The sequence below is a fragment of the Pavona decussata genome, unplaced genomic scaffold (assembly GCF_977016875.1).
Source record: "Pavona decussata unplaced genomic scaffold, jaPavDecu1.1 SCAFFOLD_125, whole genome shotgun sequence".
Classification (NCBI taxonomy): Eukaryota; Metazoa; Cnidaria; class Anthozoa; order Scleractinia; family Agariciidae; genus Pavona; species Pavona decussata.
Genome location: NW_028145539.1, coordinates 154447 through 225147, shown reverse-complemented (window position 1 = coordinate 225147; position 70701 = coordinate 154447). Strand labels below are relative to the sequence as shown.

Below are 70701 nucleotides of genomic sequence, written 5' to 3'. Positions count from 1 at the left end.
TTGAAATGAAGATAGCAGAGCTGGAAGCCAAGTTTCAGAACATCCAAAGAAACAAAAAGGAACTGACAGACGTCAGTGAGAGTATTAACCATGTGGAATACGTCCTTAATCAAGACATCGACTGCACTTGGGAATATGCAGTAAAGAACAAGCAATATTCTCGGAAAAATAATGTGTGGATTCTTGGCCTGGATGAGGTGGAGGATGAAAATCTCGAAGAGAAATTTATCAAAGCGATGGCAAACAACCTCGATGAAACAGTTTAGAGTAAAGAAATTAAAATCATTCATCGGATTGGGCAAAAATTGAGCAATCAAGCGTCATCTGGTAACCGGAAACCAAGACTAGTTGTTACAGCGAGTTATAGCTTTTTCTGCGCAGCTAATTTTCACCTACTTTTGTTTTATTTGTGTGTGCTACATCTTTCATACCTTTCGCCCCCACACCTTTATAGATCATTATGTATGTAAATAGCCTTTCTGTCACTCCTTTTTACCCTTTTTAAGCCAGTTTTCTTTGCATAAGTTTTCAGTGTGCGCATCATTTTCAGTATTGTATAGTTGTGTCTCGCCGTTCTACCCGTCTTGGTTTATTTTCTGTAGAATCACCGATAAGGTACGTTCTTGTGTTAGTCGTTCGCTTTCTATTGTTTCTCAGTTGTTTATTCCATGTCGTTTACTTGTAGTATTATTTTTAACATCTTTCATTTAATCTTTGTATTTCAAGAACCGTTCTGGTACGAATTTGTTTACCGTCGGGATGAGTTTGCAATGGCGAAGATATCAAATAAAGTGATAAAGTAGAGAGCTGAGTGATTAGCAGCGGCTACATGGTTCTTATCGATACGACGGATTATTAGCGGAGTTTCCCTTCCTTGCTGAATCAAGTTCCATTATGGCAGAAGGCGGGTCAGGATTTACGCAGCGAACGTCGAGTTGCGCGTTGTTGGATGAGGGTCAGATTAATCAACTTAGACGATCGTTATCAGCCTACAGATGTCACTTAACAAGGTCATACAAAGAATTGGAGTGGTTGTTTTCGAATAGTGGAAGTCTTGTGGAAGTTTTAGACAAGAAATGTACGCTGGACGGTTTATTTATGAGGTATAACGCGAAGGCAAAAGATTTGTTACAGTTATTGACAGTTTCAGACGAGCACGAACGGGCGTTGCAAGATCATATGCGTGAAATAGAAACGAAAGGCCTTTTTGACCAGGAATTTGCTCGGTGGTTTAGTAAGTCGTGCGAATCGGCAACTTCACGTCCCGAATTGGATCCCGCTCCGCGTGAGGGCCCACGCGTGGTTCCTCGTGACAGTGTGTTCGTGGGAAATCAGCCACACCCTTCTTCGTGCGAGAGTCCTCGCGAGGGATACCCACGCGAGGGTATCCCACGCCCTTCTCTCGAGATCCCTCGAGATGCAGCACCACAGAGTTCACGCGATATTCCGCATGATATGTTTCCAGATAACGATTCAGTTTGGCTTACCCGTTCTTTCACCGGCCATTCACGAGGTAGCTCGAGAGTTAGCAAAGCTTCGCAGTCGTCCAAGGTAAAGCTTGCGAAGGCCAGACTTCAAGTGAAGAAAGTTGAAGAGGAACTAAGGCTCCTAAATCGTCTGCAACAGTTAGAGCACGAGAGGCAGCATCTAGACAAGGAAAAGGAGCTGTTTAAGGCCAGATTTGAGGCTGACCAGGCACAGATCGAGGTGGATTTTTGCAGCGATTCCGAGCGCGTATTTGAGTCCTTTAATCAATTGCCAAAACAGACGCCTGATGAAGCCATTGGAAAATATCTTCAGTCTTGTGAAAGGGATCCTGGACAAGCTCATGAACTCTCGTCTGGTTTTCTAGCTAAGTCACGCGAGCTACCAGCAGTCGTACCAAATAAAGACTCCAGAGATCATAAGAAAAACGAAGCAGTTATTGAACCCTCAGACCTTCAGCGCCTTTTGAGCCAACAGCAGGAAAAAACAGTCCGCTACTTGTCCTCTGGCCTCGAAAGGCTCGAAATGCCGAAAAGAGAAGTTATCTCATTTGATGGCGATCCTGGGAAGTATCCTCGCTTTATAAAGAGCTTTGAAATCAATGTGGAACGTAGAGTTAATGCGGACGATGAAAGACTGTCCTACCAGTCCAGTTTTGCTCAGGTGTCGCAAAAGATGCCATCGAGAACTGTGTTATTTGCCTCCGGGGCAAGGATACCACGAAGCGAAAGATATCTTGCAAAAGAATTTTGGCCAGAAACACATCATTGTGCGATCAACTCCTCCAAGGTCCGGATCTTACGAATAATCTCACAGGTGTTCTACTCAGATTCCGGCAAGAACCCATGGCACTAATGTCGGACATACAGCGGATGTTCCACCAGGTACTTGTGGCACCGGACAACTGTCATGCCCTGCGGTTTCTTTGGTGGGAAGATGGCAATCCTTCAAACAACCTTGTTGATCATCAGATGTTAGTACATCTATTTGGCGCCAAATCATCACCATGTTGTGCCAGTTTCGCCCTCAGGAAAACGGCACATGATAATCAAAGTGAATTTGACGTCCAGACCGTTGACACAGTTTATCGCAGCTTCTACGTCGATGGTTGCTTGAAGTCGGTGGTCCCAGTTCCTGATGCGAAAAGATTGGTGCGCCAATTGACGGACCTGCTTTCTTAAGGCGGGTTTCATCTTACAAAGTGGATAAGCAATTGCCGAGAAGTTCTTGAGTTTATACCGGCTTCAGAGCGGGCACCGTCTGTGATGACTCTAGATTTTGAAGATTTGCCTATTGATCGAGCCTTGGGAACCCAGTGGAATGTCGAGAAGGACACATTAAGCTTCCGTGTCTCCGAGAAAGAAGTTGCTGATACTAGAAGGGGGATATTGTCCTTGGTTTCTGGTGTGTACGATCCGCTAGGATTCGCAGCCCCTCTTGTATTGCCGGCCAAGATGATCCTTCAAGAACTGTGCAAGCAAGACTTCGGCTGGGACGATCAAATTCCTGATGAGAAGCTAACGGAGTGGCATGGTGGGGTTGATAATCTTCCAAAACTGAAGCTTGTTAGCTGGCCATGTTGTATGAAGCCTCGAGGGTTTGGCAACCTCCCTAATGTTCAACTGCACCACTTCAGCGATGCATCGGAGAAAGGATACGGTGCAGCATCGTATATCCGGCTTGTAGATGTTTCAGGTCATGTTCACAGTGGATTACTCCTTGGAAAGGCACGGGTAGCACCCTTGAAAACTATCACAATTCCTCGAATGGAGCTGACCGCTGCAACCGTAGCTGTGAAATTGCATAAGTTCCTCGAAGACGAGCTTGACCTTCAAGTTCACAAAACTGTGTTCTGGACAGACTCTACTATAGTCCTTCAGTACATCCGTAACGAGGCAAGGAGGTTCCAGACGTTTGTGGCTAACAGATTGTCGATAATTCACGATGCGTCCTCACCATGTCAGTGGCGGTACGTGGACTCACAGTACAATCCTGCAGACTAGGCTTCATGTGGTTTGTCAATTCTAGAGACAGAGAAGTTTGAAAGTTGGCTTAATGGTCCAGCCTTCCTCCGCAGACATGAGAGTGAATGGCCACAATCCCCTTTCCAGATACTTGATTGTTGTGAAGAGGATCCAGAATTGAAAAGGAAAAAGCCACAAATCCACTTAGTGTTAAGAGAAGCCATCCTCGAGCGCCTACTTCGGACACACTCCTCCTTTAACAAGCTTCATGCATCCTTCGCCTGGTTGTTACGTTTCCGAGAATACCTTCAGTCACGTGTGTCCAAGAAAGCACCACGAGTGGGCAATTTGACGGTTGGAGAAATCTCCCGTGCGACAAGCCCAATCTTTCCCGAAAGAGTTAGAAATTCTGTCCAAGGAGCGTTCAGCAAGTTCTCTAGATTCAAGCCTCTCACGTCCATCCAGAAAGAGATTCGCATGCGTGGGTTACCTCAGTCCTCTACGTAAGCTGAGTCCGTTCATCCATAATGGTATCATATGCGTCGGAGGACGTCTTGAAAGGGCACCTATTAGTTTCGACGCCAAACACCCAATGATTCTGCCCGGCAAGAATTACGTCACCGACCTAATTGTTAAAGAGTATCACGAAGCAGAAGGCCATGTGGGTGCAAACCAAGTCCTCTCCAGCATTAGACGAAAATTTTGGATCCTTCAGGGACATTCTGCTGTTCGTCGTGTTGTTGGGAAATGTTTGAAGTGTCGTCAATGGAATGCCGCTCCATGTCAGCAAGTAATGGCACCTCTTCCCAGAGCAAGGGTTACCCCACAGTCGCCTCCGTTCTCTTCAGTGGGAGTGGATTACTTCGGCCCAATTCTTGTCAAGTTAAAACGAAGTCATGTGAAGAGATATGGGTGTCTGTTCACGTGTTTAGCTGTCCCAGCAGTACATATCGAGATTGCGCACGACCTTACCAGCGATTCCTTTATACAAGCGTTCTCTAAATTCGTCAGCGGACGCGGTTCACCAGTTGAAGTCTTTAGTGACAATGGAACCAACTTCAGAGGAGCAGAAGTAGAAATTAAGACCGCCTTGGAGAAATGGAACATCGACCGAATCGACAATTGTCTTAGAAGACGAGGCGTTACTTGGCACTTCAATCCACCGTTAGCAAGTCATGCTGGCGGAGTCTGAGAAAGAATAATCTGTTCCATACGCAAGATTTTCCGCTCACTCTTAGGCGTTCAACTGGTCGATGATGAGACTCTCCTTACTTTCATGGCAGAAGTTGAGAAGATCCTTAACGATCACCCTCTCACGCCACCGTCTAGTGACCCGCAGGACCTCGAACCCTTGACCCCGAGCAAGTTGCTATTGCTTCGTCCAAATGTCTGTCAGTCTCCAACAGAAACCGGTGATGTCGTGTCTTATGCGTCTAAGCGTTGGAAGCAAGCACATTATTTAGCTGATGTGTTTTGGAAGCGTTGGATACGCGAATACATACTGGCTCTTCAGCTAAAACAGAAATGGTTCCGTCCACGCCCAAGCTTGGCTGTTGGTGACTTGGTTCTAGTCGTTGACGAAGCTTCGCCTCGCGGATTTTGGCCAAAGGGTATTGTTCAAGAAGTATTTCCTGACAAGCCAGTTTCGTGAGACAGGTCTTGGTCAGGACGGCCTCCTCGGTTCTACGACGCGACGTGCGGAAACTTTGCCTTTTAGAAGGGGCTTTATTTGAAAGAGACTAACCTGGACAGTGATGTTAAATAACTGAACTCAGACATTATGAACACCTTAGTTTTTTTTGGAAAGGCTTTCTTATATGCGCCTTTCGGGGGCCGGTGTGTTACAGCGAGTTATAGCTTTTTCTGCGCGGCTAATTTTCACCTACTTTTGTTTTATTTGTGTGTGCTACAGTACTGTGCAAAAGTAATGAGAGCAAAATTCGTCGAAATTCGTCCTTTGTTCTCACGAATTTTCAAGGAAATTTCAAACGATATTTCGCGATCTTTCTTCGGAAATTCGATGAACTTTCGAAGAAAATGTTGTGTGGAAATCGAAAATTCGGAAAAGCTAACGAAACTGCGATGAAACGAAGTTTCGAACGAGCGAAATAGCGAAGAATTTTCGCATAAACGAGAGGAAACATCGAGGAATTTTCGAAGAAACGAAAGTAACATGGAAATTTCGTGACGTACGGACAGTAAGCTAAACATTACACTGTATCACCTGAAGCCTACGCTGTGACATGCATGAACTGTGTTCGTTTTCATTCTACTGCGCATATTTCTTTTGCTCTACAGTAGGAAAGTTGTTTGCGACATACATACATGTAGAGATAAACTTCACATCGGCTAAAAACCCCATTTTAGTTGAATGAGATTTAATCTGGCAAAAGATCGTGACTTTCAAATCGGGCATCTTTGTCGACTCAAATACCGCAAAACGCGGATAATTATGTAAAGGTTTCAAATTTGGGTTCAAAACCACGATGTGCATAAACATTGACGGGGATGTGGGGCACTTAATCTGGTAGATGTTATTAAAAAGGATACAAACAAAAAGCGCTGAGGCACTGTTCCTTCCGCCACGTGCGACAACACAAGAAAGCAATCGTGAAGCGAACAGCCGACTGTGCGTTGTCAATTTTATCACCTGCAACGGCAAATTTATCCAGTGGACTTTCCGTTTCTGTTCTGGGTAAAGGTTTTCTCATATTAAAGTTTGCCAAACACCTTCGTAAGATGTGGAATCCTCCTCAGATAAACCGGAATAAAACAAACTGCGTGACATTTTGTTTACATTCATGTGAGCGATGGTATCAGGTGCCCAGACTTCTCTCTTGAACTACGGTTGCCATGATGACATATCCATCTATTGTTGTTAATATACTCAATTCACTCGAGGTTTCATTACTGTAGCTTAAGGCGTCATTTTAAGAGAATCGTTTGCCGAAAATTCGATACCTTTCTCTCGAAAAATTGAATTCCTCTTTGAAAATTCGACTGACCTTCCGAAATTTCGAAATGCCGCTCGAAGTTGTATTTCACCGACAAGGCCGTAATTTCGAGAGTGTCAAAACAATGGCGGCTTCGAAAATTCGCAGAAGATTCGTTCAAGTTTCGTGTCCTACGAAATTTCGCTGTTTTTCGCTACTTTTCGCCGAATTTCGTCGAAATTTGCTCTCATTACTTTTGCACAGTACTGTACATCTTTCATACCTTTCGCCCCCACACCTTTATAGATCATTATGTATGTAAATAGCCTTTCTGTCACTCCTTTTTACCCTTTTTAAGCCAGTTTTCTTTGCATAAGTTTTCAGTGTGCGCATCATTTTCAGTATTGTATAGTTGTGTCTCGCCGTTCTTCTCGTCTTGTTTTATTTTCTGTAGAATCACCGATAAGGTACGTTCTTGTGTTAGCCGTTCGTTTTCTATTGTTTCTCAGTTGTTTATTCCGTGTCGTTTACTTGTAGTATTATTTTTAACATCTTTTATTTAATCTTTGTATTTCAAGAACCGTTCTGGTACAGATTTGTTTACCGTCGGGATGAGTTTGCAATGGTGAAGATATCAAATAAAGTGATAAAGTAGAGAGCTGAGTGATTAGCAGCGGCTACACTAGTGATAGTCTAATTCGTGTCCAACAAGACTAAAACTAGAATCTTGATCAAACGGCGACAGTTGGAAGGAAAACCCTTATTAATAATGGAAGACATGACCAGTGATCTTGCCAAGTGACTAAAAGAATTAAGGAACAGGGATTCAGTAGAAAGTGCCTGGTTCACCAATGGAAAACTGAAATACAAACTGAAAGATGACCCCAGGGTCAAGGAGCTGCAAAGCCGGATCGATTTAAGCAATTTAGAGTTACATGGTAAACAGATGATTTTTTGTTTTAAAGATACTAATAATGCAGTAATCACAACAAAGTTCGATTCTCAGCTACATAAAAACAATATTGCTCATCACAATCAACTTCCTTTCTACAATTTGCGTGATTACCAATTACAAGGTATAATTCAACAATCAAATCTCACTGAGAATGAAAATATTAAACCTATTCATATGTCCATTACCGTTTTTAAAAACATCATCTATAGAGTTTTCCAATCTTCAAACATCTAAAAATGAGAGCTCGTGATTATGCAAAAACTGCGTGATTTAGTTTATTAATTTTAAAAATTTGCAAAAGAAAGCACACGCACACTCAACAACAACAACAACAACAAAAAAACAAGACAGAATTCTGAACGTTTCTAAGGGAAAAAGTAATAACAATAAAGGCCATAACAAATTTAATGAGACCAAGATAGTAGTCAATACTCGTGTTATTAATAATGTTATTTTGCTGCGCTTTTTGATCCTAAAATATTCTTTATGTGAAGATGTACGTAATTAACTAATTAGATTTTTGAACGTCCTAATTCCATTTTAGGACCTATGAATAAATTGAATTATTATTACACCAGAGAAACAGTAAGGAACTGTAAACAAAACCGCGAGCATGGAAGTTTGCTGTTGGTTTACGTCGATAGTTGGTGGGCCATGTTCATTTCAGATCGCAGGCAGAACAAGGTCCAGAGAGATAGTACCTCTGCTGTCCTGTACAAAGAATATTGAGCAGCACAAGTCCTGTTATGGTTTTCAAGATGTATGGAACGAGGTTCAGCTTATTCTTGCCCATTCGGCCACATTTTCAAAGCCAGGAAACATGAAGACGATGACGATTTGGGCTTATCTGTTGAGAAACATTTATCATAAAAGACACTTATCGGGCCCAGTAAGATACTGGGACTTTCGAGAAACGGGCCCTAGGGCTTATAAGAGGCAGTTTACGGTATTCCTGGATAAATAGGAGAGAAGGTAGACCGTGACAGCGGGCGTTTTCCATTTACCAAAAGATTCCGGAAAATTCCGAGAATTTTGGTGGGAAATGTTAATCGGTGAAGAATGTGTTCCATTTAACACGTGTTCCATCCATTTCCTTCTCTGTCCAATGTATTCCACACCCAAAATGCACAATTGTTGCGATTAAACGAAAGTGTAGAGTCAGTCTTTGAAAGAAGAGAGTCTCATAAATTCAAAAAATGATGATGACATTCCTATCCTGGCGACGATTGCAGCCTATATGAGACGCAATCTTCACCAAAATCAAGGTTTTTATGAAAATATTTTGCCGCGATATAGATAAGCTTATACGATTGATGAATTTAAAAGCCACTCCAGGATGATTTGAGGGGCCATTGAAGCTCAGTGCACAGAAGTACAAGCCACAGGAAGAGCTCCTAATGATCAACGACACGCACTTGAAACAGCTGCTGTGAAAGGGTGAATGACAAAAGACCTTGTTTAATTACAGATGCAAAATTTTAGGCTTCAATGCGGGAAAAAATCGGAACACTCAAAGAACCCAAGGGTGAGATGTAATGTTTTCTTCCATAAATGCTACTTACCACTGACATACATGGCACAGTTGTGATTAATTAACGTTTGAAAATCTGGAGCGAGGCCATGACACACCAAACGTTTGTATAAAGTACTACTCAAGGATAGAAAAGTCACCGAGGGAGTAGAAGAAGCCGCCATATTTCCTTACCGAAGATATGGTCATGAACGGTCTGGAACTGGTCAAACCTGGTGAAACTCATAAATGGAACACGCAGTTCCATTGGAAAAGTTTCCAACGGGAAAACGAGACTATTTTTTCACAAGTTCCATTCTTTCCGGAAAAGGTTTCAGTGGAACGAACCAAAATAAGTATGTTCCTGAATTTCCGGAGTATCTTGGTAAATGGAAAACGCCAAGAAATACCAAATGTATAGGAGCCGTAGCATGTACTTTTTGCTACTTCTTGACTTAAAATTGTTGACACAATGTTGTTTTAGTTCTTTTCCGTGTCTCTCCAGAAAGAAGTCGTTTCCTCTTTATCAGGTGTGGATGAGTTAAGGGGGACAATTAACATACCCACCTAATTTGACGGCATTTAAAATGTTTTGTTGAACTTCGAATATAATTTGCTAGTTTCTGGGTATTTATTTTGTGTGCGAAAGTATGGAAGCAAACGGACATTAGTTACGAAAACAAGTCACTTAAAATCGTCTTTATCCCCCAATTTCAAATCATCACGGGAGAAGAAGACATTGAAACATACAAATCTTTATGGTGACACTTCCGGTTCATGGTTGTCACGCAACCGTGTAGCTTGCCAGTTATTTATAATATAGAAATATTTATTAATTCGTAAACTGGATTGTTTTGTCAAAGTTCTCTTGATTCAGAGGGTAAGAGTACAGAAATAACCCCAGTGCGGGTAAATGAAGAATTCAATGCTAAATTCTTGTTAAAACGTGCATGAAATGATCATGAAATACTAGAAAATGAACTCGTCATCGACACATCGAGCACGATTAGATGAAGAAAATGCCCAAATCTTATGTTGGATTGTTAATTAAGGTATCGGCTTAGTTTCCGTAGCTTAAACTCTCAAAATGATGCACGTTTTTGACTCTCTTTTGGCTTTCATAGTTCGCGGTGACCGGCTATGTCACGCCATTGTTTACAATGAGAATGCCATGGTAGGTGATAAATTCGAAGCCCTGCAAGTCACTTAAAATAACTTACCCAAACCATGTTACGTGATGGAAGCTTCCTAATAAAAGATTATTATTATTACTATTATTATTATTATTATTATTAAGGCATCCTTGTACCTCCTGTGGCTCTTCCTACCATGGAGTGGGGTCATGCCGGCAATTTCAGAAGAAGGGCAGTGAAGAAAGATGGCATCTTGCCAGGGAGATGCGACCATGTTTTTGTTGCCTGGCTGAGGAGCATTAAGGTTGACTGCTGAAAGTCACAGCGATGTCAGATTAATGGTGGTCAGTTGTGCCACCACCGACTTCTTCACAAGGGCTTACCTGAAATGAGTTATCCAATGGCAACCATGAGGCCAGCCATGGAAGGAAACACTAACCCCCCATTTGCTGCACGGGAGGAGGCATCTAGTTCAGCAACACAAGCCACGACCACGTGCAATCCAAAGCTCATGAGTAAGGCTTATTTCCTACGGACCATTCCAGTCTGGGTAAAGGCACAAGGGAGAAAAGTCAAAGTAAATGTCATCCTTGAAGATGCGTCCAACGAATCATTCCTGAATGAAGAAGTGGCTGGATTCCTTAGATTGCAGGAGCTGTACCACACTGTGAAAGTAAATGTTCTAAACAGCTCGGTTAAAACCTTCCTCTCCATGCCACTGGCCATTTAGGTAGAAAATGTCAATGGCCAGTTCGGCAAGCAGATTATGGTGAAGACTCGTCCACGCAATGTCACTGGTGGATACAAGGTCGAAGACTAAAGGGCAAGTCAAGAAAAGTGGCCTCATCTTTCCCAGTGCATGTTCCCTTCTCTACCCAAAGAGGGACTGGTCGATTCACTGATTGGTGTTGATGTCTGCGGCCAGTCAGCAGTCAGGAGAACCAGTAGCGCATTTGGGTCCACTTGGGTGGACTTGCATCAGTTGTCCTGACAGTAAAATGGAGGCTGGAGCGAGGACTCACATTATCCGAACCTTGCTGACAAGAGAGGTAGAGCAGAATTTTGGAGTTGGAGTTTGCTGTGATTTGGATCGAACATTGAAGAGGTTCTGGGAGGTTTAGAATTATGGATCCGAGGCAGGTGATCCTATAGTCTACACTAAAGACGAGAAGATAGCCCTACAGAAAGTGAGTGGCTCCATAAATTACAACAATGGAAGATACTGTATTGCTGTGCCATGGAAAGAGCAGAGACCAACATTGCCACACAACCGCCAGATGGCTATGTCCCGTTTGTGCAATATCGCGCAAAACTTAAGGAAGAATGTGTTTGTTTAGAAGGAATATGAAAAGACTATTGAAGCACATGTGAAGAAAGGATACCTTCACAAGGTTGCCAAGACTGAAGACCCATCCCCTGAAGTATGGTACTTACCCCACTTCCCAATCCTCAGAATGAACAAGTCCACCACAAAGGTCAGAATCGTCTATGATCACTCAACAGAGTGTAATGGGATCTCTCTAAATGATTCATTCATGTGGGACCAAAGCTGCAGAGAGAGTTGTTTGATGTTCTGATCCGCATCCGCAATAACCCAGTCACTCTTGTTTGTCACATTAAGGAAATGTACCTCCAAATTGAAATTGAAGCTAAGGACCACTCGCTGTTCCAAATTCTATGGCGGAATGTTGAGGCAAGAACTCAGCGCCTATGGAAGTTATCTGCTGGCCACAGAAACTGTTTTTAAGTCGACCTATATCGATGACTATCTTGACAGCGTTGAGAATGAGGAGCAAGGTGTTGAGCTGTACCACCAACTTAAGGCATTGTGGGAGAAGGCAGGTATCCATGCTAGGAAGTGGGTTTCCAATTCCGAAAGGGTCTTAGCAGCAAAGCCCTTAGAAGACTGCACCTCTGGGGTGAAAATTAAGGACTCTAAGAATGCCATCACGACAACTATTGGCCTGCTGTGTAACAGCATTGAAGACATGTTTGCAGTCTAAGCAGGTTGGTGCACATGTCTCCATGTGGATAGATGGCTCTTCCCAGCTCTTCACGTTTCCCAGCTAGCTGAGTTTCACCTCATTTATGACTAGACAAACAAGATCTAAAACCAAAACACAAGAGATGGCAAGCGACTCCGTGGCAGATTCTTCAACCAAACTTGACGACATCCTTGCAAAGATGGATGTCTTGATTCAAGCGAGGGACCAAATCTTCTGCAAATTAAAGTGTCTACATGGTCTGTGGGGGTTTTTCTTGTTTTGGTAGCTTTATAATGTGTAAATAAGTGCCTGAATTGTTTTTTGACATTCTGGCCCATTTTCGCCCTGAAATCTCAGTTTAAAAGTCCGCTTGAGCCACGCCCCTCATGGCTGGCTGGGTAATCGATCCAAAATGAGCCTTGGAACGAGTCAAGTCGTGACGTCATTTTAGGAGGTGAAGATTTCCCGCAAAGAAATCTTCTCTCACAATTCCACGTGCCGGCAACATTTGCCGGGAGAGAAAATGCCCGATAGATGTGTTGTGGCTGGTTGTTCGAATGAAAACGATCCAGAGAGGAATATTTCTCTCCACAAAATTCCGTGTCTCGGTGATGATGGCAGTGAAGCGAAAGCGCAGAGAAAAAAATGGGTTTACTTTGTGAAGTTGAAGCGAGCGAAGTGTATTCTCGAGTATGCTCAGTCCACTTCAGCAATACAGAGGATTTCGAGGCACAGTTTTCAATTCCTGGTGTCAAGAAACGGCGAGAATTGATAAAGTATAGTATTGGACCAATTCCTGTGCCGAGATTCAACAGCAATTCGTGGGAAGAGGAAGATTTATCATACAGAAGTCGTCGAAAGGTTTGTGACGACATGATGTTTTTGTGTCATGTGTTGTGTGAATGCTTATACAGGAGCGATATCAAATAGTTCACATTTTAAGATTAATTCCCTGGATTTGCTCTGTAAATTTTTAGCTTCTAAGGGAAGCCCTTCCTTGCGCCAGTAATCAAGCTGGACCTTCGGGAAATTCTTCGCCAAAAGATGCGGACGAGCTGGGATCTTGTGAGGACTCGGCGGCCGACATGGAAGATCAGGAGGCCTGCTCTTCAAGCTCAAATCTAGAATCTCCTGCCGAACCGACAGTGAGCTAAAAATATTTTACCTCATTTTTTCTACCTGTGTGTATCAAATGAAATATTTCTGTACTTGTAATGAAACCGGGTAAGCTTTTATTTATCAGTTTTGGATTTTGGAAAGACTTTGCAGCATCTGCGATCGTGACTGCGCTCTTTCAATGAATACGAACAATGGTTTTGCAGACGATTAGCGCTTTGGTGCAAACACTGAAATTGCCACGAGAGGGTTTTCCCTATTATAATTCCACCTTTACTGAACCTGTTTGAACCTTGATTTTGTTTTCAGACGAAAGACTTTGCAGTCCAGACGAAAGGTCGCATTGGATGTACCAGACTCCGCCAACTGGGCAACAAAATGATAATGCTAAAAAACAAGAACGATTCGTTGATGCAAAAGCCTGCTACAACTTCTATCAGTAAGTGTACCTGTATTTCACAAATAATTGCATATATCCGTGAAATGAAAAGAAGGCAGTACGGCTTTATTTTACAGAAATGGTCCATCCAATGTTTTCCTTTGCTTACATGTGCATATACTACTCTTTTGATTGCCATTTGAAAAACAAAAGCTATGGTAAATTTTTTCACTAATAAGTGCAGAATAATGTATGTACAGTGTATGCATGTCTTATTTTGCTTGTAAGCAAACTTTACACTTTTTAACACAGAAAATATTTTTACAACAGTATTTATAAAATTTTAATTTTTTATTATTTGCTGAGTGTGTGTATGTATTGGTGGCAGGTGGGGTGGGGGTAATTTTTACATACATTTGAAATTGTCCCACAGTTTTTTTCCCTAGCTCTAAAAGGTCTGAATTTCTTACTGTCACTCTCATTAGGTATTCAGTGTGACCGTATTTATGAAGAACAGCCAACTGTCAGTGATGTTGAGGAGGGTGCTAGCTCAAAAGTTGACAACACCAACTCTACTCATGTGGAAGAGAATGTGGAGGTAGAGATAGATGATAAAGAAGACTTGGAGGTGATAGAAGAGGAGCCAGAGTATGACAATACCTCGACAGACAAAAATTACAAGCCAGAACCTGACAGTCACTGGGGAAGAAACAGATGTGGATGACAACATCATAAAAGGACCAAGGTAATAACTGATACGGTCGAACCTCGATTATCCGGACCTCGATTATCCGGCCTTTTTTCTCTGGTCCCAATTTTTTCATGAATATTAATTAGTTGTAATCTTGAAAACTAAAAGTCGCAAAAAGCCAAATAATCCTTTCAAAAGACTGTTGAAACAGCGTATTAGATGAGATAGATAGATTATCCTGTGCACTTTTCAAAATTTGCAAGTGCAACGAGACAATACCTGAACTAAAAGTTTTTATTTGTAGATACATACAGGCTGTGTAGATTTCACGGAAGGTGTGCGTGTGTGTGTGTGGGGGGGATGTTAAAGGCTAAATTTTTTACAGTCAATTTATGAAAATAATCTGGAATTTCATTTTTTAAGGGGGGGGGGGGGGTGGCAAACAAAAACCTTCCGTGGGTGGAGTATGGACATTTTCTGTAACTGCAGAGTATTGGGGGGGGGGGGGGGGGATAATAAGGTGTAATGGGGGCATATGACACACATTGGATGGGGTACGATTTTAATGTCCTTTGTCTGGAACAGACCAAATATTATATTTCAGAATTTATTGGCTTGAATGTGGTATCTTCCATCCTGTAATGAAACAGGTTTACGAGATATGAACTCGGAATGATCAAAGATTATACAGCCAGCTTAACAGGCCAAGGGTTTGAATGTTGCTGGGATAATAATATATAGTAAATAAAGTAAAGAAAATAAAGAAATTGGAATTATGTGGGGTGGGGTGGATATTGCTGAAACTATGCAGTAATTTAATTCAGGTTTGTACTTTCTTTCACTATTGTTATAGGCTAAACTTTTTCCAGCCATCTACATCCACTGGAAGAAATACCAGGCCAAGATGTTCGAAAAGCTGAAGGCCTCCGGCGAGCCCCTTGTCATATCCGGTGACGGAAGGCATGACAGTATGGGCCATAGTGCCAAGTTTGGTGCTTATACAGTTTTCTGTTGCAGCTTGTCACTAATTATCCATTTCGCACTGGTACAGGTATAATGGTTTTTGTTTTTTTATCCTATTTGTTTGAGGATTAACTAGGAAATCATGGGCCACACAATCCCCACGCAATATTCACAAGAGCCCCCACCCCACGCCCTCCATTCCCATGATTTACTATTGCTATGTACTCTGGACATGTATAGCAGTCTTACATCATAAGCATACGTATGCTGTTTTGAGATGGCACATCCACGATGGACTATTTGTCAGTGATTCACTTAATGTAAATTTTTAATTTTCCTAGAGAAATGAAGTTGGTAGCAGCCCAGCCATGGAATATGCTGGATTCCAGAGATGTATGGCTTATCTACTTGGACCTGGGCTTGCAATTGGTACTTTCATTTCTGACCGACACCTCTCAATAGCAAAGCACATGCGTGAAAAGCTGAGTAATATCACCCACTACTTTGATCTTTGGCACATAAAGAAAAGTAAGCACTCAATATATGTTTTGTTTTTCACTTGACGGAAATAACCAACTTTTAGAAGTGTATACAGACTCCACACACATTGACTGAGAAACAGAGAGTTCACAATAAAACAATGGAAAAAAAGTACCCTTGTTCATACCCATCCCCTCCCCTCCACCCAACCACACCATCCAAAAATAATAGTGAAAGAGCTGACTGTTAACAAGAATCAGTACACCTCTCTGACATCCATTCCCTCCCACTGGTGGACAACTCCTGTGTACAATTATTATCACTACATTCCTGAACTCCCATCTACGGCACACAGGGTCTTTCAGGAGGTGACCCATTTTAACAACTTGACTCTCGCTTTAGCAAGATGAGTAAACACTAATGTTGTCCACTTTTCTTATGTTTTTCAGAGATCAGAAAAATGCTTTCAAAAATCTCTAAACAGAGTGGTTGTGAGAGTTTATTGAGGTGGATAAGACCCTGCAAAAACCATTTTTACTGGAGCGTGACAACAACTTTGTGTGGCACAGGAAGGATAATATATGCCAAGTTCAAATCATTCCTGAGCCATATTATAAATAAGCATGACAGTTTAGATGATCCCCTCTTCAACAAATGTGGCCATGGCACTAACATCCAGCAAAGAAAGTGGTTTCTACCAAGTATGATTTTTTATTAATGTATCAATTGTGATGAATAAATATAATCTAAAATTGGTCAAGTCCACTTTTGTCATAATATACAACCAAAGCTTACCCTGTGACTAGTCTGATTTTCATGAGTGCTCAATACCATGATACCAGTGAGAAGCAATTACCGGTATATTATCTACTATTCATTAAAGTCATCTCTTGCTAAGGACTATACCTGTCAGGCAACATTTAGTGAATGGTTCAATATTGCTAATTAAGACAACTGCAGCTCATAGAGATGTACTTTTCTAGACTCTGTGGTCTACGAGAAGGTTGTGGCAGCATTGACTGACAGCAGACTGGCAAAAGGCATCATGCAGGCCTCGCCAATAGCCCAGACAAGCTCCCTTGAAGGATTCTATTCGGTACTAAACCATTTTTGTCCAAAGATGATTTCATTCTCATATGTGAGAATGCTTTGCACGTTTGTGTAATAATGGATATTCTGAGTGACTGTAATTTTTATGAGGTTGAGCATGATAGTGAGAATTATAAAGACTGAGGTTTACGTTATCCGGGGAAGCCAAAGGAACTGATAATTTTACTATCATGTAAAAGCTTCTATTTTCAAATACCCACCCAATGGAAGGTCAGGGGGTAGGGGGGGGGGGGGGCTTAAAAACTAAATTGTCAAAAAAAAAAAATGAATGAAATGAAATGAAAACCATCTGTGGGGGGAGTATGGATATTTTATGGAACTGCACAATTATTGTATCTTTACCCTTACTTTTGCTGGCAACGGTAAAGCACATTCGAGTATTAATGTTACCCGAAAAAATAGTTTGAATACTAAAGCCAACATAGATAAATGTATAATTGAATGGGTGTATGGGAAGAAGCCCTAAGTGGTCTTCTTGTTTGTTCCCATGTAAATTACAATGTAAGACTAGGGAACCTCAACTTCACTCATTTCAACTGCCAACTAGCAAAGAACATAACAGGCAATATTTCTACAATTAGTCCTGACAAATCAGGACTAGCAGAAACCAGAGCATAAACTTATTCTCCTCTGGATTTTCACTCTAGGCATATTCTTGCTGCCATACACTTTAATTACAACCTGCTGAGAGAAACAAAACCAAAGGTTGATGGATCTAGTCAGGTGAAGATGATGTATCCAAAATTCAAGAATGGAGAAGCTACTGTGCGCGATATCAGGATATCCCCCAAATATGGTAACTAAATTGTCTCTTCACTTTACTGTCAAGACTGGTTTGGATTATGTTGTGCACTAAAATGCAAAGTAGTGTACCATGCGACAAAAGGTCTCAAACCTTCACCTTTTCACTATAATGATCAAGGCAATTATGCTTCAGGGTAAAGAAATGTATTAAACCTTACCCCTCTCCCACCCCACCCTCAAAGAAGGAAGAAAAGGTCATTTTACTTTATACCTCCATTTAGAGTATGTTGAGGAAATATACCAGACCTTCCTGGAATCTGTCAAGACTCGTACTTTGCTAAGTGATGCTGCTAGAGGGTTGAGAGAGATGACCCCCCTTCCTATGAACTCAATGCTAGAAAAGGAAACTCCTGAAAGTGCATTGGATAAGAGAAAGAAAAGGAAAGAGATGGTAGTAAAAAACGTTCCTCCAACAACACCATGTGAGTAAAGCTATATTTAGAATAATCCATTCTATTCATGCACATGTATTTTTCCTAGGAACACAAGGTCAGGTGGAAAGCACAATCTACTTTACATTTGTAAATGCAAAAGTGGTATATGCTACTGTTCAGATGTAATTGAAACAAATTTGACAAATAAATTTAAAGTTCAAGATATGAATAAATACATGACTTTTGAATAGATACATGTTTATACGATTATTTTTTTCCCAGTGGCCACAGTTTTGGAACAAGATTCTGCCAGTGCAACTAAATCCAAGAAAAGAAAGAGGAAGGGAGCAGAACCTAGCAGTTCAACTACTTCTAAGAAAAAGAGGGGGGCAGAACCCAGCAGTGCAGCTACCTCTAAAAGAAACAGAGGGGCAGAGTCCACACCGAGAACTTGTCGAACATGCAAAAGGCCTATGAAGGGCCACAAGAATGCTGAATGTCCCAAGAAACAAGACAAAAACAATTCAAATTAACTTTTCTAACAAGGCCACAAGCCTATCTGTGAACAAACATTCTTTTTTTTTCTTTCCTTTGAAGAGGGTGGTAGAAGATACAGATAGGGGTAGTAATGTTTTCTCAGACCAAATGCTCACAGCAAATTTTCCCTTTCCCACCCTGTTGTGCCAGGTTGTTCCTTCTTTTGAACAAAGTTCCCGTTTGTTTACCTGTGACTTTATGGCCTTGTACTTTGCTTTATCATAGTGAAGCAGTTAGCAAGATATCTGTTGCAGTTCAATGTTATCCTTGGGTCAGTTTTTATTCCTTTTTTGGATGATATTGTACGTCAGTAAGCTAGTAAAACAAAGGGAAATGAAAACTGAACAGAGCATAAAATAGAACCGCAACATATATGCTGTATAGCAGGGTTCTCAGTTGATCACGTAACATCTGTAAGTGTTACAGCTGGAAAAGGACCTTGATCAGTATGCCCATAGGACCCAAGCTACAGCCATGTAAGTCAATGTTGCGGCTGAAAATAGCACAGCAACACCTGTTCAAAACCCTATTGAGAACCCTGCTGTATGTATGAATATGAGCCCATTCATTTGTAAATATGTCATAAAACACTAAAAAGCAATGAGACAATCAGCTGTAGCAATTTATTGTGTGAATGTTTTAGTAATATTACAACTGCAGTAATAAATGAAGTACAAAAGCATTCTGTGCCAGTAAGTCAAAACTAACCATTAGTCATCCTCCTCATAACCGGTGAAGGGAGCACCTTCAGCACTCAATTCCTTTCTTATCATGTGATAAGCGCAAGCAGGTAAAGGAATACGCCGGGGCCCCAAGTATCCATGTACCAACTGGGTGAACTCCCTGTACGATGCGACACGTAAGAACCTAATTTGAAATGAAATAAATAGCGCTGTGCACAGATGACGTCACGAATTTGAGACTCCTACCGTGACTCAGACAAACAAACAGCTTCACTTGCCGTTTCTGTGAGGGCGAAATGTGAAAATATGCCGCACGCGCGTACTTCTGTTTGCTCTTTTACGGTTCTTACCAAAGACGACGGCATTGCAGGCTCAAAATTTGCAAAGGATCCCGAAGATTATACTGTGGAACATAACTGACAAGGTGGTTAAACTGTAGAGGCTTAAAACAGACGGAAAACGCGAGGTGCTTTTGGGACGTGTGAGACCATTGCCTAAAATGCCACAGAATTTACTAACGGCCGAAGGACTCGTAGCAGCCCCTGGCCAGAGCAACGCAGAAGAATTGCCTAACCATTCTAAGGCATAATCAAAACACAGGAGGAAAATACTAAGCTCCCGCAACACGAACCTCACAGTTACAGAGCGGAGCGATAACAAAAACACAGCCACGAAACACATATTACTTTCTTCTAAAAAACACAGCCGTAACTAAAGCGGCCTTTAGCCCTCAATTTAACGCATTGCATAGCTTTAAAAGAAGCTACAATGCTAGAGAAAGGATCAAGAGACAAATAATAAGAAACACAACATCTTGCAAATAGCCGGGCCCGGCAATACAAAAGCTGCAAGATAATGATTATTACACGGTTCAAATCCTATCCATACAAAGATAAAATGAGAGGCTATACTGTCACCAGACACACTGAAATGAGCCATACCAAGCCTGAACAAAATGCCACAAACGGCATAAGAACGACAGTCGCTAAACAGAAACAACAAGAGGTCATATAAATAGAATGACCTTTGACGATCAAAATACAAAATATGCGACACTTAACTGAGCACATGGCTTTGTTCAGTGACTATAGCGCAAATAATCCGGCCAGCGCTAAAAGAAAATTTAAAGGGAGAGCCGCTCATTTCATAGACAAAAGGGTGTTCTCTTAAAGACATACCCGTGAGGGCAAAACTTTGATTTAGGCTTAAACACGCACATGAGAGTCGCGCGGGCCCATTTCTGCCATCCGCGGATTCATCGAGTTTTTTAAGAGTGGACTTAAGAGACTTAGGCTATTTTTCTCGATACCTTGAATCCCTTTTGCACTCACCCCAACAGCAATGCTTAGTGCTTACCATTTTACGTCGAGTTTGGGAACAAACATCACATTTAACAGATTTTTCAAACGTTATGTCGGTAAAGAATAGCGAATACGCGTACATTTCCTTTGAGCGATATGCAATGCTTGTCTGAGTCACGCCGAGGGTCCGATCTGACGTTATCTATTTTTAGAATCTGTGCGCAGCGCTATTGGAATAATCAGTGCATTAGCTTTTGACCATTAGTCTGAGTTGTAATATGCATTCCTTGACATGTCCCGTGCCCTAAACAAAAACAGACCATTCAATAAAATTTTTCACAAAAAAAGAATTAAGAAAGTTCATTTTACAGTGTATGTGCCGGGCCTGCCAGTGTACCCTTCATGAACTACTGCTTGTATTGTATCTGCAAGTCCCTTTTTAAATAAATTTTTCTAGTAAACAAAAATATATATATATAAAAAATGGGGAAAGTTTTTGGCAGAGTCATTCATGTACATATTTAAATCGTGTATCCAAACAGGCCGTTAAAATGTTACAAAATAAATTTTATTTTGGGTGAGTAAAATTTCAAATCAACCTACGTTTCTTAGCCTAATAGGGCCATTGTTTCTTGATTGGAAAAGCTAAATAAGTAATTTTAAGCACCTTACATGAATCAGTGGATAAAAAATTTCGTACCTATTGCGCCTTATTTGATCTACATTTTATATTTGTAGAATGTTTCAACAAAAGCTGAAATTTCCAACTGCACCAACGTTGATTTTTATCTGTAAAAGCTGGAAAAAGGGATCGAGCAAACCACGATCAGGCAACAATTATGCTTCAAATACTTACTCCTCTTCTGCGCCTGTCTGCTGGTACCTTCTGCTTTCTTGTGTCTTATATTTGGCTGCTGCAGATCGCAAGGACCACCGGTTTAAACACAATGGCCCGAAGCCAGAGTGAAGCGTAACACAGCCAGGTGGTGAGGCCAATTCTCGTAGAACTAAGTCGCTGCTAAGCGACTGCACGCAATCTTCAATTTCGTGGCAACACTGACATTCCATCGCATTTCCGCATTTCCACATGAAAAATATTGACCACCAAATAGTCATTTTTGGCGTGATTGTATTTTTGAGGAGATTGGACGGATGCAAATATTCATGTGCAAGAGAATTTAATACACACTTGCAATGCAAGAAGAGTACAAGATGGCGACCGACTAACCAGATGTCACGTTCTACGACTCTTTCCAGTCGGTTTTGCAAATTCTGTTGTCTCTCTTCAATGAGTTTCCTTTTGCGAGAGTACTCTTCTATCCATTGATCATCGGCAAGCGGCTCCTCGGAGTACGGTCCTTCCTTCAAATTGCTTTTGACTTCGTTTGAGTTGGGGTCTACTTCCTCCGGTTCTTCGAACTCAATCTCTTCCCTGTACGACTCTGTCAAAACACTGCTGTCGCTGCTTTCAGACAGAAAGTCCTCGTCACTTGTATAATCCATGAATAATGGACAAGATTCTTTCTAAGAAAGAAAGCTCGTTGGTCCAGACTGAGACGGTAATTTACAAAGAATACACATGCAAATACGCACTTGGTCAAGGTCTACTCGTGAAACGTAAACACAAGAACTTCTCTTTGGACGCTTACTGAAGTGACTTCATTGAACACCAATCCCCCAAGTACACGGCCAGCTATGAGGGGCGTGGCTCAAGCGGGACTTTTAAACCGAGATTTCAGGGCGAAAACGGGCCAGAATGTCAAAATAAAATTCAGGCACTTATTTACACATTATAAAGTTACCAAAACAAGAAAAACCCCACAGACCCTATAGACACTTTAAACAAGGTCAAACAAATTCAAAGTTCTATTGTAAAAGACGTGGACGAATTGAAAAAGAGTATGGAAACGGCAAACCTCTCAATTCAAGGTTCGGAGGTTAAACTGAAGGCAAAAGCAGAACAGTCTGATTTATTTAGACATTCTTAACAGCAAGATGGACAACATTGAGAACCGATCCAAACGGGATAATGTTGTTGTCTGAGGCGTCAAAGAAGGATGTGAAAATGGCTTCAGCTCAATGGAAGAATTTATCAAGGAGTTATTTCTTAATCACATGCAATTGGAAGGAGGAATTGAGGTGATGAGGGCACACAGATTTTGAGTCAAACGAAGCCGAGACCAATCCATGTCTGCCTTCTGCGCTACACAGATAAATTGTATATTCACAAGAATGCTGCGGCCAAACTGAAGAATAACAAGTATAATGATTTCTCTGTCTTTATATCTGATGATGTTTCCAGACGCGTTCAGATAGAGCATGGAGAATTAAGGAAAAATCATTTGCCGCAGATAAAAGAAAGAGAGAACGTGCTTTTTGCCTTCATAGCATGGAGTATCCGTGCTCAAATATTTACATTTACATGTTATTGGGTCGGTAAAATAATTAGATATCACATCAACCGTAAAGAAGATGGTACTGATAAGCTTAAAGCCTTTTCATTACCTGAAATGTAATTCTCCTATTAGTTTATATTGTAATGGGCACGAAAGTGCTTTATTTCTTCATTTTCTGAGAGCCAAAAAATATTCATTGCTCGCACTAGTTTAATATTAGCTAAGACTTAGTTCTAGTTTTTTTGGGGGAAATGGAAGAACTTGGCGGAAGTGTACTTGAGAAACCCGAGAGAGGTGAGTACGCTTTCGTTTGTACGGATGTGTGTGTGTTGTTGCGTGTTTGTGTTTACATGTGTTTCAAAACTCCACATTTTTTATCACTTAGATAATTATGAATGCAATATGTACGCCAATAAATTGAAATTGTTTTTCAATAACACCTATCTTTCGGAGGTGTTATTGGTGACCTGTTATTAATTGCAGTGTAAGTATCGCTATAAATGGAAATAAAATGTGGGAAAAAAATGTTTGTGGTCCCAGCAATGCCAGTATCAGACGAATGCACAATAACAAAGCGGAATGTATTGAAGAAGATTGCAACAGTCTTTGATCCTCTCGGTCTTGCCAGCCCTTTCATCACTCAAGCAAAAACTATGCTTCAGGAGCGGTGGACCAGAGGGTACGATTGGGGTGATCAAGTCCAAGACCAGGTGGTGAGCCGAATCCAGGCATGGTTTGCACAGTTGGAGTGGCTAGAAAAAATCAAGGTTCCTCGTTGCTTGAAAAATCAACAGCCAGTCAAATCAAAAGAAGTAGTCATCTTTGTTGATGCCTTTCATCCTATGGAGATGCATCATATCTCTGGTACAAGTATGATGATGGGTCTGTCAGCAGTCACCTGATTGCTTCGAAAAAAAGTAGAACCTCTAACTCCAATGATCATACCAAGACTGGAGCTGATGGGAGCAACACTGGGATTAAGGTTCGCCCAGTCAGTGATAAAGGTCCTTGATGTTACGATTAAGATTACTAAATTCTTCTCAGACAGTACTGATGTGCTTTGGTGGATTCGTGAAAAAAAGAGAGACTTCTGTCCATTCGTTGCTAATCGAATCAGGTAAATACAGATGAGCTCCATTCCAGCTCAGTAGCAGCATGTCCCAACCGATCAAAACCCTGCAGACCTGCGCTCTAGAGGAGCAACCCCATTGGAGTTAGCAGAGTCCCCCCTATGGTGGAATGGACCTGAATGGTTACTCAAGGACAGTGCTGAGTGGCCAAGAATGCTGTCAACAAGTCAACTGAAAGAAATGCCTGAGATGAAAACTGGAAAGAAAAGGAAAGAGGAACCAGCTTGGTATGTCACAATGCAGACAGGCCAGCCACAGAAACCAGCAGTCCCGCAACAGACGGCAAGCACTAAAGAGTGGAGACTTGACCCAAGACGTTTTTCCAGTTAGAATTGGCTTGTCCACATCCATGCAAGAGTGCGAAGAGTACACGACAACATGTCGAAGAAAGGCGAGAAGCACGGTGGGAAGACATTGTTACTGCATGACCTCAGAGGGGCAGAGGAGGAAATGGTGCGTTTGTGCCAGTGCAAAGCATTCTACGAGGAGTACAAAGCACTAAGCTTGGGGAAGCCAGTGTTTAGGATGATCAGCGTATTTTAACTGGAAACTCGATTTTTTTGTGAACAGTTGGGGGACTGAGCGCTAGTCCGCCTGTTGCTAGTCAAGTGTCCTGTTTTTTCCACATGTTGAGATTCGTAGTTGAGTTGTCAAGACTTTTTCCAGTCGGAAGTTCAGTTTTTCATATTCTTTTCATCTTGTACGCACAGAACTTGTAAGTGTTGTATTTATTTTCGTTCTTTTTGTTTGTTTTTGGCACCTTTCTTATAAGGAGTTTGTATTTGTCTACTTTTTGCGAACCAAACTGATCCATCATCCCGTGCCATGCCGTTGAGCGCGGCGTATATTTGTAACAAGAAGGCTGCTGCAATCATTAAATGGTTGCGTTTGGTTTAGTTGGAAGGTCTGTGTTTTTGTCCCCCACAGCCAGTGCCGAACAAGTGCCAGCTTGTCAAACTTAACCCTGTGCTGGATGATGATGGGTGCATCCTCCTCTTTTCTGTAGATCAACATTGAATTCTCCCATAACGTAGCATTTCTTTATTTGTGAATCAATTTTTTGAAGTATTTCAGATAAAGTTTGCATGAACTGTTCTACCTTATCATTTGGAGGTCTATATATAACTCCAACAATGACATTACTTGGTTTTGTTCATTCTACAAACTGTGATTCTATTCTGTCATCAACATTTATAGAAAGATTATTCCTTTCCCTGATCTGGCACGATTGTTTTATATATAAACCTGTTTTATTGACAAAACCTTGATTTAAAACTGACATTCCAAAACTTATTTAACGAAAGAAACGGCTACTAAGTTTCAAAACTTTCCCGAACAAAAGGCAAAAGCATCAAAAACTGAATTCCTTAGCTAACTGCCTACCATGTGCTCTGATACGACTGAGTGGATCTGTCAATCAAAGAAAGCAAGCCAACTGGCTTCCTTAAAATGGCAGCAAAAAAAAGGCAAGTCATTGTGTGATACATGACATAGCATCAATGTCTTCTATCCATTGCCCTCCCCACACTGCCAGGCTACCACCAGTGTGATTAAGATAACCAAAAAAAGTTCAAAATCAATGTTGTAGTCCGTCTGTAATGGCCCAAGTTTGTGGATCGGTCTGACCACAGTTCTTTTTTCGCACTGGACCTTGGCAACTCTGGTGTGACCATCTCTTCCAGGGTAGGTCTCAATAATGTGACCTAAAGACCACTGCCTTCTGGGTAGGTTAGGTTCTAAGGCAAACACCACATCTCCTTCCTTCAGATCCTTGACAACTTCAGTCCACTTTGGTCTTGTGGTCAAGTCAGACTAACCGTTTTCAGAGCCTAGATTCATTAGTAGAAGAGTTCATAGACGGACAGGAAAACGAAAACACCAAGAAAAAGAGGAAGCACGATGTTGCTCTGTTCCACGAATTTCTTGTTTTGAAAAGACGAGAAGAGACAAATGGACGAATTGACTCCTCAAGAGCTGAACAAGTTTCTCAGCGAGTTCCTCATAACGGTTTGCAAAAAAGAAGGCAACGAGGAACATGAGCCTAATTCTAAGTCCTTTCACAATTGACCACCCCCAATGCCATTGCTAAGAATTACTTGTTGTAAGCTAAATTAAAAAGATATGTCTTAAGTTTTTTTGTTAAAAATACTAAGTGGTGTAATTTCCCAAATATTTGCTGGAAGGCTGTTCCACAGTGTGGGGGCAGAAGCATAGAAAGAACGAGCACCTAATGTGAAAAGCATGCGCCCCTTAGGATGGTCCAGAAATAATGAAGAATTAGTCCTAAGGGAATAAACGGAACACGACTTAAGACACTAAGTTACTAATATAGCTAGGTGACATATTATATATAGCCTTAAATGTAATAATTAAAATTTTAATATAGATGCGGTAGAACACAGAGAGCCAGTGAAGGTAATATAGAGCTGGTGGGATGGGATCATACTTTTCAGTGTTCGTTATTAATCTGGCTGCAGCATTCTGTACTCGTTGAAGTATACTCATCTGATACTTGGGAAGGCCATAAAGTAGGCTATTACAATAATCGATTCTGGACGTAACAAAAGCATGAAACTAATGTTTTAAGGGATTCCTGTGAAAGGTACTTAGAAATTCTACGAATATTGTGAATATGGTAAAAAGCAGTCTTGCAAACTTGATTTATGTGAGAATCCATACCAATCGCATTGTCAAAGATCGTTCCCAAATTCCTAACGTTAACCGAGGAATCAATTGTATGATCACGTACATGAAGTACTGATGGACTTAATTTATTTAGCTGCTGACGAGTTCCAATGACTAAAAATTCAGTTTTATCATCGTTAAGTAACAGCCATCCTTCAATAAGCCAATTCCTAATATCTTCAATGCAATCCTCCATTGCGCGAATGGCCTCATGGGCGTTAGCATTATCAGGCCTGAAACTCACGTACAGCTGAGTATCATCAGCGTAACAATGAGACCCCGGGAGATGACATTCGATAACCTTGAACAGGTAGAAGTGTAGGAGAAAAGCACGTAGTTCTGAAGCTTTAAAATGAGCAAGATTCTCCAACAGCCTTCTTGGTGTACGAGTTATCACATTTCGGGGCTTGATTGCTAAGTACCTTTCTTCCAGTTTCTTTAACTTTTCTGGCCCAAGATACCATGGATTAGCTGAATAGGTTTTATCTGTCCAAAGGGTTAAAAGAATCTTGGTGATTTCAAGCAAGACACAATGCATATAGTCTTTCAGCTTCTTTGGCAAATTGTTGTGTTTAATCCTGTGTCCGTCTTTCAAAAGTCATGGTTGTAAGATGTTTTTCCTGTCCCATTTCCTGACTTTGCTGCCCTTTCATGTGAAATGGGTATGCCCTACTGTGCCCCCTTTCACTAGTTTTCACTGTTTCACCAGGATGAAGACAATATGGGCATCCAAAAGTTCCACTGAATTGTGACATGTTTTGAAATAAACACTTTGCAGGAGCATCAAAAGTTCCACACAAAAGGATGCAACGAACAGTCCTTCTGGATCCATTGGAGAATGTTACCTGTTCACCAGCAGTAAAAATCAAAGTACAAACAAAACAAAGCAGTCAATAATTGCACATGGCCACCAGTTTTACTAACCCTACATATTCTTCACACTGTTCTAGATGCATTTTCTGTAGTTGTTTTGAGGACAATATGTTAAACAACCAAAACCGTTTTTGCTGAGTAGTTTTTTTGTTATTTAAACAATATAAATATTTCAACATTTGCTCTAAGAGCACAAAGGGCTCACGTACAGAGCTTAGGTTGCTGAGTGATCATTTCTTTTATTCTTACGAACTCAATGCTTGATGAAGTTGCTGACATTGCCTCTCAATTCTGTAACCAGACGCACATACAATATTTGAAAGCAGCAGTCGATAAAACTAACAGACCAGGCGAGTCAGATATTGAGGCCATTCGGAAACTAAAGGAAGATTTTGAAAAAAGAAATCTCGACAAAAACCTCATTTTATAGATGGGCGACGACTACATCATTCTTTCCTCATCGGAGAAAATACGCATTGGCGTTTTAATAACACTTGGCCTGGTCTCTGAACCGGTGAGCCTCAATGGATGTGAAAGTTTAGCGAAAGACTATACGGAAGTCGAATTAACCACCTACTTTCCCCTACTAAGGTGTAATGTAAAACTAGTAAGCATGTTTTGTTCAAAGCCTGGCGAAAATTCAGAGAATGTCGCCAAAATAGTGAAGGCATTTGATGCCGCCATTGAAAAAATGCTGCCTACCTACCTACCTACCTACATACATACATACATACATACATACATACATACATACATACATACATACATACATACATACTCACTCTTGCACAAAAATAAAATTACAACTAAGAAAATATTAAAAGTAGTAATTATATATTTCTATACTGATTTGCAAATTATTTAACAATTCTTAAAGGGGCATTGTCATCTATTTTGAATAGCCAGTAAAACATTTGAATCGATGGAATCGTCAAAATAATGGTTCAGTTTTGTTAACAATAACCCTACTAATGCACAGAAACTAGTATCAATTATGTTTGGCTGTTGATGGCTAGAATGGAAATAAATTACAACTAGAAAAAATTGGCCATTTTTTCAAGTTTTCCTGTGTGTTGTGGAGAAGTCGCATAAAATTGCTTATGGGTTTTTCTTGGCTGGCTCAATCCCTTAATATTTTTTCCCGGCGCTCTAACAGCAATTTCATGTTTGGAAAAGAATTGTTTGTCAACATTTGAGCAGTTTTGACCAAAATACAGCAAAATCGCCGTCAAAATGCCCCTCCAAGTTTCATTTACTTCAAACTTTTGGCGTTTGGTTATTTACTGTAAAAATAAAGTTAGTCACAAACCCTAAGCATTGGTTTTTGGTCTTCCGATACCGTCTCTGTTCGCTGTAGAATGTTTTTATACGCTTGGCGATCCCTTCCTCAGCGAAATTGATTTCCGGAATTCCACATTTACGGGCGATGTCTTCAGCGAATGCTTGTACGTCTGCTTTCGCTTCTGGGCTGTTGAATTTTGGGCAATCTTCTCCCCATTTTTGGGTTCCAAGAAGAACAATTTTCTTCCTCCTAGATAATAAATTTTGCAAGCAATATCAGCTTAGAAATCTAAGCAAAAAGGGGTTGTCAAAAATAAGGACGGGAGAAAAACTTAGAAAGCTTGCACTGTTAAATAAATCGTTAACATTAGTGTTGTGTTAAAAGCTTACTTGGACAAATAAAGTTGTCGGATCTCTGGAGTAAAAGTTGACAGGTCAGCCATTGTTGGGTTCAGGGCAGGAAAGGAAGGAGGACGTGCACCGTTGTGGCTCTTTTGATTTGTTCTGAATTCTATTTTCAAACGTACAGCCCTCCCATATGTAAAACCAGGCTTGATGTAAATGGGTGCATCAGCCTCTCTGGCAGCCAGATCTACAATTGAGCCATTGTCATTCATTTCTTCCCCTGCAATGTAAAACATTAACATACAGTGCGGGAAATTGATTCGAATCAAATACTGACAGTTTCTGCATTTACCTTGGTATATCTTGACGAGTTTTCCCAACATGTGAGGCAGCGAGGCACCATGCGAGGCGTGCGAGGCATCGCAATTTCCTTAATTTTTACATTTACACTTTCGTTAAAGTAATATTGGGGAATCATTTCTTGATTTATTGGCAGCTGTCAAACAAGGCGTCTGCTGAACAGTGTCACATGACCATATCGCGGGCTCAAGTGTAGAACTCATCGAGGTTATGTGTTTTTTTTAAGTTCACCGGTGACCAGGTTATGGAATTTTATTGGATCCCGCACTCAAGAACAAAGCTAAAAATTCGGAGCTTCACTTTCAGGCTTGGCCAAATCTATTTAATATGGTTTATCCTACATAATTCTATCTCGCTTTATTGTTTATTGCTTAGCCCACACTCACTTTTGTAACTTTTAGGTGTCAAATTCTTGTTTCCCGACAAGCACCCCTGGCCGAACACATGTGGGAGTCCAGCCCCCCAGGTTCTAAAGGGGGTCAAGAGTTAAAAAGACCTCTTCCGTGGGGGTTTATCAATAAATCAATTCTAGTCACACACATTGGCCTTTATTTAGTTCAACTCATTAAGAGACGGACCATTGATACTCAGGGGACTGTTAAGCCTGCAAGCCACTTGGGCCAGAAAATATGAGCAACTCACTAAAAACTCAATCTCACAAAATGGCAGTAATACTGTCGTTACATTCTTGGCTAACCACCCGAGGCAGAATAAGAAAAAAAAAATAAGCCTCAGTCCCTTCTTATCCGTTCAAAAGAAGTACAAGTGATAGCGTACAAGCGTGTATTGTCAATGAAGTACCTGTTGTGCTGGGCTCAAATGTTTGTCAAATTCTAGTTTTGTTGCACCAGGACAATATGTCTGAATAAAAGAATTTCGTGGCTGCTTGGAAATGCAACCCAACTTCGGGCAGAAATAAAACGTTCTTGATATCCAGTGATGCATTATAGTTCTATACGGGCCCTCTGTAGAAACCTGGACGTCACCAGACTGTAAAAGGTCTTTGCAGGTTGCGCAATTCGCGTCCTTTTGCAACTGCCGAACATTAATGAAAAACCCCTCCTTGCATTTTGGGAGCCTTACTAAAGGGACTCGCTCAAGGAACGTTTTAATAATTTGTCCCCATTTGGAGTTGTTGAATTTTTTAAAAAAAAAAAAAAAGTCTCCTTTCGAAAAATGAAAAAGTTTGTGCAAGCACCAAGTTGAATGAGAGCAAAACCCGCTACATGACAGTCCTGACAGCATCTAAAATTTTAAAACAATGCTTCTGCCTGTAATTAATTATACACTGTTAATGGCCATTCATGTTCTTTGATTAGATTGAACTAAGAAAAAATATAAATCAGAAAGTGTAAGTACCTGCATGCTACGAAGTTTCGAGTGTGTTTAATTTATGCGGAGTTTGCGTTAATAATTTGATACTGATTCTTTCTTGGACACTATCTTCTTGCAGAGTGTTATTATTAATACATGTCTTCTAGAGAGATCTTTTGTATCGTTCCCTTTCCTAATATTACCAAAATATGTTGAAGACAGCAATAGTAATAGTAGTGAGATGCCCAGTTGTTGATTTCTGGTGACAAAGCTTGTGAGGAATAGATCAAGAACTAAATGAAAGAATCGTAACATTTTTCGTAAGTAAGTAAGTAAAACCTTTATTTAGACACGATGAGTATTTTGGCTATGCAGCCTGTGGGGTGGTCAGTCCTCCAAGGCCACAATGTCTCACCAGATGCTCTCGGGCTCACTTTCATTGTCCATATAAGCTATTTCATCTATGAGACATATTCTGGACATAAAACATCATATTCAAATTTCTTGTGTTAATTTGTAGTTAAACAACCCTGTGGAGAAGTTAGCTTGTGGAGAATCGACATCTAGTGGCAAAGATAACCGCGAATCTGAAGGAGGTGATGCAGACATTGTGGAAGAAGAAGAGGATTACATTGTGAGAGATACCGACTCTTGTAGGAGTGGGTCACCAACCCCTGCCAGCCAGCTTTCGAATGTCATATTAACTCAGAGAAGAGAACTCAGAGAACTGCAGCTTTCAATTAAAAAGTGCTATTCTAAGTGTACTGCACTTGCTTAAAACAAAGGGACTAAACTTACTGTCATCTGTGTAATGTATGTATCTCCAAGAAAGACTTTTTTAAATAACAACTGTTGTCAAATGCTTCCAGGCTATGGTCTTTAACACCTTGTGAGTCCCTTCAAATTCATAAAAAGTACTATGAAGATCATTTTCTTTATTAAAAGTGCCATAATCCATCTGGACAAAAGGAGTTAATGTCAAATAGACGTAGCAATTTATAATCGGAAAATATGTCGTTTGATCAGGGAGTGTTGTTAGCGATAATAAACATTTACAAATGGAACCCCAAGTTGACCAAATAAATCGATAATTGTGAGGCGTTGGAGTTAACTTTCGTCTCACTAGTATACACCATTGATGATTAGATACTGTTTATTGATCCAGGTACTCAATCTACAGCGAACTGGAGCAACAAGGAGATACTATGAAACAGTAACACATACTTTGAACTTCGCTTCTCATTCTGTGTTAACAAGATGAATTTTATTTGTCACTGTAGCTACCTTATTAGGGCATGTCGTGGAGCAGGAAGTGCTGTGGAGCCGAAAGCAGGAACTAGATGAGTTTGGTGCTGGACTGGAATCATTAGAACTACTGACACTTCTGAAGAGGGACGCTGCAGTGTGCCCGAGCTTGCTGTGCTTTGATGAGAATGCAACTTTTGGACCCGAGGAATTTGAGAAATGCTTAAGCCAACCCGCGCCAGACCCAGGTGATTTTGTTCAAGAACAGACCTACAGATGGTTCAATAGCTATATAAGTGAGAATCCGAGATCTGAGGCCTTTCAAGGAGGGTGCAGGTTGAAAACTCTCTTGCATTTTTCTACTGGATACCAATTTCCTCCTCCTGGTGAGAATCTCCCTCACAAAATATCAATCTCTTTTTTACCCGATGAGGAGCAGTACCACCTTCCGAGTCAGGCCACCCAAGAATCGCTGCAAAAACTGCGAAAGCCAGGCAAAAGTTCTGGATCATAAAGCGACATGACATCACCAAAGTAGTCAAGCGTCATTGCACCTTCTGTAGAGAAATAGAAGCAAAAGCCAAAACCCAGTCTTGCCCAGCTGCCGACAACAGCCATTTACGCCACCATTTCTGTACACATGGTGCGACTACTTCGGAAACAAGACTGAAAAGCATTATGGTGTCATTTTTACATGTCTAAACACTAGAGCCGTCCATTGTGAAATCGCCACCGATGCCAGCACCATGGCTTTCTTGTAAGTGTTGCGAAGGTTCTTTTTGTATTGTGGCTATCCCAAACTGCTCATTTCCGACAATGGTTCACAGATGATAGGAGCTGAACGTGAACTACGCCTGATGATCCAAGGTTGGGATAACATGCAACTGAAAGAATTCTGTGCCAACAGAGACATGAACTGTGGACTCGCCCCACATCAAGATGAATGCTCAAAGTCTAAGGTCAAAACCACGAAATCTGCATTAAAGAAAGCCATTGGAGATGCCGTACGTACTCCATTTGAGTTGAACACCTGCCTACTAAAGCCGCCAACTTAGTTAACCAACGTCCCATAGGAAGAGTGCCAAATGACCCTGATGATGGTGCCTACCTACGTCCAAACGACATCCTACTTGGCAGAGCAAGCAGCACGGTTTGACAAGGTCCATTTCAACATACAGAGAATCCTCGTCATCAATTTGAGTTCTGCCAGAAGATTGTTGATTCTCTCTGGAAGAGATGGCCAAGAGATGTCCTTTCCCAACTTGTGCTCAGAAGATAATGGAATGTACAGAAACAAAATGTTGCCGTCAACGATTTTGTCATTGTTTCTGATGCTAATGTGATACGTGGGAAATGGAACGCTGGCAAAGTTCTCCAAGTGTTTCCTGGTAAGGATGGCCTGGTACGCAACGCACACGTGAAGACAGCCTCACGAACGTATATGCGCCCAATAACCATGATCTAAATTATCTACCAGGCCGAAGGTTATGCAGATTAAAATGGGTGGCCCCATTGCTGGTGTGTGTTTTGTTTACAAACAGAGAGACCTGGGTCGAGCACTAACCCTTAAGTTGTGTAAGACCACATGTAGTAAAAAAGGTTTCATTTTACTCACCAGAGACAATGATTAGCCTAGTTTTTGTCAATGCCGACACTGTATACTTTTTTTTGCCATTGGTATTCAATTTTTAAGTGCCATTTAGCGGACAAGCTTGAACAGATGTAAGTGTATCACATTTCAACGCGTTCTAGTTCTTTGTCATTGTTTTCTGCTTGAATATAGGAAAATAGTAATTGTGATTTCGCTTTATTGTAGCTTCACATTCTACTTCGTCAATGGTCAATGTCGCTAAGGAGTCACCTGAGATACGCGCGCGAGACCAGAGCGGTCACTTGCAAGCGAACCTTTGAAGAAGTTGCGCGTAAAATATTTCGTCATGGCGAATTCAACTAATCCTGAAGATCCCGTCAAAGGAACGGAGCTTAATTCCACTGGGAAAGTTGAAGACGACCTTCTAGACGAACTTGCACTCGAAATTAGCGACCCGCTAATAAGTGTACTCACTAATTTGAACAGAAACATGGATCACATGGTGGGTTCATTGTCTGCCATGGGCGAAGCGTTTACTGCTTTGTCGAAGCGAGACGCTCGCTCTGGGAATTTAGACGCCTTAAATGGGAAAACAAAGAAGTCTAGAGTTGATGCCAGTGATAAAAGTGAAACTGGCGGTGAAAGCAATGATGCAGATGCTCACGAGCTTCTTGAAACCAGCGCAGAGAATGACTCTGAACTCACCAAAACATTGTCAGCCAACTCGCAGGACTCCTGCAAAAATGAAGGCGAAGACGAACTTTTAAAGAAATTGGCCCTCGACTTCTCTAAAGATGACTAAGTGAGCAGCCCAATCTCTAAGCAACTCGAAGAAATTATCAATAAGAAATGGGCTTCAAAACTGGACGAGAACAAGGTCAAAGGCACCGTCAAGATATACGATCACCCTGAAAACTGCGAGAAGCTTGTTGCCCCAAAAGTGAACCCTGAGATTTGGGAAAAACTAATCCATTATGGGAAAAAGCAGGACCTCAGATTGTCAGCTATTCAGAACATGATTGTGAAGGTGGGACCCATTATTGCACAATCAACTCAGAAGCTCGTGGATTTTAAAGGCCAAGGTGCGCAAGGTGGGAAGCTAGACGTGGGTGCATTACTCCCAGCACAAATTGATGCCATTGCCTTGTTGGGTCACACCAATTACGAGCTCTCGCTACGTAGACGGGAAGCTATTGCACCGCATGAAGTGCCCTGTCATCTATCATTATGCTTCCAGGGGGTGTTCACTTTGGTAGCTATCCACTTGTTACCAGGTTTGTTAAAGGCGCTTTCGAAACTAGGCCTTCCCTCCCACGATACAAAGAAATATGGGATGTAACCTGTCCTAAAAATACTTGCAACCTGGACTCTCGAAGTGGAATTGAGTCTCAGAGACATGTCCTGGAAGGTGACCATGTTGCTTGCTCTCGCCTGGCCAGGGAGTACAGACACTGAAAGCACTTACTCTAACATTTACTTTAACTGCAAACAAATGTGTATTTCTGATTGACACGCCCCTAAAGACCAAGCGACTGGGCAAGCACCTAAGTTGAATTGAGTTTTTGGCATATGAGCCTGACCAGAACCTGTGTGCTGTACAACATCTACAAGCATATATTGAGAGAACATCTCTCCTAAGGGGAGAAACTGACCAGTTGCTGATTGGCTATCAGAAACCTCACAAACCTCTGTCAACTAACACTATTGCTCAATGGCTCAGGAATGTCATGGCCAAAGCAGGAATTGACACTAGTGTGTATAAAGCTCACAGCACAAGAGTAGCTGTCACTTCAGCTGCAAAGGGAAAACAGGTCCCAATTAACACTGTCTTGTCTACAGCAGGTTGGAGTAGTGCGAGCACCTTTGCTCGGTTTTACGATAAGCCTATCCAAGACACTGCCAAAACTTTTGGGCATGAACTTTTGCATAACAGCTGTTAATGCTTTTAACATGGTTGTTTCAACCAGACTTGTTGACCATATTGTTACTGTTACTGTTAGGTCTTGTGCTGTGTACTTTGTTTTAGCACCCTGTTGTTGCTATTTGTATTAAATTCGATCTATGTTCATGGTTTATGCTCATGATCTTGACGCTTTAAAGTCTCACGTGACTCCTTAGCCACATTGACCAATGACATGGTAGAATTGTAAAATTAAACGAAACTTACCGGAAGTTGAAGTTTGCTTGAGATTCCACGAACTCATTGGTCTGGAGTTTAGGAGTCAGGTGCCCTCCCATCTGGGTTACCCACCCTACTGATTTACAACAGTCCTGATCATTCGCCTTTGAAGTGTGACCACTCTGGTTTCGCGTGCATATCTCACCTGACTCCTTAGCTCCAGACCAATGACTTCGTAGAATCTCAATCAAACTTCAACTTCCGGTAAGTTTCGTTTGATTTTACAATTATATCTATACATGTGTGTGCTGCACAATGCCTTGTGTGTCATCACTGAATCTGAAACTGAAACTCCCAAGCCTGCGTCGCGTGTTCTCTGCTAATCGCCGCTTCGCGTTCCTTATCGGTCCAGTGTGGATAATGGCTCTTTGCAGGCTTCCTGTGTTTGTTTTCCATTTCACCTGGTAGAGATAATTTATTCTGAGTTGCCAAAAAATGTCTTCAGCTGATTTTCACAGTGGAACAAACGCGCCATACCTTAAACATTTGCCCACACCAAAGGGCCGACTTTGGCATCCGTTGCAGCGTGTGTGTGAAGACCTGGGCCTAGATCAGTTCCTCTCTCACTGTGACTGCAGCGCTGTGCAGTCAGCGGTTTTACGCAAGTGCTTAGCTAACGCATCTGTTTTTCTTTGGCGAGTGACCCGCCATTTTGTTTTTGTTCACATGTGGTTTGATATTTGTGCGGTTATCGCAGTAATCGTGGTTCATCGGATGTTTGCTGTCCTTTCAAACGGCCTAAACGGTAAGATCAGCTCAAGAAGTATTGTACGGAACATTTTTTGGTTTATTTTTCACCCTAGTTTTCAAGATTAGTTATAGCAAGTATTCCTTTGTTACGCAGATTGTTATCTCGGGAATCAGGAGTGTATCGGCATGTGCTGTAACCTGACCTGTGAATAAACGAATTTTGGCCTCTATTTGATTTGTTTGCAACTCCTCCCGTCATGTGCGACGGGAGGCCAGCCACAATAACAATCGTTTGAAGATATGGATATCATGTCTACTTCCAAAGAAGCAAGATCCGAAGACCAGGGCAAGGTGGCACTGGAAGAAGAAAGCAAGGAGTCTAGGAAGCGAACACCGACAGAAAAAGGGTATTTGTACCAAGTCGACATAAAGACAAGCAACTTGAGAACCAAGAAATGTGATCTGGTCAAGCGAATGAGAGGTACTCTGTTGAAGCGAGGTCAGTCAACTAAACTTGTAGAATTTAAGAAAGAATTAAGGTTTTTGTGAAACCAGGCGAGAGTATGGAGGGTATTGAAAGAATCATTGATCAACTTGAAAGAGAGTGGAAGAATTTTGATTGTGACATAAGGTCAGAAATTAAATACCTGGAATTCGTTGAACAGCAAAAGGAGGATGCTAGTTCGGAAACATCTAAAGTACCAAGTCGAGTTTCCAGGAAAAGTCATAAGTCAAAACTAAGTTCCATCAGTGATGCTGCTTTAAAAGCTAAACTGGCTTATATAGAGAAAGAACGTAAACTGGTATTAGGACACAAGAAAACTGAGTTGACCAAATTAGAACAAGAAAGAAAATTGAAGGAACTAAGAGTACAAAGTGAACTAGCTCAAAATCAAGCAAGGCGTAATGTATGTCTTTCATCAGAGAGAGAAAATGTGCTTGAAGATCAAGATCTTAACTCTGTCCCCGCAGAGGATAAGGATAAGGACATGGATAAATTTCTTAATTCAATTCCAATCACAAGCAAAAGTGATCTCTCTCCTGGTCAGCAAGAACCTATCTATTCTTCAACTCAGATAAATGGTGCCCAACCCACTTCTGGTTCTCCACTTGTAAACCATGGAGTGTACAGTGCATTAAGTCCAAATGCCACGCCCTTTCAACCGCACTCTGTTGTTTTAGAAAGATGTATGGATAAGCTGGTTGAAACTAGTAGTAAGTTGGTGGCAGCTACTGTGGAACAGAATTTAGTGAACAGGCAACTAGCAATCTCTGGTCAACTGCCTAAAGTTTCAATCCCAGTGTTCAGTGGAGACCCTCTAGAGTATCCTACATGGAACAGTTCCTTCAGTGCTCTTATTGATTCCAAACCAATGGACGCTCAGACTAAACTAAATTTTCTGCATCAGTATATCGCTGGAAAGCCCAAACAAGTTGTTGATCAGTATATGTTAATTGGAACTGAGGATGCTTACCAATCTGCAAGGTCGTTGTTAAAGGAAAGGTACGGTAAGTGCAACGTAGTTGGAACAGCCTTTATGAACAAACTGGAGAACTGGCCTAAGATTGGCATAAGAAATGCGGAAGGTTTGAGAGATCTTTCTGACTTCCTGCAAAAGATAATTGCCGCCAGAGAGACCACTCCTAGTCTGGCTGTCTTGGACTTCGCAAAGGAGAACGTTAAGACTCTAAATAAGTTGCCCTTTCAAATTCAGAATAAGTGGAGAGGGATGGTTCAACAGTGTAGGGTCTCTCGGGGAGATGGTACTTATCCTACTTTCTCAGAATTTGCTTCATTCGTGAAAGAGTGTGCAGAGAAAGCAAACATTCCCGAACTTGAGGAGCTGTCCAAAACCAAGGAAGTGAGCCCTGGAACACCATTCCGAGAATCACCGAGAGGAGAAGAGGCCATTTCCTTTGGAACCCAAGTATCAGATCAGGACAAGAATGTAAATGCCCTGAGCGAGAAAGAGAAAACCAACAAAAGTGACAAGAAAAGGACTGAAGTTTGTTTGTTTTGTAAGGAACAACATCACTTAGATGAGTGTAAGAAGTTTGCGGAAAAGCCACATAAGGAGAAGAAGGACTCCTTCTATAAAAGATTTCTGTGTCTGGGATGTGCCTCAAGTGGTCAGCACCAAGTAGCCTCCTGTAGGAACAGACTTAAATGTCGTATCTGTTCTGGTAATCACCCCTCATGCCTTCATGTTCAGAAAACTCCGGCAGAAAGTATTGCGAACTGTACAAATGTTTGTACCATCCCAGAGCAGGAAGGCGGTTCAGATCATGCTATGATTGTACCTGTATGGGTCAGACAGGTTGACCAAACGAGTAAGGAAATCTTGCAATATGCGGTGCTGGATGACCAGTCTAATGTGAGTTTCGTGTCACAGAGTTTGTGCGAGAAATTGAACTTGCAAGGCCCACCAACTGACTTACTGCTTACGACAGTGCAAGAGCGAAACGTACATGTACCAAGCAATCGTATCTGTGGAGTTGAAGTGTTAGACTTTAGAAGGGAGCATGCTGTGAAGCTACCCATGATGTTCAAGCGTGATATTATTCCAGCCAGTCGCTCACAGATTCCTAAAGCCAGTGTCGCGCGGAAATGGAACCATCTTCGCCCTATTGCTGACGAACTTATGCCATACAATCCAAGTGTAGAAATCTCCTTGCTGATAGGCAATAACTGTCCAAGTATCGTTAGACCGAGAGAAGTCCTAGTGGGAGATGAAGATGACCCGTATGGCCAGCGATCTCTTATGGGATGGGGCATAATTGGCAAGGTGTGCAAAGCTACAAGCGATGGCAATAGTAAAGAAGTGACGTGCAACAAGGCAGTGGCTACAGAGGTCCATGAACACTTTGCCTTTACAACAAAAGTGAAAGAGGTTATCAACCCACAGACCATCCTTAAAGTTCTAGAGTCAGACTTTGCAGAGTGCTCTGCAAAAACCAAGCCTTATTCAGCCGAAGATAGGAGGTTCCTCAACATCCTTGAAAATGGTATTGTTAAGACACCTGATGGGCACTACGAAATGCCGCTTCCCTTAAAGTCAGATAAATTGTCTCTCCCCTTCAACTGTGAACTAGCTGTGAAAAGATGGCGCCAGCTTGTAGCAGGATTTAAGAGACAACCGAAGTTCTCAGAAGATTTTCGCTTGTTCATGAAAGATGTGATTGCTCTATGTGCTGAAGAGGTGCCTCCAGACCGTCTTGGAATCCAGGATGGTATGGTGAACTACGTCCCCCACACCGGTGTTTATCACCCGAGGAAACCCAATCAGATCAGAGTAGTGTTCGATTGCTCTGCCCAACATGATGGAGTATCTCTTAACGATTTCTTGCTGTAAGGACCCGACCTCATGAACACCCTGTTAGGGATCTTGTGCAGATTCAGACAGGAAAGTGTAGCCATCATGACTGACATAAAAAGTATGTTTCATCAGTTTGTGGTATCAAAGGAACACAGAGATCTCCTGCGTTTTTTGTGATGGAAAGACGGGGATCCTGCCAATGAAGTTGTTGAATACAGGATGAGGGTTCATCTTTTCGGTGCTGTTAGCTCACCTGGCTGCCCAAATTTTGGTCTCAAGAGGGCGGCAGATGATGGAGAGAAAGAGTATGGTGAACAAGCTGCTGAGTTCATAAGAAGAGATTTCTATGTAGATGATGGACTTACGTCAGTCCTAACTGCAGATCAAGCTATTACCCTGGTGAAAGCAAGTCAAGGCATCTGTGCCAAAGCCGGTCTGAGACTACACAAAATCTCGTCAAACAAAAGAGACGTTCTTGAAGTGATTCCTTCTGAACACCGTGCAAAAGGGTTGAAAGAGCTGGATTTGAAGAATGATCCATTGCCTTTGGAACGTGCTTTAGGAGTTGTATGGTGTATTGAAACTGACAGCTTCCAATTTCGCATCGAATTGCGTGATCTTCCCTTTACGCGACGTGGTGTTCTGGCCACAGTTAGTTCAATTTACGATCCTAGCGGCTTCGTTGCCCCTGTTACCTTGAAGGGTAAGCAAGTTCTACACCAAATGTGCCAGGACAAACTTGATTGGGACAGCCCAGTTCCAGAGAGTCTTCGTAGTCAGTGGGAGAAATGGCTTCGGGATGTTCTGACTCTTGACCAGCTGCAAATTCAACGTTGCTTTAAGCCTGAGAACTTTGGCCGAGTTAAAGCCTGCGAGTTACACCTTCAGCCAGCCTCAATACCTACTTATAAGAGGGCATGGGCACTTTTCAACCAATTTCTCTACGATGTATTTCAGTCCACAATGTTTTCACTCCCAATCCCACCACCTACATTAGCACTTTTCATAGCCTATTTGTTCGATAAGCATTATGCCCCTTCCTCCGTGAACACCTTCGTTTCTGCTCTGGGGTACTCGCATAAGCTCGCGGGTTTTTCTGACCCAGGAAAAGTTTTCTACATTGTGCAAACATTGAAAGGATATCGAAAGATTGGCCACCGCTTGGACTGCAGATTGCCAATTACTCTTAATATACTGCATAGAATATTAGATTCTGCTTCTCATATCACTGGGTCACAGTATCGGATAACCTTATTTCGAGCAATGTGTTCTCTCGCATTTTTTGCATTTTTAAGAGTGGGTGAAATTACTGCAACACGGGCTTCTGCCCCCCCTTAGCAAATTCATCAACTCACTAAGCTTCTTAACCCTGCTAGAGAAGTGGTGGGCATAAAGCTTACATTTCATGATTTCAAGTATAACTATAATCAACGCCCATTTTCCTTAGTAGTCAATCGTCAGGATAACCACTGCCCAGTTTAGTTAATACTTAATTATCTTGCATTACGAGGCAATACTGCAGGTGCTATTTTTCTCACCATTCAAGGGACCCCAGTACCCAGGGTTTTGTTCGCAGACCTACTCTGTCAAACTATTAAATATTGTGGGCTTGACCCCTCCTGTTACAAGGGACATAGTTTTCGCATAGGAGCTGCATCATATGCTGCAGATCGTGGTTTTTCCGATGCTCAGATCCGTATTCAAGGGCGTTGGAAATCCAATGCATTTCTTAAGTATATCCGAGTATCTACTGTATCTACTTGATTTGTTTAGATGTCGGTGGAGGCTGACTTGCAAGGGCAGCAGTCTTATTCACCACCACAGCATTACTTATAGTTTTGGTTAATTAATTTTTATTCATGTAATTTGGTTACATGTATGCAGGAATTTGAGCGGAATTGTCTTGCAAGGGCAGCAGTTGCGTTCGACTTACAGCCGCATTTTATCTATTTCAGTACGACCATAGTTTAATAGTAGGTTTAGGCTTAGGGCCATTTACCAAGGGCATTAGCCCACCCCCCCCCCCCCCTTCCTTTTTCATTTCACCATTTTTGTATTCCTAAAGCATTTGACTTGCTTGAGTGAGGCTGTCTCGCAAGGGCAGCAGTCTCACTTATCTCGTTAATTGTTGGCTCGTAAATCCTTAACTCTTGTTTGATTACTTGACGTAGGGACTGTCTCGCAAGGGCAGCAGTCTCATGCATCTCTACATTAGGTCAGTATTGTTGATATTATTTTATATTAAGTATATGCCTTGTTACAAATTTTACTGGGTTGAATGGGGCTGACTTGCAAGGGCAGCAGTCTCCTTCCTCTCGGCAATTTTATGCTCACTTTATCTGTTCAACTGATATTGAGAATTGCGGCTGTCTTTCAAGTGCAACAGTCTTGCTTATCTCATTTTAGTATATTGGCACCTTGTCGCTGTTTTCATTATATTTCCATGGCCATGTTTTTAGGACCATATTTAATCTCCCACCTTTAACATACCTTTTGTAAGTTATTCAATTTAATCATGTTGCAATTTTGTCATCAATGCATATTTTGTACATAGGGTGCTGCATTTCCCTTGGGTGGGGCGGCATCATGTCAATTGTCATGATGCTTTGGCGTTTTGGTTGCCCTCACCTTTACTGGGCAAAATCATTAATAGTTAATTCAGGACAGTAGTAGTCCTTTCGCTGATGTTGTAATGACGTGGCTATGGGCCTTTGTTCATAGCCATACATTAGTTCAATTTATATAAAAAATAAAAGGGGCTATGAGACTTTTGCTCATAGCCATTTTCACCAAATCATGGTTTGTTTTGTAATCCTTTGCCCAGCAAACTGAGCCCGGGACATGCAGCACACAGCAATAATATTTATGTTAGTACGGGTGAAGTCATAAAGGGAATATTTGTTTACAAATAGGATTTTATGTCTTCAATCCAATCTGTTGTTTGTCTTTTTATTCAGTACTGAAGTTTCTTTAGGAATTTTGTTGTATTGTGTGACATAATGTCACGATACCAGGGTCACGGGCTAGGGCCCTGACAATCTATATTGTACCACCCTCTAGCGTTCATGACCTTTGCACCAAGACACGCACCACGTTTGTCAGTGGATTACTTCTGAACGAATTCAGCCGCCTTTTATTTTTCCCACCCGCCCTGTGGCCCTGTCCTCTTTTCCTAGTCCTGTGTTTTGGTTGCCCTCACCTTTACTGGGCAAAATCATTAATAGTTAATTCAGGACAGTAGTAGTCCTTTCGCTGAAGTTGTAATGAGGTGGCTATGAGCCTTTGTTCATAGCCATACATTAGTTCAATTTATATAAAAAATAAAAATGGCTATGAGACTTTTGCTCATAGCCATTTTCACCAAATCATGGTTTGTTCTGTTATCCTTTGCCCAGCAAACTGAGCCCGGGACATGCAGCACACAGCAATAATATTTATGTTAGTAGGGGTGAAGACATAAAACAAAGAACAGGAAGGGGAAAATGCAATACAAAGAAAACAGCAAAACCAACAAAACATGGTCAAAAGAAAAATGCAAGAAACAACAACGAGAAAGAAAACAAAGAACAGGAAGGGGAAAAATGCAATACAAAGAAAACAGCAAGCAAACCAGAGGTTGCCAGAAAGAAAGCTGAAAGAGAGAAGAAAAAAGCAGAAATAGAAAAGGATAAAGAAGTAAAGGCAAGGGGAAAGGCAGCACAAGAAAAAGAAAGAGGGGCATTGATGCAAAGAGATAATGGAGTTCCTGCAGAAATGACCTCTTTTGCGAGCAGCCTCAGTGGCAGCAAATCAAGTGGCCAATGTCAGCGCAATGAACCACCTTCATCAGATACACAGCACAAGGCTCTTTTTTACTTATGCTAATGATATAACTAAATCCTCTCAGATACTGACTTGTATATTATTTGCAGATGACACGAACTTATTCTATGGTCATAAAGATCTAGAAACATTATATAAAACGATGAATCAAGAACTTAAGAGCGGCAATCCAGAAATTTCACCTGGAGGTGTGCAAAATGAAAAAAACGAAAATTCCCAAACTATGCCAGAACATAGGTCTAGATGAAGTATTTCTAGAAAAAATACTTTGAGTTCGATTAGATTTTTATTTTAGGCAAACAGCGACAACGTCGGTTTGGCCACTCTCACATTGCTTTTTATGGCGTCCACACCATACGTTACTTGAAAGTTGCCTAAAAATAAACAGAACAGTAAATCCCACCATTAAACATCTTAATCAAGAATGAATATTCACGAACAGTCTGAAGTGTTATTTGTTCAATTACATCGCAAACTAAATATTTTTGGGACTTTTAATTTTTTTTCAATATTTCGCCGATTTTGGCAGAACAAAAACCTGGCAACATTGGGAGGGTAAAATCGCTCCTTGGTACATGGCGTGGTTTCATATCAAGTACATCGAGCGAGAGAGCAAGGCTTCATTATCAAATAAGGCCCAGTTCAAACGTCAAACTTCTCATGTGCCGAATCTAATAATTAGATTCGGCACATGACAAGTTTGACGTTTGAATCAATTAAATCCGCCAGATATGAATTAAGTTTGACACGCAGTTAAATTCGACCGGGGCAGTCGGATAAAATGACTGAAGTGCGACTCCGATTCAAACGTCGAACTCCTCATGTCTCAGTCTCAGTCTCAGTTCGCGGGATTTCGGCTCTTCAGTCACTGTCTTTCCAGGCGATGTCTGCTACGGCTCAAAATATATAAAAATGTTGCTCTTGTTACTCTGAATGTTTTCTTAAATCTCGCATCCCAGTAGTCAATCGTCGACAGGAGCGAATAGGTGTTACAACATCATTTCGCTGAATTAGCATCAGCAACAACAGGAGATAAATGCTTAACAAGTGCCTTCTTTTTGACAGCAATCGTCGACAGGAGCGAATAGGTGTTACGACATCATTTTGCTGAATTAGCGTCAGCAACAACAGAAGGAGAGAAATGCTTAACAAGTGCCTTCTTTTTGACAGCAAGTGTGTCACGGCCGTTTCCAGGGTACGACGACGTCTTCGGATTCTACCAAGCAAATAAATAAGGTAAAGTGATCGAGAACGCAAGTTGCTTGTCTCGGCATCCGCCATGTTTGAATTTTTTGTACCTCACATTTAATTCGACACATTTAAATGTGACGTCTGAATCAATGTCGAATTTAATTCATTTGAGTCAACTCAAATAGGTATTAGATTCGGCACATGAGAAGTTCGATGTTTGAACTGGGCCTAACTGCAATAAAATTTTTGGCTACGTAAAATACCAAATTTTAGAGCGCCAAACAGAAGTGACCCAATGGTCAAAACACGCATTTGCTTGTCACGCATTTAAAAGCATAAATTCAACAAAGTGCTCTTAAAAAAATAGTTGGTGAACGTTTTGCCAAAAATTATTAGTTGCGATGTTAATGCTAGTTTTGAACATTATTTTTTTTAACTTCTTAGTTTGTGTGAACTTTTTGAAGTTCAAGCGGTTTATTTTCGTTGCGAGTCAAATTCAAATCCCTAATCACCGTGGTTGCAGGTGGTTGTGAACGGTTACATGTAAGCCGTAAAGGAAATCGATTTTCTATCCTTTCTGAATCAAAAGTGCTTGGGCATAATACAGAGAATACTACATTATTGGAGCTTCCTAAGGAGCATTCTGAATGTGCGTGGAAAGACATGCGGACCCGCCAGCAAGCCAGGGGTGTTTTGTAATGTTGCGAAACTATAATATTCAGTTTTAGTGCACGCTCCTATTCATAACTGTTTGGGGATGGCAACTTGAAACACAGGCGAAAAAGAGGTTACCAAAAATTATTATTTTTAAAATTAAAACAATCTAATTGCAACCTCTCTTTGCTTTGGTCGGTTTTTATTTCTATCATCTTCCAGCATGGGTGTGAAGTTGTCCAAAATTCCGCTTGCTTAATGTAGATAAAAATTTGTGGTTTGGCAATCACGTTGATTTTTTTAAAACATAGCTCAGTGAATAACACCAAACTTTTCCTCGTGACAATATTGCCAGTCATGGAAGTCGATTTTTTGCAAATTGTGAAATCTCCCGAAAAAATATAAGCCAATTGAGCAATTAAACATGCTCTCAACATCAAATTTCCAGACGTGTAGGTAAACATTGACACTTATTAAATTGACGCTGAAATAAAACTATGCTGATAAAAATAACGAGAAAAACGAATGCAAATAAACTCATTCAAGACTCTTTTCTCTGTCTGGGAAAGCGATTGATAAACATTTCCTGTTTGATTTTTAGGGATTTTCGACATAAATGAAAATCATTTAAAAATATCAATATGTTCACAACATCGAGATGCACAAGGAATAAGATGGCGTTGTTCCAAAAAGTTATGTTCAGTTCCACCAGAGTGGGCGATACACAAGAAGAAAGAATACAAAGGAGACCGTGGTATCACACTCCCTCAATCTCGACAACTCTATAGACTGACCTCTGTACTTGTTCCAGTTGCTTCATGTAAGTAAAAGTTCTATTTTAAACTCACCAACCCGATTGCTCCGATCCCAAAAGGAATAACTATCTTGTGTTCTTCAAAAATGACGTCTTTTGAAAAACTTCGTAGAAATCAATACCAAGGGAGCAGTTTTTCATACTTGGAACATGTACTGGTTCACACCGTTGAAACTTTCACGTGACATCATTGACCTTGGAATCACACGAAAGAAAAAATCCTGTAACACTGATGAAGTAGTTGTATTTTTGTCATTTATAGTCTTATTATTGTTTCCAGCAATTTGTCAACAATGCCAGTTGTGTCTAGCTAAAGAGGCAGCTCCTTCCCAATGTGACGCCCCATCTTTGTCATGTCAGTCAACTGAGATTTTCCCTGAAGCTGTACGCGTTGAACAAGAAACAAAGAGTTTTTCATCAACCTTGGATCAACAGAAAGTGATCCAGTAAGTGTAAGCGTTATCAAATGCAAGTAACGAGCAGTCCAAACAGAACACTGTTTATGATCCATGCCTAGAACTTGCCCACATGCGTGTGCCATTGAACGTGCAAAGACAAAGTTTTAGCGCGTGCGAAGGCTTGCCTCCTCACTATTCTTTTCACGGCTCCACTGCTCAACCCTAAAACCTAACGACCAGAATAAGTTCATGCACGCGCACCACGCACAAATTCATGTCGCCTCACTGCAGTTAATAGGGATCACCAGATGCTTTCAAAAATATGATCACTGCTGTTCATTGAGGGAACAAACAACAAATTAAAACCCAAGAGGCATTGCGCGCCGAGCTGAATTTTGCACAGTCCAAAATTCGGAAAATTACCAGCGAGCACTAAATAGCGAAAAAAATCCACATTCATCGAGCTCATTTCCCGGAATATCACTATTTTTTGTGTCATTAAGCCTTGCATAATATCCTCTCGCTTTGTTTATGTGGATATTTTCAAGGACAGTCTTCGTGTGGAAAGGAAAATCAGAAAATCGTCGTTCGCTTCTAAGTAACATCTCGCCGTTGACAATGCAGTTGTTCAGTTGTTATTCCGAAGGAATATATTCGTCTCAGAGACTCTTCGCATAGCTTTCATTCTGAAACAAAGAAGCGGGAGGATTTGTTGTTTCCATGCATGCTTCTGTTATAGCGATGTTCCTGATTTCTACGGATGTCTAACCTTAACACGCAAGTTTTATTAGCTCCATTGGATTTTATTTCTCCGATTCATGTAAACAGCGTTGCGAAGAGACGTAATAAACTGTATAGTTTTCTAGGTGGCGTTCCTTCTTTTTTTACCATTAGCACAGGCAAATAAATTAAAAATACTCATTTTCTAAGTAAGCTGCAGATTCATTCGTAGTATCATTGCTACATCATCAAACTAAGGTAGAAATAATTTCATGGTAGTACGATAGACCGGATCGGCGCAGCACGCTAGCTATAATTTTGAAACCGATATTAACTGAGCTTACATTGAGTCCAGCACTGTTAATTTCTTTCCATGTCGACTGCAATAATAATGGAAAGAACCCTTTAAGATTAATGTTTATCTTACACAACAATAGGATCAAAACCTTCGGACAAAAATGTTGAGGGCTGCCGGCTGTAACTGTTCTGCCCAACCGCTCAAAGGAATGAATGCAGAAAAACAAACCAAACCCTCAACTTTCGTTGGCCAAGAATTTTACACAAAGGAGTACAAAGAACTCGAGCGCTTTGGAGAAATTTTTCTTATAGGTGCAGAGACTAAGATAAATCGGAGCGACTGAAACGAAATCAACCAGTCTGATTTGCCTGGTCCAATTTATTTTGAATATACCAGGACTTTCATCCCAGCGGGAATATTCTGGTAAACCAATCAGATCGCAAGACTAAACAATAGAAGCGCTTGTAAACAATAACAAACGGCCACAAAACTGAATGGGTGAAAGTGGGCCTTTAAATGCAAAGTTAAAACAATCAGAATGCCGTAAGTATTGAGCAAGAAACAAAGAGTTATACATCACCATTGGAATCAACAGAAAGTGATCCAGTAAGTCTAAACGCTATCAAATGCAAGTACCGAGCAGTCCAAACAGAACACTGAGATGCTTTCAAAAATATGATCACTGCTGTTCAATGTGAGGGAACAAACAACAAATTAAATGCAAAGTTAAAACAATCAAATTGCAAAACAGTAGGTGTTTGTTATTTTACCATGCTCTTGCCAGAAGTGGCACAAAACAAGTGGCCGTCAAAGGACTGGGATCTAATTCTTTGGACGACGTTTTACTCAAAAGCTACCCGTATGACTCTAACTTAGGATCTTATCATTTTAGACTTTGTATCAAAACAAACGCTCTTACAAGTGAACACAAAAATCTGTAAGCTAGGTTTTTGCATACATGACAACTTCACGTCGATTTAAGTGTGTACCCACGTTTTGTGGGTCGTTAAGTATTCATATATTCATGCTATTGTTTAGACTCATTGCCGATTCATCGGTGTTACGTCGGATGTCACTCGGGAATGTAAGACAACTATAGAAATCGGAAGGCCCTTTGAGGAAATGTGTGACAATTTCCTTTTGTTTATCATCTGAGAACGAACAATAGCTCAGTTCGATTCACAAAAAAAAACTTTTTAAAGCTGTCGGACTGCAACTTTTCTTTGATAATCTCTAAACTTTTAAAGTTTATTTTATGCTTATGATCAAGCACGCGCTTATCGGAACGATCTCGAATATCAAGCGTAAACACGGCTGTTATTTCAGTTAATATCAAGAACTCAGGATGCTCAGCATTTGCAGTAATGTAAAAAATCCAGGCCTCATTTATTTAAAGAAGAAAGTGAAATTCACCTAATAACTTTTTTACTTTGTAGGGAATAACTTCAATAATTCAAAATCAAAACGAGAAGGAGCAGTCGGCTGCGGAACTGTCAGACGGCGCGTCGTTGAGAAATCTCGACCACAGAAATTCATTCAGACCACATTTTACAGCCCTCAAATCGACCTTTTCGTTAAAAAGAATACAAATAAAAAAGAAACGTTTTCGGGATGAATTTTCGTTCAGGACTCTCTGCAATAATACATGTACCTCCGGGAATTCACACACGCTTCGGACGAAGACGGCTTCGCATAAATTAACTTTGCAGTTCGAACTGCCGATCAACAAACAAACATCGAACTTCGGCCTACGTTGACCAAAAACCCTCATTCAAGATCTCTTTTTGAAGGTCTCAAAATGCTCTATTTTCATAAATACAAATCGAACTTGGAAATGTTTTGCGAAAAAAACTAAATGCATGTAAAGTCCCAAGTCATTCTATGCAGTTTATTCACACATCAAGAACAAAAGGATACGATAATAAACTCTGCCGCTCGTGGTCGCATAATCGCGCTATTGTTCCATTCCTTTGAAGTCGCTTTAGGTCCTCATCCAAAAGATCTCACCTTTTTCCAAACGAATGAAACCGAACTTATTCAACATGTTTTCGGTGGCTCCGAAGTGAATGCCCAAAGGACTAAAAACGAGCCTTCAAGCTACAAAATCCAGCGGTTTTTCCCATTTCTGAATGACACACTTAAATCGGCGTGAAGTTGTAATGATCAAAGAAAATGTCAAAAATAGGAATTTTGAAAAGATCTTAAAATCTGTTTTACAGATTTTGAAAATAAGTTGTTGGAAGACCGATGTTTACATATAATTAAAAATATCAAAAAATGAGCGTAGGTTATACGGCTAGATTTCAAGAAATTTACGATCGAAGAATGTTTTTTACGACCTCCTTGGGCATGCGTACTTCTGCATACAATTTGGGAAAACCCATTCACTAGTGTTCGTACGCGCGCATTACGAACTGCTTGCTTGTTTTCCTTGATAACTCGCGTAATACTTGCTCGGGCGTAATTGCTTACGTGACACCTGTGCGTAAAGAAATTTAGTTTCTCGAACCTGTAGTAAGCCACCTTGAATTTCATCTGGTTTAACACTATCGGGCATATTATGATAAACAAGTTCTCGCAAAATTCATGCTAAACAATTCTGACAGTCAGCAAACGCCACAGGGGGTGTGTCCCTACTACATGAGCCATGGTAGCTACAATACCTCTAATTAAAAGGCCCTTTTTGCCAGGCCACCTTTAGCTAAATCAGATAGATTGCAAAAAACTGGGCTGATCAGACTGCAGAAAACGTTTTAAATGTTTACCTACTTTTAGCTTCATATGCTACTTATAGATTCAAAAGTAAAATTTGGTTGTTGTTGTTGGTTTATGTTTTTAGATCACTGTTGTGTAACTTCCCTTTGCTATGTCATTCACGTTTGTGTTCTTTTCCTTTTAGGAAAACGAAAGTGCCACTGGAATATCTGAAGCAATGAAAAACCTGTCAATTGTCACTGCATCAGATGATAGTCCATTAATAACAGACACTACAGGTAGCAGCAGTGATTCTTCAAGTTCCCTTGACAAAAAGAGCTGGGAGCAGTTGAGTACATGCACCAAAAATGTTTGTATCTGGTAATGTAAGTACCTGGAAGCCTTGGCAGAGGCATACCAGAACGCCCATAGTTGGGACACTCGGCGGCAGGTGTTATCAATAATGGCTGATCTGATTCCTTATTACGTGATCCAGCAGTTTATCCCAGGCATTACGGAGTATAGGATCAAAGCAGCACAACAGCATGAAATCCAACATGGTCGCTGTGTTTCGTGCCTGCCACTAAAAGCCCTAGAATGCATGTAGACGAATCTCAGCCAGACCATTTCTTGTGTTTTATAACTAGTCCACAGGTTGTACAAAACTTACCGTTTGGCCAACGCTACTTGTTTCTGACAAATGCTAACATTCTTGAAATACCAAATGTCATCAGATCTATGATTCCGCAACGGATAACTGAACAGTATCGCCAGTTTTGTTCGGAGACCAACTTCACGCTTTTCAGAACATCGACAATGCTGCGCATATTGTCATCTTGTACCACCACAGTGAGAAAATCTCTTCAAGGCTTGGACTACTTTGCGGCTGAGGGAGCGAAGGCTTTTGACGAAGTGACAGCGTTAGTTGAAAAACTAGGCGACAGACATTGGGTCCTTAAATGCCAGCAGTTACTGAAGGAAGGGAAACAGTACCTCAAAACAGACTACAAGGTAAGTACTACCAAGCTTGAATTTGCTGTAAGTTATACAAACATCACGCAGCAAGATCAACTACACTGTCCAGGCTGTGAACCATGTTGTGTGTTTCACACAGATACAAAAGTCTCCTGGAGTACAAACGTCACAAGTTATTTGTACTTTTTTCCGGCTATGGCTCATTATCTGTTCTCTACTGAGTGAAGTTGGATTATCTAAATCTCTAATCTTGAGTCATATTTTCCTTAACTGTTATAGGTACACATTCCAGCAGCCTCTAACGTACCAGATCATTGCAGCACACACGCTCTTAGTGATCCTAAAGAAGAGCTTATTCGTATGACGTGTGATCATTCCCACGACAAGTGCTGCCCATCTTGTCACCAACTGAAATCCACAATCATGGAAATTGAGTCTTCATTAAGGAGCTCCCAGCTTCATGACGAAGACCGCGATGACTTGGTGTATACATTTCAACAAGCATGCCAGTCAATTGAATCCCGGAGAGCTCATTAGTTAAGGTCAATTAAGTAGGATAAGGCGCAAACAAGTCTTCTAGAAACACTTGACAAAACCTCAGTTCTCATCACACAAGACATGGCGATGAAATTTCTGCCCCAGAAGTTTAGGGAAACTCAAGCTGATTGGTTAAGAGGAATTTCTTGGCATATTAGTGTTGTTGTCCGTAAGCTTGCCGAAAAGCTACAACACCACGCGTTTGTACACATAGTCAAGAATTGTAGTCAAGACACCGACGTGGTGGTCAGCATCATCCGACACACACTACAGGGGCTCAAGAGAGAACAACCCGAAATTTCAACTGCCTTTCTCCAACAGGACAACGCGGGGTGTTACCACAGTGTCACCATGTTAGCCACTTGTCAACTCATGGAACAAGCAACTGGTATTAAAGTTGAGAGAGTAGACTTTAGTGACCCACAAGGTGGTAAGGGTCCATGTGACAGAGGAGCAGACACCATCAAAGCCCACGTCCTTCGCTACATTAACGAAGGCCATGATGTAGTCACTGCAGACGATCTCAAAAGGGCTATTCTATCCCATGGTGGTGGGCGAGGTGTCCGAGTTACCTAAATCGATTCCAGAAAGCAGCATCCAACCTCTTTGCAAGGAAAACTTGAAAGAGTGAGCAACCTCAACAATTTGTACTGTGGAGAGGAATGTATGATTGCATGGAAAGGATTTGATGTGGGAGAAGGAAAGGCCATCCCATGGTCTCAGTTGCAAGGTAAAAATGTGTTTAATGCTTAGTTTTACCAGCATTTTTTTCTTGAAGATTTCGTTTTTCATGATTACCCATGCCCTTAGTACAAGAATCTTCCTACGAGGGTTGGACCCATGCCTATTTCAGATCGAAAAGTACCCTCCATCATTGACACAAAACACTTGAAAATCTGTGTTTGACTTAGATGAAAACAATGACTTTAGTAATAAAGTTTTGATATGGACATTTTGATATGGACACTAACAGTCTTCCACTAAGGCTTTAAAGGCCGTATGTTGAATTAAATGAAGAAATAGTGAGGTTGTGCTCGTGCACAACCTCATTATAATGTATATTCTTGGCATATTAGTGTTGTTGTCCGTAAGCTTGCCGAAAAGCTACAACACCACGCGTTTGTACACATAGTCAAGAATTGCAGTCAAGACACCGACGTGGTGGTCAGCATCATCCGACACACACTACAGGGGCTCAAGAGAGAACAACCCGAAATTTCAACTGCCTTTCTCCAACAGGACAACGCGGGGTGTTACCACAGTGTCACCATGTTAGCCACTTGTCAACTCATGGAACAAGCAACTGGTATTAAAGTTGAGAGAGTAGACTTTAGTGACCCACAAGGTGGTAAGGGTCCATGTGACAGAGGAGCAGACACCATCAAAGCCCACGTCCTTCGCTACATTAACGAAGGCCATGATGTACTCACTGCAGACGATCTCAAAAGGGCTATTCTATCCCATGGTGGTGGGCGAGGTGTCCGAGTTACCTAAATCGATTCCAGAAAGCAGCATCCAACCTCTTTGCAAGGAAAACTTGAAAGAGTGAGCAACCTCAACAATTTGTACTGTGGAGAGGAATGTATGATTGCATGGAAAGGATTTGATGTGGGAGAAGGAAAGGCCATCCCATGGTCTCAGTTGCAAGGTAAAAATGTGTTTAATGCTTAGTTTTACCAGCATTTTTTTCTTGAAGATTTCGTTTTTCATGATTACCCACGCCCTTAGTACAAGAATCTTCCTACGAGGGTTGGACCCATGCCTATTTCAGATCGAAAAGTACCCTCCATCATTGACACAAAACACTTGAAAATCTGTGTTTGACTTAGATGAAAACAATGACTTTAGTAATAAAGTTTTGATATGGACATTTTGATATGGACACTAACAGTCTTCCACTAAGGCTTTAAAGGCCGTATGTTGAATTAAATGAAGAAATAGTGAGGTTGTGCTCGTGCACTTAGTTATGTATATATGTTTATATACACAACGTAGGCAGGTATTGACTCAGTGACAATCAACTCCCACCACCCTTTCAGTCATTGTTCAGTTTTCATTTTTTGCATGATTTCCCTCGCTAAAAACGAAAAAGGCTGTAACTTTTCGTAGAAGAGTATTAGATAGCGGTCAAATTTATGTTAACCCAAGGATATTCTCTAACTGCTGAGTTGTCTTAGACAATACCCAGGACAAAAATGTCCCAGGGTTAAATGTTGAACCAATTTACTTTGGTCCAATCAAAAAGATCTCGTAAAAATGATCAAACAAACGGATATTAAAGTATTATATGAAGATTCTAAAATCCAAACACGCTCCAAAAACTTCTAGAGGAAGCGTGACTGGAATGTCTTTTCTTTGTAATGTAGACGCGTGGCCCCGTGAATGCCTGGGTACTTGTCACACAATCTTTTTCTTTGCTTCGAACACATTACGGCCGGTGGCTGTCTGCAACTTGTGAGGAAAAAAGTAGATACCTATTTTCATGCTTCACGCTCACAGTTTGGTATGAATAGATCTGCAAACAGTAGTCTTCCGACTGAAGTATGAATATGGCTAATATCCTGTTTTACGGTTTGTTTCAAGACCAGGTAATTTATAACTATATCCGTTCTCGGATGTTCGGAACAAGAAGAATTTGGATTTATAATGTTTTGAAGTAGCCGCTTAAAGGTGAAATTTCAAACAGCCTAAGGAGTAAGTAAGGGAAATGTTGCTCAAAATTAGTATTATCTTAGCAACAGTAGGGATTTTTGGTGAAAATTTGACCCATTATTTCATTTACCGAGGATATTATTCATTTTACGGTTCTAAATGTGTGACAAGGAATTGCGTAATATCACTGTTGGGTCACTTTTGTTTGGCACTCTAAAATTTGATATTTTACTTAGCCCAAAAATTTTATTGCAGTTATTTGAAGCTGAAACCTTGCTCTTTCGCTCGATGTACTTGATATGAAACCACGCCATGTACCAAGGAGCGATTTTACTCTTCCAATGTTGCCATGTTTTTGTTCTGCCAAAATCGGCGAAATATTGAAAAAAATTAAAAATCCCAAAAATATTTAGTTCACGATGGAATTGAACAAATAACACTTCAGACTGTTCGTAAATATTCATTCTTTTGATTAAGATGTTTAATGGTCGGATTTACTGTTCTGTTTATTTTTAGGCGACTTTCAAGTAACGTATGATGTGGACGCCATGAAAAGCGATGTGAGAGCGGCAAAAATGACTTTGTCGCTGTTTGCCTAAAATAAAAATCTAATCGAACTCAAAGTATTTTTTCTAGAAATACTTAATCTAGACCTGTCTTCTGGCAAAGCTTGGGAATTTTCGATTTTTTCATTTTGCACACCTCCATTTGAAATTTCTGGATTGCCGCTCCTATGGTTTAATGCAAATAAGCTATCTCTTAATGTCAATAAAACACAATTCATGATTTTCAAAACAAAAAAGAGGAAGTTGAGTTGTAAAGCAACGTGATTACTAATGAACAACCAATTAATCAAGTGAACTACACAAAATTTCTAGGATTATACATTGATGAAGAACTCACTTGGAAATACTATATTAACCATGCCACAATGAAACTGGCAAAAATGACCGGCATAATGGCCAAAGCAAGACATTTCTTGCCTCTTAAAATACAACTCACATTGTGCAACACCATGATCTACCCAGATTTAACATATTGCAACATTATTTGGGCAAGCACATATCCCACTAGACTAAAGCCTATCCTCAGGACACAGGAAAAACTTATCAGGATTATAACCTTCGCCAATTATACAGAAACACCTGGACCACTGTTCAAGTCATTGAAAATACTGAATATCTTTGAATTTCTATAATATGCTATCAGCATCAAAGGTACATATCGAATTTAGGAGAACAAATTATGGCAAATTTTCTATAAGGTTTAAGGGAACAATAATATGGAACAGCCGTCCCTTTGAAATAAGTTTGAAATAAACATAACTTCGTTTAATACCATGAAAACCAAACTTAAAGAATATGTTCAAGATCACCTTTCATAACCGTTTTGTTTACAATAAATAATGTTAGTCAAGTAATAGCTTTTTCCCATTAGTAATGTACAACAAGAAGTCCGCCTTCTGTTATTAACTGATTTACATACCTATTTAAATAAACTTAAGTGGAAATCTTTTAAAAAGCTCAACAGAGCTCGCTGGATCTCCTTCCTTTTGATGTAATAGCTTATTTTAAAAAAAAGGGTAAACAAAAGCACTTCTTCGGTTTGTTGTGTTAAATGGAATCAAATCACCTCTATTAGAAGTCAACTACAGAGTTTCTCAGGGGGACACTTTTAGGTATGACTTTTTCCCATTTACATAAATGATTTTTCTGACAGCATATCCCAGGGCAAAGTAAAACTTTATGTGGATGATACCACAGGGTACGTGGTTGGAAATAGTGCTGATGAAGTTGTATTAATGCTTAAGCTAATTGTCAGAGAGATACATGGCTGGTGTGAACTTAACAAACTGTCCCTACATACTGGAAAAATGTAAAAAAAATCATATTGTGGGACCTTTATTACCTGTCAAATGTGGAACTAAAGCACACACAAGGGCAACACCAACGAAAAATTCACTTAAAAATATAACTTCAGTTTATTTGCTATTACCTCAACTCATTCACCTTTACAAAAACGGTGAACTACAGAGGAACCAAATTGCTAGGAGCAGTGTTTAAGTTCGGGAAGGGAATGAAAAATTCACCGTTGTGTGGTCAAGTTCTCCACAAAACCTTGAATCTGGTCATTTCACATTGTTTGTTTTGCAGAGGATGGCAAAGAAATTACCAAAATTTAAAACGCACATGCTGAGCGATTGTTAGTCATTGAACCTCTTGTATTGCGGTGTCATTACCATTACCATTGTCGTTGCTTCAGTTCCCTAATGACGAGAAATGACCAAATTAAAGGTTTCTCTTTCTGAACTTAAAAGCCGCCTCTACGACATTACATGTAGCTCCTGGATAGTTTTACCTCTTTACACACTAAATGAATCGAAATCATTGCCAATTTCTTCAGAAAATGCAAATGTGGTGATTTTTGGGTCCCGTTTGTGTTGGCCTCATCGTTGGCTATGCTTAAGGTGCCTAAAAGCTAATTGGATACTCTAATGAAACGAAGGTATTAGAAGTTCTGATTGACAACAGGTTATTATACTAATTTAATTTGCTCCTCAGTTCCAGACCCAACACGCCAAAAAAACGTGTCTGTGTTTTGCTGTATTCAATTGTGCTGAAAAGTTACAAAACATTTTCGAAATAGGATTAAGAAAATGTGGAGTGATCATACAAAAATCGCTCTCGGAAAAAAATATTTCAAAAGAAAAAAAATTGCAACACGTTTTTGTTGTTTATATGTTAAACTAGCTACTGTTAAATTTTGAAGGCAAATAAACAAATTCCCTTTGAGTTTGAGTGAAAAAAATTGATTTGAGAAAACGGTGCTAAAAATTCGACAATTCATTTCAAACTTCTTGGCATAGTTTTATAGCCAGTTCTATAAGCTTTAATTTGATGTAGGGGTTAAGGTATCTACAGTTTAAACTGGACGCACTACATCAACCTGATGAGAGTCACCTCTAAAGGTATATGGTAACCTTAACTTGCTTTTAACCACTTTTCACCGAGTTTGGAAATTTTAACCGGGTAAATAAAAAAAATAACCCAGTTAACTCATCAAGTGGGATGAGAAACTGAACCACGTCGGAGAGGTGGACCCCTCCTGCAAGGAAGCCCGAATCATTCCCCTTGATACAGAGGGTGAAGACCAGTGTACAGAAGATACGACACTTGGAAGCTTTGTAGACTCTGGTCGTCTTGCATTTCTACATGGTTCATGGAGGAATGCTTCCAGAATTATAGACCAACAAGATCACGACCCACCTGATCATGGAATATTTAGACGATGAAGGGAACTATTGTGTTTTGGGTGATGATTAACAATCATTTCAAGAAATGTTTAATTGCACAAAGGTCACTGGATCAGATTCCACCTGTTACAGATTAAATGTCAAAGTAATGGCAGCATAACTATCACCTGTCAAAGAAGAAAAATTGCTCTCAGCTTCTCCTCTCATGCAGCTCATGGCACCACAGCCATACACAGCAAAAAAAGTTACGTTTTGTCAATAATGAAACACATCCACATGGTGAGCACAGCCACCAAATTACTGTTTCAAGCCCTTTAGAGTCGTATGTGTCAATAGGAACAAAAAACAACTCTGAAGGTGGAGGAGATGCAAAGAAAGATCAAAGCTTACAAAGCTGAACGTACTCTGACTGCTATAAGCTCACTCCCGGTGTGCAGCAAATGCTACCTGCAAGAAGGACACGATCTGTTAAATAGACCTTTTTACCGATACGGCGGCCATTTTGAATAACTTAATTTTACAGTATATTATGGGATGCCCAGGGGGCAAAGAATGCTTGCGTGACTGAACGCGCTTTAATATTGTTGTCATTTGACAGCGCTGTTTATACTTTCTAATCACCATTTAGTCATGGCTGATCAACCGGATGAAAACACAAAAGAGTTCAGTATGGAAGAGCTAGAAGGAAGGAATGTAGAGAAACTGCAAAAATATTTGAGAAATCGTGGCATTACTATCGCGAATGATACTCGTAAGCCCGACTTGTTATTGAAAGTTTACTATGCTTCTCGGCTACATTTGCCATTGTGTAGCACTAAAGAACAACGACGATGTCCAAATTGCAGCAAGAAGAAAGGAAAAGCTCTTTATTGATGGAATTTCGCTTCGTTTCGCGGAGAAACTGGACAATTGGCTGAAGGGAAGCTATTATTTTCCTGACATGATGATGTGACGTGGAAGCGTACTTGTCGAAAAACAATGACATGAAATCCGCGACGGAGGGAAAAAATATATGTGAAAGCGGACATGTCACTGATGTTGAGTACAATAACATATCAGATTGTATTACAGTCAATCCAGGTCACGCGTGAACAGTATTTCCAAGAATGAAATGAACATTCGAATTCTTTCTTTGTATTAAATATCCGACGTGTGAATGGAATGTTGGACATTTCTCTGAAAATCGTTCCGAAAAAGACGCGTTAACTAAAAAAAAAGATTCAAAATACTTGGGAAACAATTGTTATTCTTGAAATATTTAGTTTTGCAATGTAATGAAAAATTCATAGCTTTATACCGTCAATAAGCTAGGGAAATTTATACGGGAACTCTGAAATTTTGTTGGCGATTTTCAAAACTGACATGTAAATTTCAAAACTCCGTTCAAATTTCAAAAATATCGTTCAGGCGTGACCTGGGTTGACTGTAAGTTTTGTTATGTACGTGGAAAAGTTGTCCCGCAAACGAGAATCGGAGAAGACCCGTACACTAACCAAGATAACGCGTTGTTTCGCTTCAGTTTTTGCCCCCTGGACACCCCATAATATTCAGCAAAACTAAGTTATTCAAAATGGCCGCCGTATCGGTAAAAAGGTCTATTGTCTTTACCCTTAACCTGTAGGTCTTCAGTATTCTGTAAGAACATCCAGAAACATCCACAAGAAAAAACGTTCCTCAAGGAAGATATCAAAGAAGGGACTGAGATGAGCAATAAGTTGACATCAAAGAGAAAAGAGCTAAGTGCTAAGCAGAAAGCTGCAGCTTGAGTGGCCTCGAGGTAAGTGAACAGAGTTAAGGACACATTAATTGAAACTGGGCCAGAGGAAAACACCAGACAAGTTAGTGAAAAAGTTATTGAAGACTGGTGCAAGATCAACAGCGACCCCAAAATACTTGAAAAGAGTTTCAACAGAAAAATTCCATGACCCGAAGAAGCGAAAAACGTGCCATCTTCGAGTTTAAGTCCACCTCAAGTCAGAGTCGGTAAGACATCTGTTCACAATCCTTATACGATGTTGTGGAATTCCCATGGTGTTTCATGGCCACGGATCAGTGTGAATTGGTCCTGCACAGTTAGGACCTTTTCTGATAGACAGGACAACCAACTCAGATTCGCCCATTCAAGATGCCTCGCGGGTTTTCAAGATCGTTCACCCAAATCGTTCCAAGAACCTCCATAAATTTTGTTCATAAATTTGTTAATAATTGCCTTTTCTCTATCTATTAAGGACTGGGACTGAAATAGAAAAAGGTCTGGCAGGAGAATTTAGGAGTGGGGATTGTAAGCATGGGAAGGAAATAGGTGTGTAATACATTATAGATCGACATTGGACAGGGTGTTGTAGTGAAAGTGAGACAGGAATCACTCATCCCATACTTTAATGCCAATCAAGTCAGAGGAAGATATAATGAACTATTCATAGTCATGTAATATTCTTTATCCTGCATTATGACGTATTAGGCATTATTTAAATTACTATTAACCCTTTCCTTCCCAAGAGTGCCATTTGGCACTCCCCTGTATCTCCCCCCTTAAGTTGCCAAGCATGCCAAATGGCATGCTTTACATCGTTGTGTTTCAACCAATAAAAAGGCTTTTTTATTGTTTCCATGGCTCTATTGTATATCGACCAATGGGAATACAATTAGCCTATCTTCAAAGTGACTTTCCGGATAAGATTCATACAAAATTTTGACCCTATTGCAGTTTGAATTTTTGAATCCATTCAACAGAGTGGAGGTGCTATTCGAATCATACAGTGAAGAAGAAGAGTTCTTGGGCTATCCTGAAGAGTGTGAATCTAGGAGAAATTTTAGTGACAGTGAATCAGACATATATCTGTGTCAACTGTTAATACTGTAGACCTTTTGGATTTTAGTGCAAGCAACTCAGAAAGCGAAGAAGAAGTAGTTCAAGAGTGAAACTCAAATCATGAGCCTGTTGAAGTTAATGACTTTGTTGAAAATACTGGGCCAGTGTCACAAAATTCCTATTATTCATGTATTCGTTGTTTACATTTCACGTTTGCATTTTCATGTTTCGTGTTTGCATGTAGAAATTTAATCGTTTCTTTTTCATTATCTAAATTCGTTAGGGATATTGTTAATTATTTGTGGTCTTTATTCATCGTATTATTATCAGTCAAAAAATGTCACTAGTATATTAGTAGTTATTGTCTTAGGAAATTGTGTGTAGTATTGTAAATTTCAATGGAGTCTAATTAACTATTATTATTCTCGTTACCGTCTATTTTGTATCTTATTGTGTAATCAGCGTTTATTGTACATCTTGAAGTTAGCGTTTTCTGGAATCTGCTTTGTAATGTCGTAATTGTGTAGAGTATTTAAATAGGGGTCAGATTGTTGTTTGTGGTTGATTAATAATCTTGGAAAAGCTTGGGCGAAGAGGTAAGAAGAGAAGGCGCAACACTGTTGAACGACATCAGCAGGGAGCTGGCCAAAACCTTCGGTAAAACTCATTTGCCAGTGGCTAACTCTAGCGTTGTATTGTGGTGAACCAGAGAAAGAACTGCAAGCAAACGGATGAAAGAACGTGGCACTAGAAAGTTACGAAGTGCAGACGAGGAAAGTACCTAAAGAAACGCTGTCGTTCTAGAAGTTGGGATCTCAGACTGTGTAGTGAAGCGAAGAATTTTGTGGGATTGTCGTGGAGTGGAGAATTTTGTCTAGCGTACGCGAAGAACAACCGCAAAGGAACTGAACATTTTTGTGTGTTAATAATTCGGCATCAGATCGAACATTTATTTTCTTTTGTGTTGGACCGGGAAGAATAACCGCGAAGGAACTGAACTGTATAATTAATTTAGTTTAAGGTAATTAATTAGGTTTAGGAATAGTTTTTACGTTACAGTTTATTTGTGTTAAAACGTTTACGTATTCTAAATTAATTAAACTTGTTGTATTATTCAGTCTGTTAGTGTGTTGTGGGTTTGCGGGAAGGGTTTTGTACAGTTCTCTTTTAAATCGTGTCTTACAAGGGAAAAATCCACGTCACAGCCAGTCACTGATCTTCCTGGTACTTCTTCTGCCCTTGACTTCTTTAAACTGATGTTTAAAGACGAAAATTTCGAAAGAATCGCCAAAGAAACTAAACGACATGCATGACAATCGATAGCAGTAAAACCTGATCAACTGCGGTATTGTCAGGTTACCGTTGCGTTACAGTTTATGTATTGCAAATATGCCTGTGTCATTTACTGATTAATACATCATTCTCATTTATTCACCAGGCTTAACATATTCGATCACATTATTTCCAATGCGCATATGCCACACACTGACATTCCAATTCTAGTAGTATGCAGGATGTTTGTCCAATGAACCTAGTTTAATGGCCGTAGCTTCCACGAGTCCCCTGTAGCTCAGTGGTAGAGCATCCAAACTAGTAACACAAAGGTCTTAGGTTCGACTCCTGATAGGAGCACTCAGATTTTTTTCTGAGTATGCCTGTGTCATTTACTGATTAATAAATCATTCTCAGCCTATGTATTTTCAACATATACTGGGAGGTTCCCGGATGATAGTGTGCTTTTGTAGTTGTTTGCAATAAACACTGCTTGAACACAAAATCTGGCCTGTATTTGTTCTTTGCCGATCTCGCTTAGCATAGCATGGTGTCAGAAGTAGTTTGAAGTCCATCTTCTACTTGTTTTTCGTTACTGAACCAGCTACAGTCAAACCTCGATATTCTGGACTCGTCCGGACCACGGTAAATAGTCCAGATAATCGAGAGTCCGGATAATCGAAAATATGAATATTAATGAGATAGAAATGTAAACAAAAGGTTACAGCAAAGAAAACATGACTTTAAATATGAAATTGGTTTCCCAGTAGATCTTTGTTCAATAAACTAGGCGTACAGGGCTTTATAAAACTGCTCATCATCAGCCAGCTTCAGGGACTTTCGTTTTAATCTTTTGCTTGTCTCAATGCTGTCAGTAAATTTTAGGATCTTGTGTAAATTTGTTCCTTTTTCTCCTTTATCCAAATGTGAAATAATTATCTGCTTATCTTTAATTGATAGAACGGCTTGCTTTGGCTTTGTAAACATGTTTTTGATTTGAGTTTACGATCGCTCGCTCGTGTGTTTACATAACCCATGCAGAGGGAACTAATCAAGCATGAAATTCCCTTCGCCACAAAACAATTGAGCCAATCAGATATCAGCTGAACGCATCAGAATATTTCTTTGAAAAGTGCACAGGATAATACGCTGTTTCAACAGTCTTTTGAAAGGATTATTGGGCTTTTTGCGACTTTGAGTTCAAAACATCTCAACCAATTAATATTCATGAAAAAATTGGGACCAGAGAAAAAAGTTCGGATAATCGAGGTTCGACTGTACTTGAAACCACAACTGAATAAATCAATCACCTGCTTCACATCTCCAAGCTCCAACGCCACTTCGACCTTCGTGCCATGCCAAAACATGACAAACCCATACCCGATGTACAAGCCGTGCGATCCAACCCTGACCACTACCGCCAAAGAAGGATGCTTGAAGGATACAGAAGCCCTGCCAAAGACCATTTCACAGAAACTGCAGACCACTACATCACAGCGAAGAGGCTGTTTGAACTCGCAGTCCTTTGAGTGCAATTCCTGCTTTCGAATGGAACACTCTAGATGATGTAATTGCATCGAAAATACCACCAGACGATGCTGGAAAAGCCTGGATATGGCTTCAAAAAATGAAAGAACATTACGTTGGTGCAGGTACATTGATGCAAGACTGATATCACTTCTGAGTGAAAATGTCAGAGGCTGACCAAATATCCATTAAATAACGGTACATACCACTGCCGGACACTGTTCATTTGGTTCCCGTTTTCAGGAAGATATTTTCTATTGAGATGGTCAGCAAAAGCCTGATGACCCGCCTTTCACCTTGGCTTTCGTGGTCAGTCAAGCCCTATCAACTGAAGCAGCTCAACAAACAACCAAGCTGTTGGCAATCTCCGTTACTGAAGAACAGGTCCCTTACACTGCATCTGTGTTCCCAAATAAAGGCCTCCCAAAACCTAGCAAAGCCACTCGACCTGGAAACAGATCCCGTTTTTGTGGCAGCAAACAACATTCTCGTGACCAGTGCCCAGCATCTGGAAAAATATGCAGTTACTGCCACAAAACTGGCTATTTTGCAAACGTTTGTCAACAGGCTGCCAAAAACTAGCAACCCTCCAGAACTACCCCTCAGAACCCTACTCCACCGGGACCCAGGTGGGAAAATATCAGGCTACTTCAGCAGGACAACATCTCCCATGCCCCTCCCGAGGATGGCATTCAGTACGAGAACTGCTTTACCCTCTCCAACAAACAACCTCCTGCCCTATGCTAGTCCACCAATCAAGCCTATTGGCCAAGTCACGCTTACAGCGAGCAAAGGAAGCTCCACGTGTGACCTCACCTTCCAAATCATTAACACTGCCCAGCCAGCCTTACTCAGTATAGAAGCCAGCCAGCAAAACACTTGGCCTGCTAACTCTGAACGCTTATTTCATAAGGAAATGTTCCACAAGCGCCACCCAACAGTCACCAATGTCTGGCCCGAGCATTCATCAAGATTCAGCCCCTAAATGACCGACTGCTAAATGGCAGAAATGGAGGTGGGGTTTACTTTCATGTTCGTTCTAATAAATTGAAGAGCTGAGAGCATAACCGACTTATGTCGAATTTTAGCCCAGTTTTCGATTTTGCTCGCATTTGTCCCAATTTTTGCTCTCCCTGGTTTTGAAAACATTTCGCGGTTTTACAATCGTGTACAAAACTCCTTGAGAAAACCAAACACCAACAGCGCAAAAACCACTTGCTTACTATTTTTCTCTTGTTAATTCTACCACAGAACTTTACTTCTCTCTCCCACTCCCTCCCCCTATGCAATGACAACCGAAAACAGATGTAGAAACCACTCACTCACTGTTTCTCTTTTCTTAATTCTACCACAGTTATTTCTCCCTCCCCCCTCCCCCTTATGCAATGTTGATTTGGAAGGTGATGCTTGCCAGGAGACTGTTCGTGACCCAGGGGGGGGGGGGGGAAGGGAATGTGGTGGTTTCCTTGTTTACTAGTGAACGTGCTTGGAAGGGTAATGTTGTTAGAGATGTTGTCCATGTCGTGCTCGTCGGTTAAGAAGACTCGGATCGCGCGTTCTTGTTGTAAGGTAACCGTGCGTATTTGGGAAGTGGAAACATTGGAATGTAAGTTACGGTTTTCGGTCAGCCAAGTCCTATGGTGCATATTTTCGCTTTGTGCATTAACGAAGTCAAGAAAGTTACTCTTTATAGCCGTAGGTTAAGTGTGGCGCAAATAGCTTTCGCGTGATTTCAAAAAAGTGCTAGTTCCAATTTTGTGTTTTCCTTTCGGGGCGATAAAATCAACTTGTAGCATAACGAACTTCAAGCAACACTGTCACATTATTTCATTAACATGGTTGTAACTTTTCACTTAACCGTAAGGGAAAATAACTGCATTTCATACAAAGACTGGTCTCTTGAAAGCCAGTAAGGCCGTAAGTCATGCAGTGCGTGACATAGAACTAGTTTTCTTTCAATGCGTAACAGTTCTCGCCCTCAGTTCTCGCTTATTCAAATCGTGTTGCAGGAAAGGAAATGGCTTGTTTCGAGATAAACTTTTCTCTCAATGAAAAACCGATTTGTTGCCCTTCTATTCTACCCCTTTTGATCACAGCAAAAGTGCGTCTTAGTTATTTGGCAACAGTTCTCGCCCATGTCGCAATAAAGAAACTAATTGAATTTTGAATTATTTTTACGTAATGGGGTGAGAACTGTTGGAAAATAGATTTCCTCTGTGAAACACCTTTAGGAAAGCATTTCAACATGGCGATCTAATGATAAACAAAGCATTTACAAGCTGCCAAAGGTAAAACATTGCCAACGAACATATATAAATGACTTTTTAGTGGTGAGAACTGTGGCCGAGAATTGTGCGGACATTTTGAAGACGTATTGTATCTGAGGTGCGTTTCTTACATTCCTGTCACGCACGTAGTAGTTTGTAACAATCAAATGAAAGTGTAACAGAATTCTTTTCGTTTCTCCCGCGAGAAAGACCGCTTTCGTGTGGCGTGGTTCAAAGACAACAAGTTTATATTTAATACAAATATTAATACTCAATGCATTGTCCTTTTGGTCATCCATAGTGACTATAATGTTATCGATTTTTCTTTAGAAGATGGTAACAATTCCCAATGGCACAAATCGGCGGAAAAAATACTGAACAATGTTTTTCCATCGAATTGAAGTTCACATGCAAAAATTCGGACAAATCCGAGCAAACTCGAAAAACGGGCTGAAATTCGACATTAGTCGGTTATGCTCCCAGCCCTTCAATTAAAATGTTCGCAAGTATGGTTGGCCAAATGTTGCAAAATTCAACAACTTGCATATTTATATTCAACAACTTTTATTTATGTTCAACAAGATATATTCGTATTCAACGTTTTATATTTATATTCAACAATGCGCATTTTCCTTCAACTTCAACTTAAATTATTTTCGTTCAACAACAATATTTGTTCAACTTCAACTAAAATTATTTTCATTCAACAACAATATTTGTTCAACTTCAACTGTCATATTTATTTAACACTCAACAAAAATAACTGTTCAACTTCAATACAGACTTCTAGTTTCTACTTCCCTGTATATTTGTCATACAAGTAAGTTGTTGAAAGTTCCCGGACATTCAAAATATCTTTATTTAACAAAAATTCCCCACCCCGTCCCCGCTTAAATACGCTAACTTGACTACCCAGTCCCCCGATCACTTTATGCCTTGAATAAAGATGGCGTCGACGTCGGAACTTGATGCTAAGGAAGAACTGACACAGATGGTCAGAGAATGCGTTCGAAACGAAATTGCTCTTCAACGATCGGGAAATAGTACCTCGTTACTGATGAGAACTCGCGACCTTATAGCGAGTTCAGCTCGATCTGCGAGCCGAGAGATGACAAATTCCATCGCGCCGGACTTTCCCGCCACTGGCACTCCGGGTCAGCCGGGTCCTTCTTCTTCGTCTTCTTTTCAGACTGGGCAGTCGCAGTATTTTCAAACAGGAAAAAAGAGGCCTGCAGCTACAACGAATCATCCATGGCGCCTAAAGGGTGAACAGAAGAAACAAACAAAGCAGGAGTTCCACCCCAAAGCCGTTCATCTCCTTGACAAGCCTGAAGATCTGGATGAAAATGGCTTTGTTCCCGACTACACAGTTACTGACGATATGGTCCTACTGAAAGGGTATTTTGAGCTGGGGACAGGCCAGTCGGAAAGTGAAATCAGAGAGAGTATAACCGAGGTACTGAAGCAGCGTTTCCCATTTGTAAGACCAGAACATTTTGACTTTGTTAAGCGTGAGCGTAACAAAGTAACTACCCCAGTCGTTAACAAATCTCTTGAATGGAATTACAAACACGTAAAAGAATTATGTGGTCAGGGAAAGCTTTACATTCGTTTGAATGTCTTGAGAGAAGTCATCGACGCATGTGAAGAACCATCACCCACAGGAACTAAAGATGACGACGATGATGACTTGATGAGGTCACCTTTTTCACTGACCATGCCCAAGAAATTTGAAAGTTCGACAGGAAATGGATCCATTGCAGAATATGGACAGTCGGAAACAAGCCTCACTAGCATGGGTGTAAGTGCATCTGGATATGGGGCATCTACCTCTGCTGATTTAGTGGTGGCCTCCATTGCTGTTCCAAGCAGTCAGAGTGATAAGGAAGCACTGCGAGAGCTGCTGCCATCTGCAAGTGATGAACAACTTGACAATGCACTCCAAGAATTTGGTGGTCTTGATTCAGCAGCAGATGCTCTTCTTGAGGGGGATTCCCTTCAGGGAGACTCTAATACAGCAGTGTGTGAGTCAATAGTCCAGATCATCAAAATCCTGGGGAAAAAGTTGACAGGAAAAAGAAAGAAACTAGAAGTTGATGAAGGTGATCTTGTTCAAGATGCAGTGGTCTACTACAAGTCAATTCAGTTTGATGCTTCCTGCCCTTTGAGAATTACCTATCAAGGCCAACCTGCCATAGACAGTGGGGGAGTAATGAGGCAGTTTTATTCTGACTTATTTGAAGGTTTAGTAGAGGGCAAGTTAATGGTGCTGTTTGAAGGTGAAAATGCCCACAAGGTGCCAAGTTACCAACCACAGGCTGTAATGAGTGGAATGTTTGAAATGGTTGGAAAAATGATTGCCCATTCTCTTGTGCAAGGAGGCCCAGGTTTTCCATGTCTGGCTCTGCCATGTTTCTATTACCTTGTGACTGGAGATGTTATGTGTGCATTTGCATACTGCGATGTTTGGGATATTCCAGATCCATTTTCTAGGAACATAGTCATGCAGGTAAATGCCCAGTACATTATGAGTTTATTTTTAGGTTAACTTTTAACAGTAAATCCAGTAAGTGTACACTGCATCTCACAAACACCACATTACAACCATCCATTGTCTAATAGTTTGTGGTAAAGTTAATATTGGATAAGACTCCTTAATTAGCCATGTTCCAAACGAGCAGGGGACTGGTTACAAATTTTTAAAATCGAATGAATTGAAAAATGGACATCGTCATCTGAAAGAGCATCCAAATTATTACCGGTAGTAAATTCACTGTATTTGATTATTATTGGTTTAATTTCAAAGGCATGGTTCACTTTTAAAATACACCAAAATAAGAGAAAGTAGCATGGATTGGAGGGGCAGCTGTCCCTCCAATACATACTATTAAGCTCTCTTATTTTAGCGATTATCAAAAGTGTACCATGCCTTATAAAAGGGCCTATCTTTTGCCCACACCTACAATTCATAGATAATAAGACTTCTCCAGCCAGTACATATAGGTTTCTAGTCATATCTGCAACATTTATATCTATTTTTGCTTATTCATACAAAGCTGATGGATGCCAGTGATGATGATAAACTGGCAGAGCTAGCCAAGAGTGATGAAGTAATTAATCTGTTGGCTCATTGTGGAGAGACAAGTGTTCTGCAGGTACCATTTGCTTTGACTATATTTTTATTTATATTGTTCTGCCCTGCATGCTACCGCTAACATTGTGTACCCCCCGTGCTGACAGCCAGGCCCAGCCTTCTAATGAGACCCCTGCAATTACTGTTTTTTTTTTTTTTTTGCTCACTTAAACGTTGAACTTGCCTACAAATGTTGATTTATTGTGACAGGCATGCAACTTTCATTCTCTAGTTTATTCAGTTTTTATTTCATTCAATATATCCTGTACTGTGTATTGTTCTAGTTTCTACCCTTCCTTCCCACCCTTTGGTGGGTGGAGAAGTTAGAAGTTGATATCTATTATTTTCCACATTCCAAATTATACTTACTATCAATTGTATTAAGTTGATTTGTTCAAAGCCAGTAAAGTATCTGCTTATATATCATTGTTTGCTCAAATTGTTTGAGTTTGTACAATATTCTATTTCAGATGTCTACAAAAGGGAAAATAATTCAGTCAATAGTGATGTATGAGGTCATTTCAAAGCGAAAAATGGCATTGGATCAGTTGAGAAAAGGATTGACAACCCTTGGTGTCCTTGATGAGATGTCAAAGCACCCACATCTTTTTGAAAATGTGTTCACCTTTAAACCTATTGAGCTGACACCCACCACAGTTAAAGATTGTCTCAAATATCCAGATGAATTAAGCAAGCAAGCACAGGACACCAAGATGATGATGACCAGATTTGTTGACCAGTCGTCAAGTGCCAGGTTGATGCAATTTATGCAGTACTGTACTGGAAGCAAGACAATGCCTTCAGTTCAGAATTTTGTAATAAATGTAAATTTTCATAGTGAAAGTTACATCTCCTCATCAACATGTACCTTTACATTGTTATTACCTGATCATTTTCCCTCTTATGGTCTGTTTGAACTTTCACTGGATTCAGCCTTTTCTTCATCTGGAAAGTCTTTTACCTCAGTGTAAACAACAACACTGCCCTAAATTTATACATTTAGAGGCTCTTATGTAAGCAAGACTTATGGATAGGTTGCTGTTTGTGTACTGTTAGGTTTACCGAAAAGAGGTCATTACTGAGTTGTTGTTGGTAACCTTCTATGGAATTTGAAAGATGTAGTAATTGGATTTGCCACTTTAAAGTCAAAGATGACTTGCAACAGTTTTCATGCCTTTGTTTTGATGGATTGAAAGTACTGACCCATATCACATCCCATGATCTGGGTACAATAGTGTTGATGTTCAATTCACTGATCAATTTAGTTGTGTTATGCCAGCATTAAAACATTGAAAAAGCCTTGCCATTTCTAGTATAAACTCATTGGTATGTATTGTCTTTAGCTGCTGATTCTTGGAAATGATATGTTTTGCCAAACAAAATTCCTTACATTATTTTGTTATTGAACATTACATGTAAAATGGTATTATTGTAATAAATATTAATCATTAGTGACCTGTTCTTTAACAATTAATTGTGATAGGTGGACTATCACAAGCAATAGTTTCCCCTCTATGCAAAATATTAACAATAGCACTAGTTTTAGGATCACTGACAATGCACGATGTTCCATTCCACAATGTATCAAACCACAACTACAAAGTGCAAATTAGCATTTAGCAACCTAAAACAATATAGACCTAAACATGAGGAATAAATTACAGAGTTTGTGAGTTTTTCCCCATGGCCCAGAGCCTCGCAGTGACATCTCTTGTTTTAGGCTGAACTTTAAAATATCGAAATTGGGCTGTTGTGGAAGATGCCACATAACACTGTCCTCCCAAGCATCAATTTACATACTTGTGTTTCTGATTTTAGGGAAAAAATACAGTGTTTAGTTCTCTATAAGTAAGTATTTCATTGAGGAGCGTGG

The 70701-nt window shown here is 40.5% G+C and overlaps 8 protein-coding genes and 4 pseudogenes across 8 annotated transcripts in view; 9 read left to right on the top strand and 3 right to left on the bottom strand.

Annotated features, from left to right (window-relative positions):
* The first annotated feature begins 2750 nt into the window (after positions 1-2750).
* On the top strand, positions 2751-3488 carry LOC146469245 (uncharacterized). Its single transcript, XM_085123576.1, has one exon. It carries the CDS (start codon positions 2751-2753, stop codon positions 3486-3488), a length of 738 nt encoding a protein of 245 aa, XP_084979702.1.
* A 553-nt stretch (positions 3489-4041) lies between these two features.
* On the top strand, positions 4042-4641 carry LOC146469244 (uncharacterized). Its single transcript, XM_085123574.1, has one exon. It carries the CDS (start codon positions 4042-4044, stop codon positions 4639-4641), a length of 600 nt encoding a protein of 199 aa, XP_084979700.1.
* A 10414-nt stretch (positions 4642-15055) lies between these two features.
* Positions 15056-18422, top strand: LOC146469243 (uncharacterized). The gene is made up of 7 exons (XM_085123505.1): positions 15056-15202; positions 15456-15642; positions 16044-16295; positions 16578-16749; positions 17352-17500; positions 17730-17930; positions 18165-18422. Exons 1-7 carry the CDS (start codon positions 15056-15058, stop codon positions 18413-18415), a joined length of 1359 nt encoding a protein of 452 aa, XP_084979631.1. The 3' UTR covers positions 18416-18422.
* Positions 18423-20800: 2378 nt separating this feature from the next.
* Positions 20801-21921, bottom strand: LOC146469242 (uncharacterized). Its single transcript, XM_085123524.1, has one exon. The coding sequence runs from the start codon at positions 21904-21906 to the stop codon at positions 21256-21258; it is 651 nt and encodes a 216-aa protein (XP_084979650.1). The 5' UTR covers positions 21907-21921; the 3' UTR covers positions 20801-21255.
* A 5265-nt stretch (positions 21922-27186) lies between these two features.
* Positions 27187-29409, bottom strand: LOC146469241 (uncharacterized). The gene is made up of 3 exons (XM_085123573.1): positions 29159-29409; positions 28772-29018; positions 27187-27459 (listed from the first exon to the last, which is right to left on the bottom strand). The coding sequence occupies exons 1-3, from the start codon at positions 29407-29409 to the stop codon at positions 27187-27189; spliced, it is 771 nt and encodes a 256-aa protein (XP_084979699.1).
* Positions 29410-32552: 3143 nt separating this feature from the next.
* On the top strand, positions 32553-33894 carry LOC146469240 (uncharacterized; annotated as a pseudogene).
* A 6134-nt stretch (positions 33895-40028) lies between these two features.
* On the top strand, positions 40029-40657 carry LOC146469239 (uncharacterized). Its single transcript, XM_085123572.1, has 2 exons — positions 40029-40512; positions 40653-40657. The coding sequence occupies exons 1-2, from the start codon at positions 40029-40031 to the stop codon at positions 40655-40657; spliced, it is 489 nt and encodes a 162-aa protein (XP_084979698.1).
* Positions 40658-40697: 40 nt separating this feature from the next.
* Positions 40698-42551, top strand: LOC146469238 (uncharacterized; annotated as a pseudogene).
* A 19-nt stretch (positions 42552-42570) lies between these two features.
* On the top strand, positions 42571-52665 carry LOC146469237 (uncharacterized; annotated as a pseudogene).
* Positions 52666-52712: 47 nt separating this feature from the next.
* LOC146469236 (uncharacterized) lies at positions 52713-53583 on the top strand (annotated as a pseudogene).
* A 12925-nt stretch (positions 53584-66508) lies between these two features.
* LOC146469235 (uncharacterized) lies at positions 66509-70283 on the top strand. Its single transcript, XM_085123504.1, has 3 exons — positions 66509-68204; positions 68752-68850; positions 69299-70283. The coding sequence occupies exons 1-3, from the start codon at positions 66642-66644 to the stop codon at positions 69797-69799; spliced, it is 2163 nt and encodes a 720-aa protein (XP_084979630.1). The 5' UTR covers positions 66509-66641; the 3' UTR covers positions 69800-70283.
* Positions 70284-70484: 201 nt separating this feature from the next.
* The window catches only part of LOC146469234 (uncharacterized), a 2062-nt gene continuing 1845 nt past the window's right edge, over positions 70485-70701 (bottom strand). Inside the window, exon 1 of the mRNA XM_085123495.1 lies at positions 70485-70701. This exon is cut by the window's right edge and continues 1845 nt beyond it. Within this exon, the coding sequence (XP_084979621.1) occupies positions 70686-70701 (16 nt within the window). The 3' untranslated portion in view covers positions 70485-70685.

Excerpts from the sequence above, each read along its gene's own strand:
- LOC146469235 (XM_085123504.1), top strand. The coding sequence starts at position 66,642 with ATGGCGTCGACGTCGGAACTTGATGCTAAGGAAGAACTGACACAGATG. Across the intron at positions 68,205-68,751 it reads CTAGGAACATAGTCATGCAG|CTGATGGATGCCAGTGATGA; the intron begins GTAAATGCCCAG and ends ATTCATACAAAG. Across the intron at positions 68,851-69,298 it reads GAGAGACAAGTGTTCTGCAG|ATGTCTACAAAAGGGAAAAT; the intron begins GTACCATTTGCT and ends ATTCTATTTCAG.
- LOC146469243 (XM_085123505.1), top strand. The coding sequence starts at position 15,056 with ATGTTCGAAAAGCTGAAGGCCTCCGGCGAGCCCCTTGTCATATCCGGT. Across the intron at positions 15,643-16,043 it reads TCTTTGGCACATAAAGAAAA|AGATCAGAAAAATGCTTTCA; the intron begins GTAAGCACTCAA and ends TATGTTTTTCAG. Across the intron at positions 16,296-16,577 it reads AAGAAAGTGGTTTCTACCAA|ACTCTGTGGTCTACGAGAAG; the intron begins GTATGATTTTTT and ends GTACTTTTCTAG.
- LOC146469244 (XM_085123574.1), top strand. The coding sequence starts at position 4,042 with ATGATTCTGCCCGGCAAGAATTACGTCACCGACCTAATTGTTAAAGAG.
- LOC146469245 (XM_085123576.1), top strand. The coding sequence starts at position 2,751 with ATGACTCTAGATTTTGAAGATTTGCCTATTGATCGAGCCTTGGGAACC.
- LOC146469242 (XM_085123524.1), bottom strand. The coding sequence starts at position 21,906 with ATGGATTATACAAGTGACGAGGACTTTCTGTCTGAAAGCAGCGACAGC.
- LOC146469239 (XM_085123572.1), top strand. The coding sequence starts at position 40,029 with ATGAGGGTTCATCTTTTCGGTGCTGTTAGCTCACCTGGCTGCCCAAAT.
- LOC146469241 (XM_085123573.1), bottom strand. The coding sequence starts at position 29,409 with ATGTTTTACATTGCAGGGGAAGAAATGAATGACAATGGCTCAATTGTA. Across the intron at positions 29,019-29,158 it reads CGACAACTTTATTTGTCCAA|GAGGAAGAAAATTGTTCTTC; the intron begins GTAAGCTTTTAA and ends TTTATTATCTAG. Across the intron at positions 27,460-28,771 it reads TGACTAACTTTATTTTTACA|GTAACATTCTCCAATGGATC; the intron begins GTAAATAACCAA and ends GCTGGTGAACAG.